General features: G+C 41.2%; 3 protein-coding genes and 2 pseudogenes across 3 annotated transcripts; all 5 read right to left on the reverse strand.

Moving 5' to 3' along the window:
- Positions 1-45532: 45532 nt before the first annotated feature.
- On the reverse strand, positions 45533-46887 carry LOC127648515 (histone H2B-like). Its single transcript, XM_052133203.1, has one exon. It carries the CDS (start codon positions 46885-46887, stop codon positions 46513-46515), a length of 375 nt encoding a protein of 124 aa, XP_051989163.1. The 3' UTR covers positions 45533-46512.
- Positions 46888-47560: 673 nt separating this feature from the next.
- LOC127648608 (histone H4) lies at positions 47561-48090 on the reverse strand. The gene has a single exon (XM_052133283.1). It carries the CDS (start codon positions 48076-48078, stop codon positions 47767-47769), a length of 312 nt encoding a protein of 103 aa, XP_051989243.1. The 5' UTR covers positions 48079-48090; the 3' UTR covers positions 47561-47766.
- Positions 48091-48737: 647 nt separating this feature from the next.
- On the reverse strand, positions 48738-49167 carry LOC127648701 (histone H3-like; annotated as a pseudogene).
- A 1836-nt stretch (positions 49168-51003) lies between these two features.
- Positions 51004-52148, reverse strand: LOC127648443 (histone H2A-like). The gene has a single exon (XM_052133120.1). It carries the CDS (start codon positions 52125-52127, stop codon positions 51741-51743), a length of 387 nt encoding a protein of 128 aa, XP_051989080.1. The 5' UTR covers positions 52128-52148; the 3' UTR covers positions 51004-51740.
- Positions 52149-52758: 610 nt separating this feature from the next.
- LOC127648288 (histone H1-like) lies at positions 52759-53399 on the reverse strand (annotated as a pseudogene).
- Between the last annotated feature and the right edge of the window lie 18690 nt (positions 53400-72089).

The raw sequence follows: 72089 nt of genomic DNA on the forward strand, positions 1-72089 counted from the left end.
GCGGTCAACAATGCCACTCACCGGGGAGCCGAAGAGACCGGTCGGTGCGTTGAGGAACGTGGAGCGCTCTGCTTCTCCCATGTCGGCTAGCGTTAGCCACAGGTGTCTCTCGGTCACAGTCAGCAAGGCCATGCACTTCCCTAGAGCTTGGGCTGCAGCTTTGGTGGCACAAAGGGCGAGGTCCGTCGCGCTTCTTAGATCTGTAACAGCCTCTGGGTGCCTGCCTTTCTCATCCCACTCCCGAAGAAGGTCTGCTTGTAGGATCTGTAAGACGGCCATGGAGTGCAGAGCAGATGCGGCTTGGCCGGCGGCGGAATAGGCGCGGCCAACATAGGCGTAAGTCACTCTGCAGGCCTTAGACGGGAGCACTGGCTTAGACCGCCATCTCGCGGAGGGTGTGCAAAGGTGTGCTGCTACCGAATCCTCGACCGGGGGGATGGAGGAGTAGCCCTTCTCGGTGGCGCTGTCCACGGAAGCGAGAGGGGTGGAGATGTGGGAACGGATCCTGGCCAAGAAAGGCGCGTTCCACGACTTTGCAAGCTCAGTGTGGAGTTCCGGCAGGAAGGGGCGGCCGGGCCACGGGTGTTGGCGTGGCGACGGCTCTGAAGAATGCAGCCGTCGAGTCTGTTGGGAGCCTGCTCAGGGGCGGTGACCACTTTCGAGCCCGAGGCAGTCGGCGGCCTGTGTGAGGAGCGTGTTAGTTCCCCTTCGACTCCGGCGCAGGTCCTGCTGGATTCCTGGGCGAGGAGGAGGCGTGGGAGCCTGACCACTCCTCGCTGTCGAAGCCATGATGGAACAGCCCTTATCCTCCGCCTCGTCCTCCGAGATGGCAGCAGTCGCGGCCGCTGGGCGGCAACTGCGCATCCCGGAGGCGGGAAGGGTGAGGCGATGCTTTCGAGGAGAGGCTCGGCGAGGCAGTCGCTTCTATCACCGGTTCTGGCAGCCTTTGGGGCGGCGCTTTTTCCTGCTGTGGCCGAGCGGAAGGCGGCACGGCGGCCGGTTCTGAGCGCTCGAGTCGAGCCCGCGGGGTCGACATCGGAAGCTCCTCGCAGAGGTCGCATCCACCTTCAGCGAGGCGAGCTCTGCATGCCCCAGTCCCAGGCAGAGGCGCCAGATGATGTGGCGGTCTCCGGCTGAGAGGGCGCGGCATGAAGCGCAAGTGGTGCGAGGCATCTTAAAAAAGACGCTCGTTACTCTTTTGTGAAGTTCGTTAAGAACTAGCTTGCTCTAAAAAAGGATACGTCGCAGGATGGCTGAAGGTGGCAGAGACGGCCGGCTTCTTCGAGTGCTGTCCAAGCTTGCTAGATGCCCCTCGAACGGTGACGCGGCTTCCAGTTCAGAGATGCGAAGAGCTTCGCTGAAGAGATGAAAATCAGGGTTCCAGCCTACGAACTACGCTTATATGCACTCTAGCCACGGCCATTTTGGCGGGCTTTGATGCAGTAAGCGCGCGGACGCCTCTCATTGGACACGAGTTCGCCCAAGTTCGTCTATAGGCTGCAGCAGTTGCTCGCTAGCTAGCCCGCTCAAGGTCTGCAGTTGCTGCACTGCGTTGACAAATGATACAAAATTAAGGATAATTTTTTGGCTTCAATATCTCAGAAAAGATGAATCTTTCCCGTAGCGTAAGCTAGCTTACGCAATACGAGAGAACCTCTCGTAAGAGAACCCAATAAGTTAACTCAACTCAAACTGATTGAGGAAACTGATTGCTACAAACCGTTTAAGTATAAAAACAAATACATATGAGTATAGTGAACTTATAGATATCGAGTTATATTCACTCATAATTTAGTGTTGGTTTAGTCAATAATTTTGAATATAGGTAACTTAAAGTTTTTAAGTTCATTCCATTAATTTAAGCTAACTGGTTTGAGTTCATTTAATAAATTGAATCAAGTTTAAACAACTATATAGCTACTCAAATGGTTTGAGGAAACCTATTGCCGTGAATGATTTAAGTTAATTAAACTCAAATTAATAAAGTTAAATTAGGACAAGGGGAAAATATTAGCATAAAGAAATGATGAAAGAAAATGATGCAATAACAGTATTTATTGAAAAAATACTTTTTCACAAAAGGTCATCAGGCATAAAACAGAAGTGTGCTGTTCAGTCCAAATAACAAACAATTTCATCAAATATACACTTTAACCATTAAAGTCTGTTATAGTCTTAAAGGAATAGTTGATTTAAAGGGTTAGTTCACCCAAAAATGAAAATTCTGTCAGTAATTACTCACTCTCATGTTGTTCCAACCCCATAAGACTTTTGTAATTACTGACAGAATTTTCATTTTTGGGTGAACTAACCCTTTAAATCAACTATTCCTTTAAGACTATAACAGACTGCCCAAACAGGGTCATTTTAAAACTAAATCAGTGTGCAAAATCAGTCCAAATAACATTAAAACAATTTCATCAGACACACATTTCCCATGAAATATTTAAAACTTTAAAACTATTCAAACTTTAACAGACAGCTCAAATTGGGAACTTTTAAAAAGAAATTCAAAAACTGCTGCTTAAAATTCTATAAACTGCAAACTCAATTGCCTAATGGTACCAGAAACAGCATGGATTCCATATTAGTCAATCAGAAGTTCATTTTTAAGGGCAAGCAACTTCGGCCTGGCCTTCCCATCTTCAAGATTTAGTAGCACTTTCTGTATGAACTCAAAAAAAAACGGTCAGCTTCTTTGGGTAGCTTATGTGAAGGGCATAGAGTAGCCCAAAAATCAGCACCAGTGCACTAACCCAGGACTTTGCAGACATTACCACCTCATCTTCAAGGACAATCAGAAAATCCTGTGGGTTGAAAGGCAACTTTTCAACCTCTTCCTCGACAGCAATGATGGCAACTGCTGCCTTTTGTGCCTGGTCAAGATCCTCTCTCTAAATGGTTTGAAATAAATCTTTGTTAATGCATGTCTTTACAAATCTACAAAACAAACAGGCTATAGTCAGGGCAGACACCATAACAAAATTTTCATGAATGACAACAAATCCTTGAAAAATGGACATGCTCAGCAAAGTTCAATTGACTGTAATATTTACAAAAAATGTAATACTTCTAATTTTAACAATACATTTAACAAAATTGTTAATCAACAAGATTTTATTTGGAAAAATACTAGTACTTTACTAGGTACTCATACTAGGTGTATCAGCTAAATGTTCCAGAACAAAAGGAAAGTAAAAAGATATACAACCAATAGAACAGGCTATGAATCCTATGAAAGGATTAGTTCACTTTCAAATGAAAATTAGCCCATGATTTGCTCACCCTCAAGCCATCCTAGGTGTATATGACTTTCTTCTTTCAGACAAATACAATCAGAGTTATATTACAAAATATCCTGGCTCTTCCAAGTTTTATAATGGCAATGGATTGCAACCAAAAGATTGAAGCTCAAAAACGTGGATCCATCCATCATAAACGAACTACACGCGGCTTCCTTCTGAAGCACGATGAGTTCGTGTAAGAAAAATATTAATATTTAACACGTTACAAAGTAAAATTCTAGCTTCCATCCAAACGCAGTCTACTTGCCCCTAAAGCGCAACTTGTGACTTCAGAAGTAGCGTAGTGCATCATGGCGTAGCAAAAATATCAGCAGTACGTCACATTACTCGCATAAGTTGCGCTTTAGGCGCAAGAGGAATCCATATGTTCATTTGGCCGGAAGCTAGTTATTTTACTTTATAAAGTTTAAATATTAATATTTTACTTACACAAACTCATCGTGCTTCAGAAGGCCTTTATTAACCACCCCGGATCCGCGTGAAGTTCGTTTATGACGGATGGATCCACGTTTTTGAGCTTCAATCTGTTGGTTGCAATCCACTGCCAAAACTTGGAAGAGCCAGGATATTTTGTAATATAACTCCGATTGTATTTGTCTGAAAGAAGAAAGTCATATACACCTGGATGGCTTGAGAGTGAGCAAATCATGAGCTAATTTATATTTGAAAGTGAACTAATCCTTTAAAATTAACACCACAGCCTTATTTTTTTATTTAGAAATCAAATTGAATGTGGAATAAATCCAGTTTCTGTCAGTGAAATGTGACCCAATTCAGATTTTTTACTCATATGTGACACAGATCGGATGTGTTCTATGACAGTGTAAACAGGAAAAAAATTGCATGCATTCGGATATTTCGAAATTGGTTTCAGGCCTCGTTCATATGTGGAAATAAATCAGATATAAATCAGATATGTGCCAATGCGACTGTCTTGTAAACAGGCAGATCGGATTTTCTGAGGCATTAGGTTACGTCTCCGCGGACTAAAAGCTTTTAACTAAAAGGTTAAATTGTTGCAATATAATATTTCATACCTTGTGTGTCTTGAAAACATCTGCAGAGTCTTCTTTTAGATAAACTGGTAAACCTGCCAGATCAGTAGTTCGTCTGACATGAATGTCATTCTTGTCCTTAAAGACAAAACACAAAACATAGCATAATTTAATTCACAATTAAACATTTATGGATGAAATATTTTCATAACTCATGATAAGAAAACTTTCAAGCATTGCAACCTTAATTCCATGCAATAGTATTAGTAATTATGTGACTCTTCCATAAAAACCTGCATAACAGGGAAATTATTTTGGGCAACATAAGCATAAGTACAAGTGGGTTTTAAAAATAATTCACCAAACATAAAAAATGTTTTACTTTAACAGCATGTCAATCTAAACCTGCATTACTTGTGAACATCTTTGGAACACAGAGATATTGCAAGGAATTTTTCAGCTTTTTTTTTGCTCATATAAGGAAAGTTAATGATGATCAGAACTTTCGAGTCTTGACAGGTATATCTGAAGCAATAGTCACTTTGGCACTCAATATTACATAAAACCTCACTGATTCTAGGATGTCATGATGTTTGCAATACGATGTGTGAGAACCAAATCACAGTTTGATGATAGTTGAGGTTTGTGCTGCCATATTACCATTTTTTCCCTAGGCTGTGTATGGAGGAGATTTTTTTTTTCAAATTCAATCTATTTTAAATAGTTGATCATATTTCTTTTCAGTCTAATTATCCTACAAATTGATTGTATTGCTTCAGAAGATTTTAGTTTACCCAAAGAATGTAAATTTTGTTATTAATTACTCACCCTCATGATGTTCCAAACCTGTAAGACTTTTTTGGGGATACAAAAATATTTTTAATGAAATCAGAGAGCTTTTCTCCCTCCACTGACAGCTTACACAACTAGCACTTTTAGGCCCTGATAACACCTAACACGTTTTTTTTTTTTGCAGTGAGAGGCGCCTTTTTTCAATTGTTTTCCTATGGCAGTGAGTGTTATGCGTGCTGTTTATGCGTTTTACCGCCTGCTGCACCTCGCATTTTTGCAGTTGAAAAAAAAAGCAAGTTTGAGCAGAAAAGGCGCCCGGCGTCATTGCGTTTTTGATCCCTTGTCAATTTAAGATGCTTTCCTTCTTTAAAATATTCAGAATTGCCCTCTCTCAAGGCAAACTCAACGTCATAAGAAAATGTTGGCAGATCAAACACATCAGGCCACCTGCTTGTGCGTTTAGAAGAGGATGATGTGTCCGAAGCCAACGCTGTGTCTTCTGTGTCAGTAGAATGGATATCAAGCTCAAGTGTTTTGATGAGCTTCACAGTTGCTTTGGAGGGAAGATCATCAATGTTCTCGATCACATAATGCATTTCCAAACTCAGGATCTTCAAACTGTAGCCTAAAATCATAACTCACATTGAGGTTTGTTTTTAGATGCAACAAAAGGTCACTGACTGTCTCAGGTCGAGATGGCAAAACTACTTTACGGGTACTCGTAGGATCTATTATCACCCTCGGCTTTAATGTGCTATCTGATGCGCTCATTTCGAGTTGGAATCTGTAAGCATAAAAAAAAATAAAAATAATAAAAAAAAAAAAAATCATACAACAGGGGCTTTTGCAGTAATAATAATAATAAATAAAAATTAATATTTTGCCACAAAACTGATCAGCTAATTGGCAACTATCAAGTAATAAAAATTTGTTTTGTAGAAGATGCATCTACAATCTTTAAGGCACTTACAGTTGACCCTCAGGTGTAGTGATCAGCAATGCAGCAGCAGGCTACTGTCGATCCAAGAGTGAGATGAACCTCTTTGTGGTAAGGATTTTTTGGCCTTTTACCCTGTAAGCAGTCAAAGGAATACTGTCATGCAACTCATTTGGTGATCTCACAAAGACCTTTCCTCCACAGTCTACAACTAACTTATAACTACGCAAGTGTTCTACATAGTTTGATTCAAATATCTTCAGCACAAAATAAACACTGTCATTAAACAGTAAATTGTGCCATATCTCATGAAACTGAGGCAGCCCTCCATGTAGCCCTGTGCAAATAAACATGCCCGGTCTAAAAAGTGTCCCATCAATGATCACTTGATCAGCAGAGTAAACGGTGTTACTGTCAGTGATACTGGATATAAATGCCTGTGCATCTTCTGGCAATAAGGCTACTAAGACAGATTTCATGTTTGTGGTTTGGATTTCAGGCTTAAAAAAGGCTGGAGAGGACAGATAGTAAGCCATCTGCTTTTGGTGTCGTTCTGCAAGCATTTTCAAAACGTTTTTGAAGTTGTTCGCGTCATGCACAATTTTCTTGAAAACTTTGTCCTTCCCTTCAAATCTCATGGTCCAGAGATGTACCAAAGGACCAAAGCACTTAATCAGGTGAGGATAGTGCTCAACGAAATGGTGTTTAGGGCGAAGCACAAAGTTAGGGAACACTTCCTGTAATAGTTGTCTGTGATCAGAAATTTTGCAAGCAAAGTACTGTAGTGTCGCATCATCAAACAAATGACATAGCGATAAATCAACTATGTCTTTTAAATCCATCAAAATGTCCCAACATTTCTCACCCTCTGGGACAGTGTCCAATTAGAACAGGCAATAATCTCAGCAAGGTGTGGTTCTCGTGACCATTTCCACCTATAGTGCCCCGGGTTGAAAAACTTTTGGGAATCGGATGTGGACGGTCAGTCTTGTCAGAATGTTCAAAAGGAAAGGACACAATTGCCTTATTGAAATCATCCAAAGAAAAATATTTCTTGGAAATCAATGCTTTTAAGCAAAGTGCGATTTCAACAGGTACAACACCTTCAAGCAAATCGTGTAATATATCAGGTGGAAACCCTGTGATGGGATGGAAATAAGCAAGGCAATCTGACAGGGCACAATAACTCTTTACCCCATAATCAAGATGATCTCCATCCTTTTTAAGTGCTTGGACTAAGGTGTCATGATTTTCTCTTGTCCTTAACTCACAGTTACCAGTAGTCACTTCTGAAGTCTGTATGTCTGTCTTGGGACTAAGGCAAAATCTGCAAACATATGAGGAATTGAAACTCTCTTTAAAGCCAGCCAAGCCATGCGCAGCAAGATTGTCTGCCACCACAACAAAAACTGAACCCCTTAAACAGTCACCAAGAGACTCAATGTAAACACCTTCTCCTTCAAGAGTCTTGAGATCATTTAGTAAGGGTTCAAGAACCCTAGAATAGCCAAAATGTCTCAGGTCATTGGAACTTAATAAAACAGCAAGTTGTATGGTGTGAAGTGCAGAGTGAAATTTAGCTGGAATGTTAGCTAATGCCCAATACACTGCGCACACTTTGTGAATTTTACGAGAAGTACCCAGAGGATTTGAAACCTCAAAATCATCAATGTAAAGTATGAGAGCAAACTTTAGTTTGTCATCTGAGAGGAGGGGATTTTCTTCACAATAAGTGCCATCCCAAAAAGTTGCATAACGTCCATCTTGTGAAGGTGAAGTCTCCAGGACTTTTTCAAGTACATCTGGTTTTCTCAACAACTCCTGCAAACTGGAGAGAATTGGCACATACAGTGAGGAAAATAAGTATTTGAACACCCTGCTATTTTGCAAGTTCTCCCACTTAGAAATCATGGAGGGGTCTGAAATTGTCATCGTAGGTGCATGTCCACTGTGAGAAACATAATCTAAAAAAAAAAATCCAGAAATCACAATGTATGATTTTTTAACTATTTATTTGTATGATACAGCTGCAAATAAGTATTTGAACACCTGAGAAAATCAGTGTTAATATTTGGTACAGTAGCCTTTGTTTGCAATTACAGAGGTCAAACGTTTCCTGTAGTTTTTCAGCCAGGTTTGCACACACTGCAGGAGGGATTTTGGCCCACTCCTCCACACAGATCTTCTCTAGATCAGTCAGGTTTCTGGGCTGTCGCTGAGAAACACGGAGTTTGAGCTCCCTCCAAAGATTCTCTATTGGGTTTAGGTCTGGAGACTGGCTAGGCCACGCCAGAACCTTGATATGCTTCTTACAGAGCCACTCCTTGGTTATCCTGGCTGTGTGCTTCGGGTCATTGTCATGTTGGAAGACCCAGCCTCGACCCATCTTCAATGCTCTAACTGAGGGAAGGAGATTGTTCCCCAAAATCTCGCAATACATGGCCCCGGTCATCCTCTCCTTAATACAGTGCAGTCAGCCCTGTCCCATGTGCAGAAAAACACCCCCAAAGCATGATGCTACCACCCCCATGCTTCACAGTAGGGATGGTGTTCTTGGGATGGTACTCATCATTCTTCTTCCTCCAAACACGGTTAGTGGAATTATGACCAAAATGTTATATTTTGGTCTCATCTGACTCACATGACTTTCTCCCATGACTCCTCTGGATCATCCAAATGGTCATTGGCAAACTTAAGACGGGCCTTGACATGTGCTGGTTTAAGCAGGGGAACCTTCCGTGCCATGCATGATTTCAAACCATGACGTCTTAGTGTATTACCAACAGTAACCTTGGAAACGGTGGTCCCAGCTCTTTTCAGGTCATTGACCAGCTCCTCCCGTGTAGTTCTGGGCTGATTTCTCACCTTTCTTAGGATCATTGAGACCCCACGAGGTGAGATCTTGCATGGAGCCCCAGTCCGAGGGAGATTGACAGTCATGTTTAGCTTCTTCCATTTTCTAATGATTGCTCCAACAGTGGACCTTTTTTCACCAAGCTGCTTGGCAATTTCCTCGTAGCCCTTTCCAGCCTTCTGGAGGTGTACAATTTTGTCTCTAGTGTCTTTGGACAGCTCTTTGGTCTTGGCCATGTTAGTAGTTGGATTCTTACTGATTGTATGGGGTGGACAGGTGTCTTTATGCAGCTAATGACCTCAAACAGGTGCATCTAATTTAGGATAATAAATGGAGTGGAGGTGGACATTTTAAAGGCAGAGTAACAGGTCATTGAGGGTCAGAATTCTAGCTGATAGACAGGTGTTCAAATATTTATTTGCAGCTGTATCATACAAATAAATAGTTAAAAAATCATACATTGTGATTTTTGGAGTTTTCTTTTTAGATTATGTCTCTCACAGTGGACATGCACCTACGATGACAATTTCAGACCCCTCCATGATTTCCAAGTGGGAGAACTTGCAAAATAGCAGGGTGTTCAAATACTTATTTTCCTCACTGTACATGCAGGTGTGATTTGATTCAATGAAGTACTCAACAGGCTTCACAAATGGAAATTTGTGCTCAATATATGTCTTCCTCCTTTTAGCAGTTGAAAGAACTGCATGTTTAGTTGTGGATCTGTGAAGTACATTATTCTCTGACACTGCCTCAACAATTTCATCTACAACTGATTCAGGGACGCAGCACTGGTTTTCAGGAAGTACTCTACTGACCGCAGCTTTGATCAAGGGCTTTGATAACTGAAACAGCTGATCTAATTGTTCAACAATTTCTTGAACAGCTTTTTCAGAGACATGCAATATTGTTTGCATTTTGAGGAACAAAGCTGCCAAACTGTGCTGAAGCAGGTCAAATAATTGACCAGTGTCTAACACAGTTGGCTCCAAGACAGAATGAGTTTCAGATACCTCTTGGTTATCTTCAGATCCACTGTTCTGCTGCTCAGAAACTTCATTTATGACTATCAAATCATTGTATTCTGAAGCATCGTGGTGCTCCCTCCATTTGTGTGAATTGAATGTGGAGTAATTATTTGTCTGGAAATTACAATTTCTATAAGGACATGTCACCATTTCAAATTTTTTCAAATGACTTCGCAGGTGACAGAACATGTCCTGTTCTACAAATGGCTGCTTCAATGTGCACAAAGGACAGTGGAATTCCATAGACTTTTCACAGCCATGTGTCTCTTCCTTCTCAGGATGAAATCTTGTCAAGTGTATCTTCAGGGAATTGTATGATTTGAATGTACACATGCAGCCTTCATACAGACATGGTATCGGACATACTGTTGAATGTACAAAATGGTAAAGTCTGTAATGTTTTAACAGACTTAGTCTGACAGAGCAGACAAATGGGCATAGTTTGCATTTCAATAGCATGACAGTGATCTGTTATTGCGAAATTAGAAAACATGACAAGCACATATTGTCAGTCTTTTTAACTAACACTAGCAAACCAATCCGTCATTTTAACCTCATTAACGGCAATTATGGGATGGCGACCGACATGTGTATGCCGCAGTGAGTGATCCTCATGATGGCCAGGAGGAGAGCACTCATAATGAATATTTGAGCTATAGCCATATAGTATGAATTACTCCTTATGAACCCGGCCGGGAAGGGAGTTTATTTATAATGAAGTGCTTGCAATTTATGGCATTATAACAGCCTGAATGCAGGCGGTTGTGTAAATGATGTGGATCCCGTGCTTAAAAGGGGGCATAAGTATATATATATATGTATATGGCCAATGAATAGCAAGGACTTGTGAAGGAAGAGATGTTACTTCTAGGTTGTAAAACCTTGCGAACGTGTTTTGCGAGGACCATCCTGCTGCAAATCATATGTCTTGTAAGGACACACCATTCGCCCATGCCCATGAGGAGGCCATGCCTCTATTTGAGTGTGCTTAACACCAATTGGACAAGTCTGAACCTGCGATTCATAAGCCAGGGTAAGAAAGTCTTTGCTTGGAGAAGGACATCCCTTTTGCACATCCTCCATAGCATACAAAGTTCTGATCAGACAGTCTGCACTGGCAAGTATGCTCAATGTATGTATGTAGCGCCCGCACAGGGCATAACAAATGCAATGATTTTTCCTCATCTAAATTAAGGAGGAGGGGAGAAGGCCTGAAGATGAACCACCTGCGCTTTGAAGGGTGTGGTCAGGTTTACCTTGGGTAAATAGCCTTTCCTGGGTTTGACAGTGGCTCTTAAAAGACCAGGCCAAACTCCAGACATGAATTGTCGACTGATAATGCATGTAGGTCAACGACCCGTTTTTCTGAGTCCAGAGCCAGCAGTAGTGTGGTCTTAATAGAGAGCATACGCAAATCAACAGAGTCCAAGCATTTAGGACTAAAGTTAAATCCCAAGTCGGGACTGTAGCCTGCCGAGATGGGTTTAATCGTCTTGCTCCTTTAAGGAACTTTATGATTAAATCATACTTGCCTATAGAGGCGCCGGTTTCATGTGCGTGATACGCAGATCTAGTTGCCACATACACTTTGAGCTTTGATGGGGTGAGTCCTGCGTCTAATCACTCTTGAAGAAATATTGCAATTTCATGTATGGGGCAGTTTACCGGGTCCTTGCTGTGTGAGAGACACCAATCAGCGAACACCTTCCATTTTAGTGCATAGAGGCGTCTAGTGGACGGTGCTCTGGCTTGTAAAATGGTGTTTATGACTGAACACGTCAGTTCTGGTGCATTTAGTATGCTCCATTCAGGAGCCACACATGCAGGTTCCACAGCTGGGGCTGGGGATGCCAAATTGTGTGCCTGAGAGAGGAGATCCCTCCTCAGTGGTATTTCCTATGGTGAGCTGTACAGCATCTCCATCATTTCCAGAAACCATGGCTGGTTGGCCATTTCGGTGCAACTAATAGAACGTTTCCTTGTCCTCTCAGACTTTGCATATGGCAGAGTGGATCAGGTATACTGGAGGAAACGCATATTTGTTTTTCACCGGCCATTTGTGTGACATTGCATCCCTTCCCAGCGGGGCTTGGGACTTCGAAGAACAGAGGGGATAGTGGGATTTCTCCACTAAGGCAAATAGATTGATTTCTGCTTTGCTGAATATTTCCCAAATCCTCAGTATAGTTTGAGGATGAAGTCTCCATTCGCCCGGTATCGCCCCTTAGCGTAACAGTAGACGTGCACAGTAATTCAGGCAGCCTGGGACATATGTCATTCTCAGGGAGAGATGATGCTCGCTCCATAGGAGGGGGTGACGCGTCATTCTCGACAGTGGCGGTGAATGAATTCCGCCTTGGCTGTTTGTATATACTACAACTGTCATGTTGACTGAGCAAACCAGGACATGACAGCTCACTATTTCAGACTGAAAGCCTTTAAGGCTAGAATTACAGCCAATAGCTCTAAGCGGTTGATGTGCCACGCCCTCCTCACACCTGTCCAGGTGCCAAAAGTTGGGTGTCCATTGCACACCGCCCCCCAACCTGTGTTGGAAGCATCCGTGGTCACCTCTTTTTGCCTGACAACTTGGGACTTCGAGTACCAGAGGGGACAGTGAGTATTCTCCACTGAGGCAAATAGATGCCTCAGCGCTCCTTGAATTCCCAAATCCTCAATACAGTTTGAGGGTGAAGTCTCCTGAATTCTGCCTTGGCGGTTTATATATGCCACAACTGTCATGTTGTCTGAGCTAACCAGGACATGACAGTTTGATATTTCTGACTGAAAGCCTTTTTAGGCTAGGAATACAGCCGATGGCTTTAGGCACCGCGTGACACTTGCCCCAGCGCGACACCTCGCTGGTAAAATGCAAGAGGATCTTCATCCTTCAGATCTATCAACGCAAACCAATCATGTGGGCGTACATGCGATAAGATCCTTTTCTGAATAATCATTTTGAATAGGCGCTTACAAATGCGCGATTAAAATGTCTCAGATGCACGAAGCCCGCCGTCTTTCTTTGGAACAAGAAAATAACGGCTGTAAAACCATTTTGTGCTTGACAATTTGGCACAATCTCGATCGCATTTTTCAAGATGAGAGGTGTATTTCGGCTCGTAACACTGGCGCGTCATCGGACGAAACTGTGGAAGACAGAACGCCGTTGAAACGGGGTGGCCGGTGTGCAAATAAGGATCGTATATTCTAGTTCGATCGTTTTTGCACCCATTCTGAAATACCCGTTAGGGATCGCCACGCATCCACATAGTGGGACAGAGGGCAGTTCACTCTAGGGAAGCGGTTGCGCATAATGTGTGTGCTTTGAAGAGGAAAAGGGGGCTCTTTATTGAGAATGTGTGAGCATCTCGTGCATTTGCAATGAATGCTGTATTCTTTTTTGCACTTATTGCATTTTTATTTTTGCATTTATTTGAGTGCAAGACACAGAAACAACATTTTGAATAACAATATCCCTTTCCCGACCAACAAAAGTGGGGAGATGGGGAACAGTGTTTTGTGTCTCTCCATTCGAGCCTTTTTTGAGCAGACCCGGAGGGAATCGCGTGCTTTGCTTTCCGCTTCAAATGCTATTGCCCGTCAGGAACGCTTTGCTGCGTGTAATGATACGCAGGTGCCTGTGAGGCTTTTAGTCGTGCGCTGACTCAAAACAGAGCGAGGGCGAACCGGCTGTGATATACTCCATGTGGGCATAAAGTGTCTCATAGCCTATGACTGCTGCTGAATCGCGACATAACGCTCAGCAAACTTATTCATAGAGCCGCCAAAAAGGCCGGCTGGAGACACAAGAGCATCTAAAAGAGTGGCTTTTTCTTTATCACTCATTTCTGCCCTGGAGCGCCGCCATTGTGTGGAGTGCTGATCCAGCTTGTTCTGCTGCTGAGTAAGCTTTTCCCGCCAGTGCGGACGTTTGTCAACATGGTTTGGAAGGATGTACATGTTACTTGCTGGGCAGAGGTGTGCCGCTACCGCCTCCTCCACAGGGGGTAATTGGGCATATAACCATTTTCTTTCCCAAAGAAATTATCCACATTAAAGAGGATGGCGTCACTGCGCGAGCGCGCCATATAAGGTCGTGCGCCAGGACTTGAATAGTTTTCATTATGAACTTCGGGGAAGAAATGTGCAGGATGCTGCCGTTTAACGGCGCCCGCACTGCTGGAACCATTCATCGAGGCGAGATGGTTCCTCTGGGGGAGACCAGTCAGGGTGAAGCTCTTCGACTGCCCTTGTAAGGACGCGGAGCATCTCCCTGTCAGTGGCGCGTGCACGTTCCTCGCCCTCACTGGGGGAGGGGCGGCAGCATTATCCACTGACCATTTGCCTGATGTGGCGAGAGACATGACATCGTCATCATCTTGAGACTCATGTCCTCACAGTGAGGACAGTCTGTCTCCATGAGAGCTGACTCTGAATGGGCGCGGCCCAGACAGAAAACGCAGCTCTCATGCTTGTCTGACGGCGAGATGTGTCTCTCGCACAAGGAACACTTACGGAACAACATCTTGAAAAAGACGTGAACACGTAAGTGGCTCTTCTAGATATATAAATATAAATATTGATTTATATTTATATAACTTATATAACTTACATTTATACACACAAGTACAATTTTGCTTTAAAAGGATACTCTACACCTGCCGACGCGCTGCGGAGAATCAGGATGCTGAGGTCCGTTCACCAGCGGCCAAGCGGCGAGGCGGAGTGATGTTCGCCAGAGCACTGCAGGGGAGCGGAGAGTCTTCTCGCTGCCGTGAAGATTCCGTCCGCTGACTATTGTGAATCGACGGCGAAGGTAGAGGGCTTCGAGACAAGAGGTAATCGCTGTCTTGAAGGAAGAAATTCTGAGGAAATGGTGTCTGTGCACCTGTTTTATAGCGGTCAGTTCGCGGCGAATCTAGCGGTCAGTTTCGCGCCAAAACAGTCTGGCTCAAACACCATAGCCAATATTAGAATATTGCCATTATTGTAGAGAGGTTTCAAATAGGTCGTGTATGAAAGCACTCCCCATATGCGTTAGTAACGCAATGTCAAGTGGACTGAAGTCATAAGGGAACCGCAACTCAGCGTAGGCCCCTATGCCTCACGAGAAATATATCTATAGAGAGCTTGAAATGTCTTTAAACAAAACAATTCAAAACGAAAAATGAAAAGAAATAGGCTACTCTCTGATTATGTTATCCATTATGTGCATTTCTCTCTCTAGGCACGTTCACTACGGAGATGGAGATCTTCAACTTCATCTTTTGCAGCAGCTGACACAGAAAACACTAGTTTATTAAAAATGCAATAAAAATCAATGCATGCGTGTCACCGGATTTACAAATGCACATCTTGCTTGTTGCACGCACACATGATTATTGTGATAATTAAAATAATTGAATATGATATATTGAGTGGCCAAGTTTTGCTAATTTATTAAAAGTAGCCTATTTATACATAGGCTATATAATTGTGCAGCTCCCCCGGTCAATGATCTATAGCACCCCCGATCTATAGCGTTAAAATTCTCTGGCGCCGCCCTAAGAGGGATTTTTTGGACCAAATCAGACGGACCAAACAGTCAATTTTTCAAAAGTCTATTTTTGGGCTAAATGAAGGCTATGACGGGCTGACTTGATTTAGTCCAAAAAAACAACGTCTTAATGACGTCTGGTGCTGGGTGGGAAACAACGTTATAAAAAGGAGCCAGACACTCTTTTCCCCATGTTTACTGGGAAAGAATGGTAAAACATGAAATGCTGCATGCATATGTAGGCTAGTGTTTGGAGTTTTCCTGGTAACAATTATTAAATTGGGTAAATAGAATTACTTACGTCATCCATATAATCTTTATTTTGTTTTGCAAGACAAGAAAATTATATATTTTTGTTTATAATTAATATTTTGAGTTGTTCGGTGAGTGACGTCATTGGCAATGGACCGGTCGCGCGCGCGCGCGCTCTCTCAGAACAGCCTATGACTGGAGAGAGTCAGGTCCTTGCCTTGCTCTGCATTTAAGAGTGAAAATATGCTATATTAAGTGAAGTTTCAAGTTGATGTCTATTTTAGAAGTGTCATAAAACGGGAACGAGATGATATATGCATTTTTCTGCCTACAGTTCAATGTATTTTCCGTGTTTTATAAATGCACGTGTTTGTTTTATGTTGCCGCCTGCGCGTCAAATTAGAGTGCAGGTTTTTCCCTATTAATAATTTTCTCCACATATAATTTTGGTGGATTGAGTCTGTGGAAATGTTGTTTAGTATATTAAATGTGTGTAGTTTTCATTTGGATATTAAAATGTATGTTTATAGCCATATGTGTGACCTGTGTGTATTAGATGAATTGCAGTTGTTGTTAGGGAGGACGGTACTTAACATTTCTTTTCTCACACATCCTTCAGCTGAAAGAGAGTGAACCTGAAGCCTTGTGTTGATTGTCTGTCCTCTGTCAATAAACTGCAGACGTGGTCCACCGAAGCCAGTGGTGTTGTTGGAGTTTCTTTGTGGTGTGAGACGAAGTCCGCTACACATATATTTGAGAAAAGTGGTGGGCCATTGCAGCTGACCATACCAACGTTGGCCCAACGTTGTATTTCTGTTGTATAGGTTGGGCCAACGTAACCAACCAAAATTGACGTTGGCCCAACGTCTGTTTGCTACCTGGGTTTGATCCCTGGCTCCTCTTCTTGTGGAATCGGTGTAGGGTCACATGGCAAATGCCATATGATTTGGCCACTCCCCTGACTGACTTTCCCTGTCTGATTTCATCGGAAGCCCTTTCCAGCACAGGAAATGGGACTCCCCTGTCTGTCTTCCTCTTTCTGATATTTGGCATGCTGTAAGCAATCACATGTTTCCACTGACTATTTTTATATAAAACCAGATAATACCTTAAAATGTGATTTGATGACATTTTACATTTAATTTGCAATGCACAGTGCACATTTTACTTTTAATTTGCACATTAAACGGAAACTATGCAGTTTGTTTTAGCTTAATTAGTTTTTAAAATATAAATGAAACTTGGTTGGTGATACTGGGACAGTTGTAACGGGGCGTTACAACTGTCCCAGTATCACCAACCATGTTTTCATCTCATGTGAGCTAGCTTGACTGCTAGTTTGACACTTGTTAGCCATTTCTATTTTTAGCTTACAAAACAGTGATTCTAATAATACTAGTTTGAATTCATAAAAAGTGTATCTTATAACAGCATCCAAAAAAGTACATCAGAAAGAAAAGTAATTTTTTTTACCTCAAAAACAACCTTTTGTTGATAACTCTGTCAGGAAGTTTCAAATGTGGCTCCCTTTTTGGAAAAAATGGAGGGAAACTAACGGAGCATGAGCACAGTGAGTGTCATCACTTTAGGTTGTTTCTGATTGGAGGAATTCAAAGTGTTACAACTGTCCCTGGTCTCGTACGTGAAATGAGAAAATTAAAACTTTGTTGTAGAGCTAAACCAATACATCGTTAGAAAGGTCTTGACCTGGAGAGTAACATATGTAAGTATTAAGATTCTACATGGCTCCTGTTTTGAAATACTGACCTTTGAAACATCACCTTGGTGCATGTTTGAAGGCTTATAATTAAGCAATAAAAGGGGCTACCGACATGGGACCAAGTGTTATTGAGAGCTCTTGTCCTTAGTTATCATGTGAATATAGTCAACAATTTGGGACAGTGTCAAGTATGGTTAAAAATAATTTTAACCTATTTAAAAATGTAAAAACTATTTTCATTTAAAATCTGATTACATAGATGTGTTTACAATCCCCCTAAACTCCTCACTGTACTCTCAACTCACTATTTACAACCTCCAATTCTAAGAAAAACACTAATGTTTTAAAAACTACAATTCCCTATAGCTACACAATGCAGCTTGATACAAATCAGCACTGCAGTTGTAGTTTTTCTGGTTTGCAAAGTAGGGTTGTAAATTAGGGTTGTAAAAAGATATATCTACTGAATATATCAAATATATAGTACAGCCAAACTTTTAATTACACTGTATCTAGATGATCTACATTAAGAAAATGTAAATATGTTGGTTTATTTAAGATATGTTAGCCGAAACAGGAGAACACGCAAACCCCGCCCACAACACAATGCACTTCCGTGTTTCTCAGAATCGAAGGAGAAATTGTTAAAAGTGTTAACCTTAACATTAACATATCGTATTGTTGAGTTATCAAGTTGTGGTTTTTCTGTGGACAAATGTTGAATTTATTATTTTAAAAAGTGTCTGTGAATAAAATACTTTCGGGCGGAAGTACGTCATGCAAGCTGCGTGGTTTCAGCGTCAATAGCAAACACCATAGCAACTAAACGCAAGATAAAACTAAATGTAAGATAAAACTAAATGTAATGTACATTCACTGAATGAAGAATGTGAAAATAAAATGAAAGCAGTCAATTGGAGGAAGAAGAGAAGAACCTACTGTACTGTATGTGGCACACTGTGGCGGATTATGGCTGTAAAATCATTGTATGTCATTTATTAAGTAAATTACTTTTTATTGAATTTACGTGTGCTGTGAATAAGTGCTATGACAATGGCTGAAAACATGGCTATAACCCTTTATTGGAAAGGTGTATTGTAGAGTCAATACACCTGTATGTTCCCTTTTAGTTTTACAAACTTATAGTTGCTTCAGAGGATTCAAGATTCAATACTTTATTGTCATTTCAACTCAGTCGAAGGGGATTTGGTTTGATGAGCTCACTAAAAAGAAAACAACCTCTCACACATTGACCACATTTGTACATTACCATATTGCGATATTACTTATTTATTGTAAACACACAATTTTGTACTCACAGACTAGTGGCGATATGTGCTTAAGTACAGTACCTAAGCTTTAAAATAGATCAGACCTAGTAAAACAACACGTCTTTGTAAGCTTTGTAAATACAGACCCTGTCCTGTCATACCAGTGCTTACATTCCTAGTTATCATGGTCATCCTCAGTGTCATCCTCATCATCATCATCATCATTGTATACTAGTGTCTGTATGCTTGACATGGGCAGGGCCTGACACAAGTAGGGGTTGTCTACAGGAACAGTGTCTGGTACATGTGGGTGAAACATCACAGTGGCTTGATGTCGTTTTCTTTCCAGCTGATGGAGACGTTGGATGAGAGCAGCTTTTGCACCAGGCTGATCTGTGTCTTTGAAGGCAGAACACAGAAAGGCATGCTGCTGATGGAGGTGTTCAGTTACAGTTCTCATTTCCTGGTAAAGCATGCGCTTTTCCTCAGCTGCCCGAGTCTTCATATGTAAGGCATCAATCCCTCGCCTTTTTAGACTCCTCGAAACATTATCTTCTTCAATCTGAAAGATAAAAGAAATAAAAAGTGCTATGTCATGTTACCAGGTGGTTTCAAAAATGATGGATAGGTAGTTGTGGTTGGTAAGTGGTTGTCAGATTGTTTCTTGAATGACTGCTGTGTGGTTACTAGGGTTAGGTAATTATACTTACAGTGTCATCAAAGCAGAAGTAGACTTGCCAAGAGGGATCGCATGCTTCATTAAAATCAATTGTTGTAGGGAAGATGCTCATCTGCGGTGGCCACTGAATGCGGTTGTATTCTTTTATTGCCTGTCTCAGTCTCTTGTTGGAGCAGTCAACCTGCTTGGACAGTCTAATGGCAATGCCCTGCCCATCTGTAGCAAAGTTAGGAAACACGCATGCAGAGAAATTAATTTATTAGTTTGTATTATGGTCCTTTTCAAAGTTGATCTTAATATCTTTATGCAGGGGTGCCCAATCCTGCTCCTGCGGATCGACTGTCCTGCACAGTTCATCTCCAACCCTAATCAAACACACCTGACTTTAATTTTCAAGTGATCCTGAAGACCTTAATTGGTTGCTTCAGGTGTGTTTGATTAGGGTTGGAGATAAACTGTGCAGGACAGTCGATCGGCAGGAGCAGGATTGGGCACCCCTGTCTTAATGTACCTGGATATTTTCTTTTCAGATGGAGGAGGACTGCTCTCTCCCTTGAAGATAAGTTGGCCTCTGAGCTCACGGTCAACATCTTTATGGGTAGACTGGAAATCTGAATCAAATTCTTGCCATCTTCTCCCAATCCGGTGTTTTTTCTCCATATTCAGCAGAGAGTCCTCAATTCTACAATGGTCAGCAAATAAATCTTATTAATTGTTATTTACACACTTGCTCAGAGAACAGTGACAGATTACTGCTTACTTACTCTGTTTCACACTCCATGTACGACTCACGAGTCCCAGATCTATACATAAAAAAACTAATCACACCATATTCAATTACTGCAGTATTATAGCAACTCTTAATCTATAACCATTGTAACAGTTTCCTTCAAAACTATGCTTTTACTGTAATCACACCTAGGCTTCCATGTTTAAGCACATCAGCAGGGCACTTAAAGACAGCTGTAATTACCATATAGTCTTACATAAACATTAAACTCTTACTTGAACTTGTAGAACTGAATCAGCTTGATGATGTAGTCACTTTTCCATCTACAGACAGTGTCTGAAGAACAGATAAAGACATTACTACTGCTCTAATAAATTGGCTAATTTCATGTAACTTCCTCACATAGCTTACAGGATTGTATTTCATTACTGTACATGGAAAGGTAAGTATAACATATTTGCAATATTCTTTGCTAATTATATGCATGACCTTCATACAGTATTCAAGACATTCACGCATTCACTTCAGTTGCTTACTTATTGGTTTCTGTTTCTGTTGGGCTAGCTCCATCTCCTCAGAAACCAACACTAGACAACAAAAATAACAGAAAGCAAGACAACATCAATACTACATACTCAATGCAAAATGCGCTTGTAAACAGAATCTAAAATTCTCCCGTTTACAACTATTGTTACCTGCTTCTTATGTGCATTGTTTACCTGGTGAGATGTCTTCTTGAGCGATAATTGATATTTTCTCTGCTTTGTCTAGTCTTTGCAGGAGCTGCATCTCTGCAAAGACAGTTTAATTTACTTATGCTGACGAATTTGTGAGTGATCAGCTTCACTCCAGAAAATATAAAACGTATAAACAGTGAACCACCAGCACAGAATTTTGACAGGTTATGCAGCAGTGGACAAACCTAGGTCAGTTGATTTCCTCCGTCCATAATTCAAAAGGGCATCAGTCAACAGGTCAAGACGGTGAGATGGAGTCATCTCCTTTGTGACTCTGGCAAATCTTCGGAGAAAAGACCACAGCCTTTCCATTCCTTCCCCGTCTGTGAGCCCAAACCCATCGAGCCGCCTAGTGCTGTACTTGATCTGTGATTAAAGCAAAGTGGTAGAATATCACAGACACTGACACTGAGCATGATCCTACTTCAGTGTAAACTGCTTATAGTGATCACAGTTACAGTGATCAACCACTTATATGGATAAAAAAGCTTGGGACAGAATCATTCCTGTAAAAATGCTGTGTAAATAATTTGTTTATAGTAATCAAGTAGTCCGCTTAGCGTGTTCATATTGTGTGTGTGTACATACGCTTGCTGTGCGCAATTGCGCGCCATGTGAGGTTTTCCTCTACTCACACTGCTGTAGTCTACGGAGTTATTTTGCCCTCCTGTTCCTGCTCTGCTGACTTTTTTGGGACTTTTATGGTGCAAGCAGCAGCTAGTGTAATGCTTTCACCTTGACCATTCAGACAGGACTTGGAGCAGGAGAGGGCCTAGGTATAGCTTATATTATTTTATCTTTAAGTCAGAAAAAATAGCGAAGCTGTTCATTTTATTGCTTTATATGCATGTAATAATTATACAAATTAGTTAGTAATCTGCATAAAACATAAAAGAAAACAAATTTGGTTATAACAATCATCCGCTTATAGTGATGTGGCACAGACAGATGTGAGATAAGCGGTTTCCACTTTATTGTCCAACAGTGCATCTCTGAAATAAGTTTAGACAAACACCAGTTGGGAAAAATGGCAGAATAAAGATTACTTTTAGGCACATCTACTTAATTTCAGCTGTGCAGTTGATAGACAGGAAAATGGAGGCTAAACAGGGAGTGAATGATGTGTGACACAGATCCTGATGTCTTTATAAAGTCAATTAATTACCTGGCAGGGCAATTTGTGTCCATAAACGTGAAATGCTGGTACGGCCAAGGAGATGTTGTGTGGTATGCCCTCCCCTGATTTCTGATTGAACACAGTATGGCATAATTTTAAGTAAATGTGTCTAGGTCTTTTCTCAAAACAACAATTCAGTTTTACACAAAAAAGAAAAAAGTACTTACATGCAAATGTGAGGCAACAACACAGGCAATGTCATAGACTACTCGCAGGTGTATGTTCTTGTCCTCACATCTTCGAAGTAGCTCATCGATGACATACAGGGGATAGGCTAATCTATTTCAACACAAATTTGAATGATGACACTTTATACTGAGGAAAAGTAAAAAATAATTATACAAACAATCTCCAGCATAGTGAAGATTATAGAATGGTGATAAAGTTCAAATTTTGTAATGTTTTGGAATCTGCCATATACATTCCATAAGGTTCATATTTGGTGACTGAAAAAAATGTAATTAAAATATGGCTTATTTTATAAATAGGTAGAATCAAACAGGGGAATTATCATTCTGGAACACTGGTTCAGTAGTCAGAGATGTCACTACTGTGGCATATACTTACCGTTCTCCTTGGCTCATGTTGACAAACATTAGGGGCATTTCATGATGAAAAGAGGCTCCAAACACTCCTGTAACATCAAGTTTCTTTGCTTGTTTTTGTGACCTCAGCACGTTGCCAGCCTTAAAGTTACTGTAGTCCTAAAGATTTAAGGAAAACATAGATTTATGGGAGGAATAATGATTAATTAAATATTTAATTTATATTTCATGGACTCAGTCCATGAAATTCTGCAACTATGACTAACCTCGTGAGGCTTTGAGCTGTCAAGATGTGATAGCAGGTATTCCTCGACATCCTTTTCATCAACAAACATGCGGGTTCCATGTAATGGCTCAACCGCACTTGTCCTGAGCTTTGCTTCCTCACAAGGCCAAAGTTGGCATCCAATGTCACAATCATATCCCCATCCGCCTGGAAAACAAACACTTACAGTAATCCTGGTTTTCAGATATCAATTCAATGCCATTAGGTCATGGGAAAATGCAATCAGGTTAATCAAACAAGAACCACGCTGGAACTAGAACCAACCTTTGAGCATGCTGGGCATATGGTCCCATCATCTATTTGTGGACAAATATCTACCAAACTTCTTTGTCGGAAGTGGTGATGCCTAAAATGGGATATGGATTCTCCCACCAGGGCTCTGTCGAGTGTGTTAACCTAGGGTATAAGCAGCAGTCAGTGAAAACATTACTGTTTCGTATACTTACATCTGGTGATGGTGGTTCATTCAGAAGTTGTTATTTGATAGAAAACTTTTAAGAATACTTTTGCATGCAAATGTACAATACTAGATGGTTCCATAAAAGTTTACTTTAAGTTGTGATAATTTATGATGCAGTACAATCAAGGAAGAATGTGTAATTTTCACGTCCATATGGACTCAGTCTTCCATGAAAGTAATTGAAATTTTCACTTCACAGACAAGACTTCAAACTGACCTCTGCAAGTGTGAGGTTATTTTTCCAGCGCAGGGTGTTGCAAAAACCCTCAACAGAAACCTGACACTCCAGTGACAGACAAACAAAAAGCTCTAGCAGAGGTATGGAGAAGGCTGTCTGGGGCTTGTCGGCTGTTGCCGGCCAGAGGCCATACCTTAGCAGTGTGCAGGTTTCTGGTTCACACGCACACATATTCACTGTGACGGTGCAGAGCTGTCCTGCCAAATAAAAAGAGGGAAATATAAAAAAAAAAACATAACCAAGTACTACTATAGAAACTACCATATCAGCATAGACTAAATCACTTGAGTGTGTCACCTATAACGTAATGTTTGTTATTATTGGAATCAGCAAACAACTTTTTTTTCAAAATTGTATCACAAATTTTATTAATTCCTTATAGGAAATCATTACTCCACATGCAATAGGACCGAATTCCTTAACCTGTCAAGAAAATTAAATACATTAAGATTTTGTATCATGTAAAATGACAAATCTGTGCTGACAATGACCTTCATGTCCCTTGTGTACACAGCATGGGTGCCATGGCCTTCAGGTAAATATAGGAATAACCCCAGGGAGGATAGCTCAAAGTAGACGTTCTGTAAGAAAGACTGAGAGCTCTAACAATCTTTTTAAAACTACAAACTCGTGACACTAACAGTTGATACTACATAATGCTAGAACAATTTGAAGTATCTAATGAATCTGTTGAAATTACTGTGAGTTTGTTGTCTGTATGTATGACTGCATGCTATTGTTCTTACATTCCACTTATCAGAAAGATGCAGTGAATTTCTGTGAGTCCTCTTCAGACAAACCTCACAAAACACTGCAGTGGTGCTGCACTCAATGCACCTGTAATCAGCATGTTCTAGGCAGACAACACACTGGGTAGTGATTGGTGCTGAACATTCAAACGACACCTTAAGCATGTCATCCTTGACTGCATCCCAGGCATGAAGCTCTCTCTTCTTTGCCTTACTGTATGCACTCTCTTCACATGAACTACAGCTCGGTGCCACATCATCAGGTTCAGCCTCAGAAACAGGGTCAGAAGGGTGGGTCTGTTTGGAGTTGGGCTGGGGAAGACCATTACTAAGGTAAGAAACCTTTGCAGGGCCAATGATACACCTCCTCACCACCTTAATCTTAACGCTCCTGGAACGTGTGGTCTTAACTCTTTTTCCCATATCTGAAATCAAAATAGCAATTATTACATAAAGCAAATTGCAACCTGTACTTCTTATCACAGCCTAAAAGACAGAAACACATCAGTGAACATAGGGTGCAGATGAGGGATATGTATTTGGTGCCATAGATAGATACAGGTGAAACTCGAAAAATTAGAATATCGTGCAAAAGTTCATTAATTTCAGTAATTCAACTTAAAAGGTGAAACTAATATATTATATAGACTCATTACAAGCAAAGTAAGATATTTCAAGCCTTTATTTGATATAATTTTGATGATTATGGCTTACAGCTTATGAAACCCCCAAATTCAGAATCTCAGAAAATTAGAATATTACATGAAATCAATAAAAAAAAAAGGATTTTAAATACAGAAATGTCAGCCCTCTGAAAAGTATAATCATGCATATGTACTCAGTACTTGGTTTGGGCCCCTTTTGCATTAATTACTGCCTCAATGCGGCGTGGCATGGATGCTATCAGCCTGTGGCACTGCTGAGGTGTTATGGAAGACCAAGATGCTTCAATAGCGGCCTTCAGCTCTTCTGCATTGTTTGGTCTCATGTCTCTCATCTTTCTCTTGGCAATGCCCCATAGATTCTCTATGGGGTTCAGGTCAGGCGAGTTTCCTGGCCAATCAAGCACAGTAATACCATGGTCATTGAACCAGGTTTTGGTACTTTTGGCAGTGTGGGCAGGTGCCAAGTCCTGCTGGAAAATGAAGTCAGCATCTCCATAAAGCTTGTCTGCTGAAGGAAGCATGAAGTGCTCTAAAATGTCCCGGTAGACGGCTGCGTTGACTCTGGACTTAATAAAGCACAGTGGACCAACACCAGCCGATGACATGGCTCCCCAAACCAACACAGACTGTGGAAACTTCACACTGGACTTCAAGCATCTTGGATTGTGTGCCTCTCCATTCTTCCTCCAGACTCTGGGACCTTGGTTTCCAAATGAGATGCAAAATTTGCTCTCATCAGAAAAGAGGACTTTGGACCACTGAGCAACAGACCAGTTCTTTTTTTCTTTAGCCCAGGTAAGACGTTTGACATTTGAAGCCCATGTCCAGGACCCGTCTGTGTGTGGTGGCTCTTGATGCAGTAACTCCAGCCTCAGTCCACTCCTTGTGAAGCTCCCCCACACATTTGAATGGCCTTTTCCTGACAATCCTCTTCGAGTTTCACCTGTATGTCAACAGGAGTAAGGTTAGGCCTATGATAGCTTCAGTGAAGAGTTAACGAGCATACACAATATTATGCAATAAGCCTTACTGTCTTACAGTGTGGAAAAAGTAATTTTTACAGGCTAACTTTGCGTTTAACTAGAAACTAAATTTCCCCATTAGCTTCTTTTGTAAAAACATGCTTAGGCTAATAACGTAATAGGGCCTAGCCTATATATCATTTACAAAATAATCGCAATATGCTTATCTCATGTCAACACTCATGTCACGCAACATTAAAACACATTTTATGTATTGTTTTCCATTATTGACTAATTAATTACAGTTCTCTTACGAGTGGTTCTATACAGTTCTCTTACGAGAGGCAGCCTATAGACGAGCTTGGGCGAACTCGCATCCAATGAGAGGCGTCCACGCGCTCAAATGGCGTGACTTGAATTCATATAAGCGTAGTTCGTAGGCTGGAACCCTGATTTTCATCTCTTCAGCGAAGCTCTTCGCATTGCTGACCTGGAAGCTGCGTCGCCGTTCCAGGGGCATCAAGCAAGCGTGGACAGCGCTAGAAGAAGCCGGCCGTCTCAGCTACCTTCAGCCATCCTGCGAGCTACGCCATCCGACGACGTATCCTTTTATTCAGCAAGCTAGTTCTCACGAAATATTCACAAAAGAGTACGAGCGTCTTTTTCAAGATGCCTCGTGCCACTTGCGCCTCATGTCGCGCCCTTCTCAGCACAGGAGACCGCCACATCATCTGCGCTCTCTGCCTGGGACTGGGGCACGCAGAGCTCGCCCTCACTGAGGGCGGATGCGATTTCTGCGAGGAGCTACCGATGTCGACCCTGCGGGCTCGACTCGAAGCGCTCAAAGCAGAAACCGCCGCGCCGCCTTACCTTCAGCCGTGCTGGAAGTAGCGCCGCTCACAAAGGCTGCTGGAAACTGTGGTTGAAGTGACTGCCTCGCCGGAGCCTCTCCCTCAAGCATCGCTTTCACCCTCCCCGCCCCCCCAGGACGCGCAGTTTCCGCCGAGTGGCCGCACTGCTGCCATCTCGGATGACGCGGTGGAGGATAAGGGCCGCTGTTCCATCATTCGGACAGCGAGGAGTGGTCAGGCTCCCAAGCCTCCTCCTCGGCCCAGGAATCCAGCAGGACCCGCGCCGGCGCCGAAGGGGAGTTAACACGCCTCCTCACACAGGCCGTCGACCGCCTCGGGCTCGAGTGGTCACCGCCCCCTGAGCAGGCACCCAACAGACTCGACGGCTGCTTTCTTCAAAGCCATCGCCACGCTACACCCGCGGCCCGGGCCGCTCCCTTCCTGCCGGAATTACACACGGAGCTTGCAAAGTCGTGGGAACGCTCCATTTTCAGCCAGGTCCCGTTCCCACGTCTCCACCTCTCTCGCGTCGGTGGACGGCGCCACTGAGAGAGGCTACTCCTCCATCCCCCCGGTCGAGGACTCGGTAGCAGCACACCTTTGTCCGCCCTCCGCGAGATGGCGTTCCAAGCCTGTGCTCCCGTCTAAGGCCTGCAGAGCGACTTCCGCCTATGTTGGCCGCGCCTATTACGCCGCCGGCCAAGCCGCATCTGCTCTGCACTCAATGGCCGTTTTACAGATCCTACAAGCAGACCTTCTTCGGGAGTGGGATGAGAAAGGCAGGCACCCAGAGGCTGTTACTGATCTACGAGCGCGACAGACCTCGCCCTTCGCGCTACCAAAGCTGCAGCCCAAGCTCTAGGGAAGTGCATGGCCTCGCTGACTGTGACCGAGAGACACTTGTGGCTAACACTAGCCGACATGGGAGAAGCAGAGCGCTCCACGTTCCTCAACGCACCGCTCTCTCCGACCGGTCTCTTCGGCTCCGCGGTGAGTGGCATTGTTGACCGCTTCTCAGAAGTCCAGAAAGCCACCCAAGCCATGAACCTCTTCCTGCCGCGTCGCGCTAGCTCCTCTGCAGGCCGCTCACGTGATCAGCCTCCTGCACGAGCCTCTTCACAGCGCCCAGTTCAACAAACTCAGACTTCTCAGCGTCGACAGGGCGGCCGCCCTCAATCGCGCTCAGACAGCCGCCGCAGACTGCCGCCCCCCCGCGGGCCTCGATCTAAGGTAACGCTGAAACCCGAGCAGCCGAAGTCTTCCTAACTGTGTTGAACAAACGACGGCTCAGTCCCGCCGCGGCCGGACCACCGTCAAAGCTTCGCCCCCTGTCAGTCCCCTTCTCTCAGGCTACTGCAGTGGTGAATTTAGCAGCCAACAAGCCGGTGACACTGCCCGCTTGCCTGCACTCAAACGCCATTTTCACGGCGACCCAAATAAATCTTGTAAAGAGCAAACATGTCTTATGTGTAGAAAATGTGCCCACAACCCAGTGTTCACCCCTACACACAAGCATAACACATCCCGTGCCCCTATCAGAGCACGCTCTCATAAAGCGGTTACGAACCGCTCGAGCGTCAGAGTCAATGAAGGCGCCCGCAAATGAGTGTGCGCGCCCATTCTCTGGCCGCTCTGTCACACGACCAGCCCTATGTGTAGAAAATGTGCCCACAATCCAGTGTTCACCTCTACACACAAGCACTGCATGTCTCGTGTCCACACCAGAGCACGCTCACATAAAGCGGTTACGAACCGCTCGAGCGCTAGAGTCAATAAATGCACCCACGAATACGTGCGCGCGCCCATTCTCTGCCCGCTCTGTTACACGGCCAGCAAACATTCCTCTGTGTGTAAGTCCCGTGCCCATGACTATGCTTGCGCATCATAACAGATGTGACTCTTTCCACATTCATTCCAATTGGGAAGTCACTCACAAAACAGCATGTTCATGCTGTCTGCGAGCAATCATGCATAAACACACTAAACGCGCTCACACATTCTGTTCAGCGCTCTATGTGCGGCAATCAGAGCGAATTGGCCATTCACCCTCTAGCGTTACGCTTCAGAGCGTGGGAAGCTATTCCAGGGATATCCAAGTGGGTGTTAAGCACAATACAACAGGGCTATTTGCTACAGTTCGATCGCCGCCCTCCTCGCTTCAGAGCGCGGCTCGAAACCACTGTGAACACGGAAGCAGCGTGCATGCTTCCTTCAGAAATACCAAGCCTTCTGTGCAAAAGGGCCATAGAGAAAGTGCCACCCTCTCTGAGTGAGTCGGGGCTTTACAGCCATTATTTTCTTGTTCCCAAGAAAGACGGCGGCCTCAGACCCATATTAGATCTCAGGGTTTTGAACAAGGTGCTTGCAAAAAGACCGTTCAAAATGCTTACAATCAGGAAACTCCTCGCGCATGTGCGCCAGGGGGACTGGTTTATTTCTCTCGATCTGAAAGATGCATACTTTCAGATTCAGATAAATCCCCATCACAGGCCATTCTTGAGATTCGCCTTCGACGGCCAGGTTTATCAATACACCGTCCTTCCGTTCGGCCTGTCCTTAGCACCCCGTACTTTCACGAAGTGCATGGATGCGGCGCTCGCACCCCTGCGGAGTCAGGGTTTGCGAATTTTGAACTATTTGGACGACTGGCTGATTATGGCACAGTCACATATGGAGCTTCTGTCTCACAGAGCAGTTCTCCTCAGCCATCTGAACAGTTTGGGTCTTGCAGTCAATTTGACCAAGAGCTCACTACAGCCCAGTCAGACAATTTCCTTCCTTGGGATAGAACTAGACTCTGTGGCAATGACGGCTCTCTTATCTACACAGCGCGCGCGACTAGCCGCATCTTTTCAGATGAACAGCCTCACGCCTCTGAAGAAATTTCAGAGAGTGCTAGGTTACATGGCCTCAGCCGCAGCAGTACTTCAGCTGGGTTTACTGCAGATGCGCCCACTTCAGCATTGGCTAAACACACGCGCGTCTCGCCGGACTTGGGCCACAGGCCGCCAGCCCATCAAGGTGACTCAGACCTGTATTTCAGCTCTGCAGCCCTGGACAGTGGCCGAATGGTATCAGCGGGGAGTGACAATGGGAGCTGTATCTCGCCGAAAAGTCATCTCGACAGACGTGTCCAACACGGGTTGGGGCGCGGTCTGCGAGGGCTCTCCGGTTTTCGGCCTATGGTCAGTTCAGGAAAAGCTCCTTCACATAAATTGTCTGGAAATGATAGCGGTCGAGTACGTGCTCGTGCGCTTTCTCCCGGTCGTTCAGGGTCACCACGTCCTGGTCCGTTCGGACAACAGATCTGTGGTATCCTACCTAAACCATCAGGGCGGTGTCAGATCCAGGAACATATTCCATCTGACGAAACGCATACTGAGTTGGTCCCAGTGCCACCTGCGGTCGCTGAGGGCGACGCACGTGCCAGGCCACCTGAACGACGGCCCGGACAGACTGTCCAGAGACAATATTCCCCCAGGGGAATGGTCCCTGCACGCAAACAGTCCAGACGTTTTGGCAGAGCAGAGATAGACCTCTTTGCGTCCAAAGAGAACTCTCACTGCCCAATATTTTTCTTGAAAAGCGAGGACGCGCTGGCCCAGGACTAGCCCAGATGCCCGCTTTACGCCTTCCCTCCCGTCTCGCTATTGCCACAGGTAATGCAGAGGATCAGGGAAACGCGTCACTCGGTGCTCCTCATAGCCCCGCGTTGGGAGAATCAGACATGGTTCCCGGAGCTTACGCAGCTGTCACTGACAGCGCTGTGGCCCATCCCAGTGAGAGCAGATCTCCTCTCTCAAGCTCGCGGCACAATCTGGCATCCCCACCCAGAGCGCTGGGCGCTGCATGCGTGGGTGATCAACGACTACCCGTCGCTCTGCGCGCGCTCCGCCGCTTTCAGACGCTCTGAGCAGCTTTTCTTTTTGTTCGGAGGGCGCACCAAAGGTCTCGCCGCCTCGAAACAGACACTATCTAGATGGATAGTGGACGCTATTGCTGCTGCATACCCGTCAAAAGACCTGCCATGCCCGTTGGGCATTAGGGCTCACTCCACTAGAGGCATGGCATCCTCGTGGGCATGGTCCAGCGGGATTTCCATTCACGACATATGTGTGGCAGCGGGATGGACTTCCCCCTCCACCTTTGTCAGATTTTACAATATGGAAGTGCCCGCTCTGCAGGCAAAACTACTAGCGGTTTAATACGCTACAGCTCCCCTGGTGAGCTGCACTGATGGGACACATTCCACACAGACCGGCACCGCCGCTCTGTCGTTCCCTTCCAACTATGTGCTTATGTATTACACAATCAATGACCCGCATTCTTGCCGGCCAAATATTATTTCCCCACTCATAAGGGCTCCCCCGAGTCCCCCCTTAATTCCCTGGGGCTCATACAGTGGATGCTTGGTGCACACGGCGTTGACAATGGGTTCCCGTAGCGTAAGCTAGCTTACGCAATACGAGAGAACCTCTCGTAAGAGAACGGATCGGTTACCTAACGTAACCTCGGTTCTCTCTAGATGAGGGAACGAGTATTGCGTAGCCGGCCGTGCTCGCGCCACGAGCGACTTTTCGCTTCAGTCCAGTTTTCACGGCGACCCAAATAAATCTTGTAAAGAGCAAACGTGTCTTATGTGTAGAAAATGTGCCCACAACCCAGTGTTCACCCCTACACACAAGCATAACACATCCCGTGCCCCTATCAGAGCACGCTCTCATAAAGCGGTTACGAACCGCTCGAGCGTCAGAGTCAATGAAGGCGCCCACAAATGCGTGCGCACGCCCATTCTCTGGCCGCTCTGTCACACGACCAGCCCTATGTGTAGAAAATGTGCCCACAATCCAGTGTTCACCTCTACACACAAGCACTGCATGTCTCGTGTCCCCACCAGAGCACGCTCACATAAAGCGGTTACTGAACCGCTCGAGCGCTAGAGTCAATAAATGCGCCCACGAATACGTGCGCGCGCCCATTCTCTGCCCGCTCTGTTACACGGCCAGCAAACATTCCTCTGTGTGTAAGTCCCGTGCCCATGACTATGCTTGCGCATCATAACAGATGTGACTCTTTCCCCATTCATTCCAATCGGGAAGTCACTCACAAAACAGCCTGTTCATGCTGTCTGCGAGCAATCATGCATAAACACACTAAACGCGCTCACACATTCTGTTCAGTGCTCTGTGTGCGGCAATCAGAGCGAATTGGCCATTCACCCTCTAGCGTTACGCTTCAAAGCGTGGGAAGCTATTCCAGGGATATCCAAGTGGGTGTTAAGCACAATACAACAGGGCTATTTGCTACAGTTCGATCGCCGCCCTCCTCGCTTCAGAGCGCGGCTTGAAACCACTGTGAACACGGAAGCAGCGTGCATGCTTTGTTCAGAAATACCAAGCCTTCTGTGCAAAAGTGCCATAGAGAAAGTGCCACCCTTTCTGAGCGAGTCGGGGCTTTACAGCCATTATTTTCTTGTTCCCAAGAAAGACGGCGGCCTCAGACCGATATTAGATCTCAGGGTTTTGAACAAGGTGCTTGCAAAAAGACCGTTCAAAATGCTTACAATCAGGAAACTCCTCGCGCATGTGCGCCAGGGGGACTGGTTTATTTCTCTCGATCTGAAAGATGCATACTTTCAGATTCAGATAAATCCCCATCACAGGCCATTCTTGAGATTCGCCTCGACGGCCAGGTTTATCAATACACCGTCCTTCCGTTCGGCCTGTCCTTAGCACCCCGTACTTTCACGAAGTGCATGGATGCGGCGCTCGCACCCCTGCGGAGTCAGGGTTTGCGAATTTTGAACTATTTGGACGACTGGCTGATTATGGCACAGTCACATATGGAGCTTCTGTCTCACAGAGCAGTTCTCCTCAGCCATCCGAACAGTTTGGGTCTTGCAGTCAATTGGACCAAGAGCTCACTACAGCCCAGTCAGACAATTTCCTTCCTTGGGATAGAACTAGACTCCGTGGCAATGACGGCTCGCTTATCTACACTAGCCGCATCTTTTCAGATGAACAGCCTCACGCCTCTGAAGAAATTTCAGAGAGTGCTAGGTTACATGGCCTCAGACGCAGCAGTACTTCAGCTGGGTTTACTGCACATGCGCCCGCTTCAGCATTGGCTAAACACCCGCGCGTCTCGCCGGGCTTGGGCCACAGGCCGCCAGCCCATCAAGGTGACTCAGACCTGTATTTCAGCTCTGCAGCCCTGGACAGTGGCCGAATGGTATCAGCGGGGAGTGACATTGGGAGCTGTATCTCGCAGAAAAGTAATCTCGACAGACGCGTCCAACACGGGTTGGGGCGCGGTCTGCGAGGGCTCTCCGGTTTTCGGCCTATGGTCAGTTCAGGAAAAGCTCCTTCACATAAATTGTCTGGAAATGATAGCGGTCGAGTACGCGCTCGTGCGCTTTCTCCCGGTCGTTCAGGGTCACCACGTCCTGGTCCGTTCGGACAACAGATCTGTGGTATCCTACCTAAACCGTAAGGGCGGTGTCAGATCCAGGAACCTATTCCATCTGACGAAACGCATACTGAGTTGGTCCCAGTGCCACCTGCAGTCGCTGAGGGCGACGCACATGCCAGGCCACCTGAACGACGGCCCGGACAGACTGTCCAGAGACAATATTCCCCCAGGGGAATGGTCCCTGCATGCAAACAGTCCAGACATTATGGCAGAGCAGAGATAGACCTCTTTGCGTCCAAAGAGAACTCTCACTGCCCAATATTTTTCTCGAAAAGCGAGGACGCGCTGGCCCAGGACTGGCCCAGACGCCCGCTTTACGCCTTCCCTCCCGTCTCGCTATTGCCACAGGTAATGCAGAGGATCAGGGAAACGCGTCACTCGGTGCTCCTCATAGCCCCGCGTTGGGAGAATCAGACATGGTTCCCGGAGCTTACGCAGCTGTCACTGACAGCGCTGTGGCCCATCCCAGTGAGAGCAGATCTCTTGTCTCAAGCTCGCGGCACAATCTGGCATCCCCACCCAGAGCATGCGTGGGTTATCAACGACTACCCGTCGCTCTGCCAGAAGGAGTAATAAACACCATCATACACGCTAGAGCCCCTTCCACGAGAAGACTCTATGCGTCAAAATGGTCTGTGTTCTCAAAATGGTGCACCGACAGAGACCTGGACCCGCAGACATGTGGGGTGTCGTCGCTGCTCGTATTTCTACAAGAGCTGCTGGATAAGGGCAGATCCCCATCCACGCTCAAAGTGTATGTGGCGGCCGTTGCGGCGTTCGCTGAACCCCTGCACGGCCAGTCATGGGGTAAAACGAGCTGGTCATCCGCTTCCTAAGGGGAGCTAGAAGGATGAACCCCCCGCGCCCCCCATCGGTTCCTATCTGGGATCTTTCTATAGTTCTCGAAACTATGAAAGCCCCCCCTTTCGAACCACTTCTATCCGTGGATTTCAAATACCTTTCACTCAAAACCGTTCTTCTGACTGCCCTGTCATCAGTCAAACGTGTGGGAGACCTTCACGCGCTGTCTGTCAGCGCTGCGTGTCTTGAGTTTGGACCAAGTGACTCCAAGGTCATTTTAAAGCCTAGACACGGCTATGTTCCCAAGGTGATCGGTACTCCTTTCAGAGCACAGGTCATTTCCCTATCGGCACTGCCAGCACCCGATAGCGAACGCGACGCCAATCTCCTTTGCCCGGTCAGAGCACTGAGATTGTATACTTTTCGCTTCAGTCAATGAAAACCAGGGTTCCAGCCTACGAACTACGCTTATATGCACTCAAGTCACGCCCATTTTGGCGGGCTTTGATGCAGTGAGTGCGCAGACGCCTCTCATTGGATGCAAGTTCGCCCAAGCTCGTCTATAGGCTGCAGCAGTTGCCGCAGAGCAACCTATGAGCTCGCTAGCTAGCCCGCTCAAGGTCTGCAGCTGCCGCACTGCGTTGACAATGGATACAAAAATTAAGGATAATTTTTTGGCTTCAATATCTCAGAAAAGATTAATCTTTCCCGTAGCGTAAGCTAGCTTACGCAATACTCGTTCCCTCATCTAGAGAGAACCCAGATTACGTTAGGTAACCGATACATTTTAATGACCGGTTTTATCATTTAAATGTTCTTACCTGAAAATATCAAGCGTGAAATATCGCAATATGCTTATCTCATGTCAACACTCATGTCACGTAACATTAAAACACATTTTATGTATTGTTTTCCCTTATTGACTACCGTAATTTCCGGACTATTGAGCGCACCTGAATATAAGCCGCACCCACTGATTTTTAAAAAAAATATTATTTTGAACATAAATAAGACGCACCTGTCTATAAGCCGCAGGTGCCAACCGGTACATTGAAACAAATTAACTTTACACAGGCTTTAACGAAACACGGCTTGTAACAAAAATAAATAGGCTTTAACGAAACATGGTGTGGCAGCGGGGGCGTGGTCAAGCGCCCGTCCGAGAGAGAAAGCGGTAAGCTTACATCTGAGCTAAATTATGTCTAACACCGGTGTCTAATTTCAGTAAGCATGGGGAGAGCGGCATAAAAAGGCAGCAGCCACAGAGCTGAGAGAGTGACACACGTCAGTCTAGTGTTGGCGCATAGAAGAATTGAGAAACTTTATAAAATTTATTGTAAACATTGCTGTGGCCATTAAAAGCCTTACCTGGAACGTCAAGTGCCCTGCTGAAAACTGTCACACTGGTGCCCGTGTGACAGTTTTCCCAAGAAGGACACGTGAAGCAGGGCACTTGAAACACACGGCTTGTAATAAAACATTTGCAGTAAACAGTAGCCTACCAAGAAGGTCATTGGTCACTATCTTCCTCGTCCTGTGCACTGAAACCACTGAAGTCATCTCCTTCGGTGTCGGAGTTGAATAGCCTCAGAATAGCCTCAGATTTAGTTGTCTTTTTGCACTGAGTCAATTCCTCATGCTGCTGTTTCCAACGTCTCCCGTGCAGCAGCTCTATTTCCTTTTCCAACAGCCAGATCAATCGCCTTCAACTTGAAAGCAGCATCATATGCGTTTCTCCATGTCTTTGCCATGGTGAGGGTGACAAAATTACTACTGTAATCAGAATGATGGGAAGTTTGAGCACGCTCGATTTAATCTAAACAGTAAACAAAAAACGTTGTTTGACCTTAACCCGTTCGGCAATTTCATTGGTCTAATGAAAGCTTCACGCCGCCAAAAAACTGAGCACGTCACAGAAAGTTTTTTTTTTTATAAAATCTGAAAGCGGGAAAAATCCATATATTAGCCGCGTCATTGTATAAGCCGCGAGGTTCAAAGCGTCGGAAAAAAGTTGCGGCTTATAGACCGGAAATTACGGTAATTAATTACAGTTTAAATGATCGGTTTTATCATTTAAATGTTCTTACCTGAAAATATCAAGCGCGAAATATTGCAACGTTGCAGCGTCATTCAGTAGACTTCCGATTACCGGTGAGCTGGATTCCTCTGGGATTGGATCTGGAGTCTTCTCTTGTATTTGTTGGTGGTTAACCATGTGGATGGATGATAACAGCCTTCTGAGCCTACCAGTAGGCGCAGCAGGCCCCTACTGGCCCATATCCATGAGCTGATAACCACTGATAACACCCATTCAATCCAGTGATAACATTCGAAGCGGGTGCTATTAACATACTTCTCCAAATGATTGATTACATTACAAGTACAATACAAGTTTTCTGAAATGTTATGTTTGAATATGTGCTAATTTGCATATATCTTTAGAACAAAAAAATAATAAATTAAAACATTTGAAAAACATTGGATTAAGTTGTAAGGATTACATTGTGTATATTTTTATTTTTGTTCCTGTGTGTTTGTTTCTTGTGCTTTATTTTTCAGTTTGTTGACCTCTTTTACAGACTTAAAGACTCATATAGGTCACTGGGGGGGGCGGAATATATAAAGATTTTTGTCCATTTTGTCCAAAATTTATGTACAGTATCATGTCTCGTGTAAAATGCCATTTCCGGTTTTTGGCAGAAAGAGAAAAAAGGCTGAAAATATGAACCGAAAATAATCTAACAGTTCAGACTTCTTTTAATATATAAACTCCTGTGGGAAACACTGCATCATAATATAATTTGTTGACCAAATCATGCAGCCCTAGTAAGAAGGCATTTTGAATGTTACTTAAAAACTATAAATTTTTGTAGTCATTATTGCTCCTAGTCTCCTTTACACTAAGAGGCAGTAGAGAGGAAGGGGCAGGCACCACAGGGGAAGACTCTGGGGCTGGCAAATCCGAAGTGGGTCCAGGGGGAGTGTGGACTGGTGCAGTCATTAATGGAGTGCATCCTAGAACAAAATAGGTTTTTATATATTTTGACGCAATCACTTAGAAAAATTAAAAACTTTACACAGGGTTACCATTTTTTAAAAGTGTTAGAGTTTCCACAAGAACACTCTTAATCTCTTTTAATTCAGCCAAAATTTGTTGATTGACTCCACTGTCATTCCTTGTTGATGTTGTTGCCTCCCTGCTTGATTCCTAAAATTGTAAAACATTTGTTAGTACAGTTTGTATGTAGTTATTAAAGGGGTAGTTCAGGCAAAAATTAAAACTTGCTGAAAATGTACTCAACATCAGACCATCCAAGATGTAGATCAGTTTGTTTCATCATTGTAAAAGATTTGGAGAAATTTAGCATTACATAATTTACCCACCAATGGATCCTCTGCAGTGAATGGGTGCTGTGAAAATACGAGTCTTGTGAGAACTTTAATAGTAGCTTTAATAAGAATTAATGTATCATTTATACAGTGAAGTCTATGTAGTGTTTTATTTTTTATATTTGTTCATTTAATTTCTTTCTGGTATGCTACTGTTAAATACATCTACTGTTGCTGGGAAAAAAAGCAGTGTTTATTTCATTTGTATATTATGTTGTGTATGTAATGTGTATCTTTGTTCTTATTTTTTAATAACAAAGAAAATAATGACAAAGATTTTTATCTTTACCACTTGGCATAAATGTCTGCCATTCTTTTTAATTGTATATTTTGTTATCTTGTAAGGCTTTATTTTTTAAATAGGGACATTAGTTTGGCTGTAACGCTCAGTCACTTGCAAAATAGTAAAAGCTATCATCCTAACTTACCTCATATTCCTCACTGCTTTCTGATTCAGAAAGTATTCTGCTATATTTCTGGCGCTGCCCTCTCCCTAATTCTTCATTCCCTTCAGGTCTGGATCTTTTGATGGACTGATTTTTCTCAATAGAATGAAGCTGCTTAAGCATGGCAGATATAGTTCCTGAAATGATAAATAATAATTATAACAACATGCATTAATTTTATCGCAGTAATGCACAGACATATTACAAAAACATACTTACCAACGTTTAAAATTTGTGCAGGGCTGGATTCTTCTTCGTACTGTACATCACATACACCACCAATTTCACACCGTCCATTAATATTTTTTTCCATTGGAAGCACATCCCATGTTGGGGGATCTTCAATCCATTGGATCAACATAAACTTCATTTTCTAAATAGGATTTAAAAAAAATATATATATATTTTCTTTGTGATCAATATTCTGTCAATCATATGCTAGTGCTGTGTGGGCAAAACAAAGAGCGTTTATCCTAATATTATATGCTTTGATGTTTAATGTAAAAAGACATGAATGTTTTATAGGTGTATTAATCTTGGTTAAGGTTTTGTTGGATCCAGACCTCATTCAGACATAGCTTCGCACCAGCCGGTGGATCTAGCCATGTTACTGTAGTTGCGTGCTGTATGAGTCTCGCACATTATGACAGCCTGTTGCTTGCTTTCTCTTAGGAGAGATATGCTCAAGCTCAAAGATCACGAGTTGTTTCTCGTTTATATTGCGAGGTTTACAGTAGATTTAGAACAGATAAGGGGCATTTCCCTCCAAAATAATGTTTAAAACGGTTACTAAGCAACAGAAACTTATGTCCGAGGCATAACCGACAGCCACTTATGACAAAGTCCATTGTGATGTTAACTACAAAAATAACGTTTAAGAAATTATTTAAGTTTCTACTTATGGTGTATTTCTACTACAAAGTTTCAAAAGACTACAAAAGACTACTACAAAAGACCGTTAAACATGATCTAATTATATATAACGAAAAGCAGATGCTAACGTTACTGACCACACAAGTCTTTAAAAAAAACATTTTACGCAGGTTTACACATAAACATTTCTAGATTGTGTCAAATGTTAAATATAAAGACACTTTTAAATATGTTACGTACAATTGTTTGTCACGGCTCGTCTTCCAGAAAGTTGTATGATATCGTCTCCTCCGACCGTTGCGCTGCAGTGAGCAAGGATGCGCATGCGCAATTGATTGTTCATGCCTACAATGTGAGTTGTGGGCGGTTTTCTTTGTATGAATATACAAATTATTTTCCATTCAGTTTTATTATGTTGACTCTCTAACGCCAAGATTTTGTATTATAAGTATTATTATTTACATATGCAGTACATTATACATATTAAATTTTTCCACAACAGTGACCACAAATGATTCCTCTTAACAAGAAGATATCCCTACATTGAAATGAATGCAAAACAACGAGGCCCTTACAAAAGGTACCCTATTTTTACAGCTTGAAGCTCAGTATAGATAAGCATTTAAATTCAATACATTTGAAATAATTAATTAGTCAATTTAAAATATTAATAATACAAATTATTTTTCAATTATATATATATATATATGAAAATAATTTGCATATATATATAGACATTGTACATCTAATACAAGTAATAATAATTTAATTTAATCAAATATAAGTGTGTGTCTACTGCAGCAAGTGCTACGAAACCATAAAGCTTTGTACCATTTTGATTAAGTATAAAATGGAACAACTTCAAAACACGAAAATGACTGAACAGTACCAGAGGGTTAAAAAAATATATATCTTGATCATATTATCACTTGAAAGCACTGTCACATGTTAAAATAGTCTTTGATCAAATTACTAGATTTTTGGATCCAGAATCGAGTTGCCCCCTTCCAAAGACAAGTCGATGGTGGACAAACAACACTCCTCATTACAATTGGGATGATCTTATCCATCAGAACGAATCCCCTGCGGACAGTGAGGAAGACGAGTAGGAACTTTATGATTCTGTTGATGAAATGGACCATGGTGAAGATGAGTGGAGTGACACTCAGGGAGAATTAGACTCTACTATGGATGACACTGCTGTTACAAATTCTGATTCAAATTCACAATTTGAAAAATCTGGGGTCCCTCTTTACACAGGATCAGAGTTAACAATTGCACAGGCGATAGTTCTAATTTTGTCCTTTTCTCTGAGGCACAGTTTAACAGCAAGTGCTGTGGAAGACCTTTTAAAGCTCTTAAATGTCTTTCTCTCGAGTAGCAACATATTGCCAGAGTCTCTCCACCTCTTCCGAAAATATTCCATGATCCAATATTACATTTAGTCTCTAAATGTTCACCTTTTCTGCAACATTTGCCGAACATATCTTCCAAAGAACAACATGCATGGTCCAGAATGTAATGAGATAAATTACCCACAAAAGAATATTGCAGAAGGCAATTTTTATATAAGTCTCTCTATCGAGGACCAGCTAAGGGACACCCTACAAAAAGATGATTGTGCATTTCAATCAGAAGAATATGGATCAATTGATGTGAGAAAGGGTGAAATGTATCAAAGACTTCCTAATTTCACAGCAAATGACATATCACTACTATGGAACTGTGATGGCATTCCAATGTTTAAATCTTCACCTTTCTCATTGTGGCCCATTAGATTTGTAATAAATGAACTCCAACCAAATGTTCGTTTCAAAAACATGATACTCGCAGGTATCTGGTTTGGGCGTGGTAAACCTGACATGTCCACCTACCTTAAGCAATTTGTGGATGACATTCTAAAAATCAATTCACAAGGTCTGGAATGGAGGCACCCACATACAGAAACAACTATGGTGTCTAAAGTTTTCCCTATCGTATGCTCATGTGACACAGTAGCCCGATGTGTGCTTCAAGGTATACATCAGTTCAATGGTGCACATGGATTTGGACATTGCTTAAATGAAGGGAAAACAGTGCCAAAGGGAAGAGGATATGCCAGAGTCTATCCACCTACTGAGGCACAGAAAATAACCCATGACCATGTCATTGAATGTGGGCAGAGGGCCATTGAGAATGATGTTGTCCATGTGTTTGGGGTGAAGACAGTATCACCATTAGTCCTCCTGAATCCCTCCACTGGTTTTGACATTGTGAACAGCTTTCCAATTGACTACATGCACTGTGTTCTCTTGGGAGTGACAAAGCAATTCATGGACTTGTGGTTCAATAGCAAATACCATGACAGCCCATGGTACATTGGGACGTCACATAAGCTTGTTGATCAAAGGTACCATCAAACCTCCATCTGATATACCAAGAATACCATGGACTGTGAAAGTTGCAGAATGCAGAAGCTGGTTATTATTCTACAGTGGTCCTGTTCTGTACAAGTTGAAACTGTACTGTTCTTGAAACATTGGCTACTTCTGGTCACTGCAATTTTTTGCTTTCTGAAAGACACTGTTACAGAAAATGACTTGGCAGCAGCAACATCCAAGATCACAAAGTTTGTGCAGGAGATACCAACGACATATGACTTGTGCCAAATGTCCTTCAATGTCCATCAACTCACACATTTGCCCTTCTCTGTCAAGATGTATGGACCACTTTTGTGTACATCTGCATTTTCTTTTGAGGGTCACAACCAGAAACTGAAGAGGTTGTGTCATGGAACAAATTATATACATACTTCAGTCAAATCCCCAACTACTTAAACGAACAACAACTAGTGCTGATCAGGGTTGCCAGATTGGGCGGTTGTGCAATCATTTTTGCGGGCAAAAATGGGTTTGGGCGGGTGGATAAAAATTGGGCTGGTTTCGGATCAGTTCGGCGGGTTTTTGTACCCGAAACATCGGTACTTCAGATCCTTCTTTCATCGACTCTCTGTTCAGTAGCCTACTCTCTCTCACTCACACACACACACACACACACACATACTACAGGTCTGGCTGACGTGCCCCCTAAACTCACAACAGACACTACCTCCCTTCAGCTCACGTCACGCACGCCGGCACCGCCCTCCCCTCAGACACACTAGATTGCGCGGGGTTTTCAAACTTAGCTAGCTGACTGACACTGACAATATGCCAAAGTGGGCAAAATATAGAAAAAGTTACAGGAAAGAGTGGGAAAGAGATCCAGACTTAAAGTCATGGATTGCACCGGGTGCAGAAGAAGGAAAGGCACACTGTAAATACTGCAATGCTGATATCCGTGCTCATTTAAAAGATCTTAAAGATCATGCAGCCACCAAGAAGCATAAGGCAAGGTGCCAGCCAACGGTCAGAACATTTACAGTTAGCAGAGTGGGTGAGTCCAGTAACCCTGACAACAATGACCAGAAACGACGAGAACTGCGGATAGCAACGTACATTGCGTGCCATACTGCCATTAATGCTGTTGATGAACTATCTGATATACTGAAAGACGAGACAGGTGCATTCCAGATGCACAGAACAAAATGCACTGCTGTCATTAAGTCATTGCTAGCACCTCATTTTAGACACGAGCTAAAAGAGGACATCGGTGACTCCCCGTTCTCGCTCTATTTGGACGAGACAACAGACTCGATAAAATATCGCTCCTAAAAACACAACCGGTTTATTAGCACTTACTTGGGTTTGGTGGAGCTCTCAGATGCTGATGCCTAATGGAGTTGTGGAGGCAGTCATTCGATTTTTGCAGGAGTGTGCACTGGACATTGCTAATATGGTGGGGATAGCAACAGATGGGGACAGTGTAATGGTCGGCAGGCATCATTCAGTGTACACGTTACTGAGACAGAGGCAACCGAATTTACAACTTATAAGATGCGTGTGCCACTCCCTGGATATAATTGCCCACAAAGCGATGAAACAGCTGCCTAGCAATATAGATCTGATCAGAGAGATGTATAACTGGTTCTCAGACTCCGCAAAGCGCCAGGCCGATTATAAAGCCATATACGAGACCATCAATGGAGGGTCTCCCCTAAAGTTACTATCCCCGAGTGTCACCCGCTGGCTGGCAACAGCAGACTGCATAGACCGAATTCTGGACCAAGAAGCTGCTTTACATTGGCTGCTAATGCTGAGCATTGTTATGCCGCGCGTCTCCTCAGCGAGATGTACAAAGACAAAACAAACAGTGTGTACTTGCATTTTCTACGTCCGCTGCTGTTTGATATTAAAACCGTAAACAACCTCAGGCAGTTCGACCTGTGTGTTTTTGTGAAAATCGCTTTGAACATGTTATTCAGAATTATTGTTTGTTATTGTGTTCTGTTCTGCGGCCCAGCCCTGTTCTATAATCAACTCGATTTTCATGTAGCCTAATGTTATTCATGAATAGGCCTATGAATGTTTCATGTTGCTTATTGAAATAATTTAAATGTTAAAGTGGGTTATTTTGTATGTCCATATATCCACTCAATGTTTTTATGTTACTGAATGGTTTTGTTCCAAGCGACTTTTATTGACAATAAACAGACTCATTGATAGCCTAAGTTGATCGCATTATTTTCCATAACATAAGCTAGCTTAATAGTAGAATAGTCTGACTGAGGTCAGTGTAGCCTACTTTTGCGTTCATTTGATTTCTGAAATCGGATAGGCTAAGTCTAAGGTCGATGTATTTTTGCGTCCATTCCTTTTTCCTTTTTTAATTCCTAATTGAATAATGAAAAACATGCTTTCTTCTGTATTCGTTTTTAGACTGGTGAAACGATATTCACAAACTTATTTTCCTTATATAGGCCTATCAATGCTTAGATATTTAACTTCACATATAAAAAAGAAAGCCTAAAACAAAAACATTTCAAAAACTGTAAAATGTTAAGTTATATAAAAATAAATTATTTTATGATACACATATTATTGTCTTAAGTGAACTCATTTATAAACGCCATTAATAATTGTCATTATTATTATTAGCCTAAAAATCTCCCACAGCCTAAATCACCTCTCTGTATTGTTCCAGAGACATGGCTCTTCTCATTCAGCACTGCGGGAAAAATATAATTTCCTGGTTTGGCCTTAGAATACCAGTAAAATTGACATTTTCCATATTAATTTGTGAATATTTTAAATGTTTAATAAAAGGGCAAAAAGTCATAAACAATACGTCAAGATTTATTTTTTATTTATTATATAAAAATAAATATTTATTATATATTTATTTTATTTATTATACTATATATATATATTAGCTGCAGCATTTGCAGTTCAAATTTTGGTGTTCAACTTTGCATTTAAAAATACAACAACCGTTAATTTTTGATTACAGGTTAAAAAAGGAAAAATGAATGGACGCAAAGTACACGGACCAATGGGTAATTTTAAAACTCGTTAATGATTATCATGTGTTTAAATGAGAAACCATAGCGAGAAACAAGCCAATACAAATTTGGGCGGTTTTTTGTGCATTCTCACGTTTTTTGACGAGGTTTTGGGCTGGAAAACCTTGCTGGCATCTGGCAACCCTGGTGCTGATGTCTCAAATAGAGTGGGCAAACTTGTCAATGACTGGCTAGGTGTTTATCCTCTTGTTGCTAAGGCACAAAAGCTAGAAGGTCTTGTTTTGTTGGGATGTTCTCGACAAAACTTTTTAGATCACAGAGATAAGTTCTTAATGCTCCCAGTCTGTGAAAATGATGAGTACTCTGCAGAGACATATGACAATTGTGAATGGACAACTGTTAACGACAGAGAAATATGGAAAGGAGTACAAACACAACAGTTTTACTGTTCAGCTAAATAATGGTTGCATTGGAAAGATTGAGTCAATTGTAAATATCATACATGACTACAAAAACTATCCACTCATTCAAGTTCAGCTTTTACAAACCACACTTGCTGGTTTTGTGTCTGAAGGATCTCCTTCCCATATAAAAAGTAGTGCCATCTCCAACACTTACAATTGTAAAACCTCTAGAAATTGTCCGCAAGGTTGTACACATTTGCTTAAAAAAAGCATGCTATATTGCATTACAACCAAACAGCATAGAACTTGACTGATGTATAGGCCTAGCATAGAGCTCAGCTGATGGCTGAATATTTTTATAGTAACTGAGCTGCATGGTGTTCCTAGTGTAAATAATTCCTTTTATTGTATTCTTTTATTTATGAATCTATCTATAATGTATATAATTTCTGAATTGAAATGATTAAAATGATCTTGCTGTATAAATGTTTATAATATTTAATTGTAATTACCTGGAAAAACAGCACAACATACAGAAATACAGATATAGAATTTAAAAAGATATAGCCTACTACAGGACAAACTGAAATTTCATGAAAATAAATCTGTTTGAAGGATTAAAAGAATCCAATAAGATCCTATAAGAATCCAATAAGATACTACAGGATAAACTGAAATTCCAATAGGATTTTTTGACAAGGGCGAGCAAGGTGGCCTACAAACCAGTTCTGTCTGGAGGAATTCCAGCAACTTATTGTGAAAAGTGTGTGGAAGGCTACCCAAAACCTTTGGAAGTTCACATAGATGCATTGTCTTGTTGGCTTTTGTTGCCAACTATATGATATTGTACGCATTCAATTTAAAGAGTGTAATCAATAGATAAACCAGGTGGCGTGAGCACTGAAGTAGCACTAACTTTGAAAATTTAATGGCAACAATTGTTTAGTGGTCATAGTAGCAGTAGTTCATCAAATGACAAGTCATATATCCAGATATACCTCACCGAGGATGGTTTGTGTTGACCATTGTGTTTGTGTGGTGAAATATGTGACACCGTATTTTGTGTATGCCAGCACCACTCTCAAGCACTCAAATATTGCATCTCTTTCAAGGACATTTACAACATTGGATGCATTTTAATAATGTAGACAAAGTTAGAGCACAGTGTAGAATTTGTCAAAGCAAAATCTCATACAAAGCCAGTTTTACGCAAAACCTGCATATGCAAACTGTGCACCCTCAATGTTTTTTAAAGAGCCATTTGGGAGCCAAAAGTGCAGTCTCTTTTTGAGCCAAATGAGCCAGCTCACTGAAAAGAGCCGGAATGCCCATCACTATAAGACAGGATCATTTTGTGTGGAGTGTGGGTTGATTTTTGACAATACTAACTTTCACTGGGTCCCGCACCATGCTTGGGACATCCCTGATTGTTCTTGTACACTGCATCTGAACAAGGAATAGTCTGCTTTTGTAAATGTTTTTCCTGACATACAGTAGTGACTTGTTTCTAATATATTCTAATATATGAATTTCTCCCTTACGGATGTCAAAAATTCCATCTCATGTTCCCATCTCACATGCTCATAAAGTATTTGCTGCTTTTCATGTAATGTCTTGCTCGCACACGCTTTTTCAGTTCTGCCCACTGTCTATGGGATTGAGTTCTGGGCTTTGTGATGGCCACATTTTTCCATTCGGCCCTCTATTGAACAACATAAATACCTGCACATACTGCACCTGTGAGATCATTTCAAATATAAGTTCCATCCCATTTACAATTTCCCAACATTAAATCTTGCTTGTTAACCGCAACATTCTCCATTGATGCAAAATGATACTTTTGTCATAGCATTAATTCGGCCTGAAACCTAATCTGTATAAAAAATAAAAACAAATGTTATGAAAACACAAATATTCTCTTTCAGTGACAACATGGGTGGCTCTTAAAAGAGCCTTTGGGTGCAGCTGGAGCTTCACTTTACTTGGAGCTGGTGTACTTGGTGACGGCCTTTGTGCCCTCAGACACGGCGTGTTTGGCCAGTTCACCGGGCAGCAGCAGACGCACGGCGGTCTGGATCTCTCTCGATGTGATGGTGGAGCGCTTGTTGTAGTGAGCGAGACGAGACGACTCACCGGCGATGCGCTCGAAGATGTCGTTGACGAAGGAGTTCATGATGCCCATCGCCTTGGAGGAGATCCCGGTGTCAGGATGGACCTGCTTCAGGACTTTGTACACGTAGATAGCGTAACTCTCCTTCCTGGACTTTCTGCGCTTCTTTCCTCCCTTACCGGCGGCCTTCGTGACTGCCTTCTTGGATCCCTTCTTCGGGGCGGACTTCGCTGGTTCAGGCATGATGTTACAATGACTCCAATTCAATGTAATTTAAATATTGCAAATCGCACTGAGACATTTATACACTCCTCTATGCTAATTTTGCGAGGAGTCAATGCGCACCTCTGATTGCGTGATTTTATTGGCTACACCCATTCCGTGATTTCATTGGTCAGCTACAAGTGTGACGGGTCGGAATAAGAGCCAATCAGAGGCTTCCACATGAAAGTCCCTCTTATCACCTCATGTTTGAAAATCACCATCCCCCACAAGATTCGGGTTCCTTTGTTCAGTTTTCCCGCTCATTTTGTTTAATTACATATTATGAAAGAAGAGGGGGAAAGCGGGAAAGATTTGTCTATAAATATTGTGTATATAAATATACACAATATTATACATGTATTTCTACAATAAATACAGTTTGAACGAACGCATGTATACATAATTCAAGACAGACTTTACTGTATTCCGGAAGACAGAAACGTGATCTTCAATGCTGTACAAGTTTGAAAAATAAAAAAAATCACGTTACGTTACAATTACGTTAGATTACTGTTTACGCTCACATATCAACCGGTTTCCCCAGAAGGAATCAGGTTGATATGTGAGAGTAAACATTAATCTACAATTCTATACATGTTTGAAAAGAATGTCAAACACCAGACGATATTTGGACACAGCAGTTGTACAAAGAGACAATTTCCTTTTATTCATGAACCGTGATACATTCATTAAACGAGTGCGCGCATACACAAATACTTTTTGGAGAACATGAATAATATTGATGTTCAATGCGTGTATATAAACAGAACTACACCACAAAAGACATTAACTCTTCTTATGAGAGTGTGTGTGGCTCTTAAAAGAGCCGTTGGGTTTATCTGATGAGAATAAAGACGTTTATCCTCCGAAGCCGTACAGAGTTCGTCCCTGTCGTTTCAGCGCGTACACAACGTCCATGGCAGTGACGGTCTTTCTCTTGGCGTGCTCGGTGTAGGTGACGGCATCACGGATCACGTTCTCCAGAAACACCTTCAACACACCGCGAGTCTCCTCGTAGATCAGACCGGAGATACGCTTGACACCGCCGCGGCGAGCGAGACGACGGATGGCGGGTTTGGTGATTCCCTGGATGTTATCACGCAACACTTTGCGGTGACGCTTAGCGCCTCCTTTCCCAAGTCCTTTTCCTCCTTTACCTCTTCCAGACATGGTGCTTACAGAAAAACGATCACCAGAATATGTGGTTGAGTTTGCTAGTAACAGCATTTACATTTGCCTACAGGACCTAGTAGAAACATCACACTGAAGGCGGAGACTAAACACGTCACGTATTTTTCCTTCTCACAGCGCTGACGTACCAAAGCTTTTAATTAAAAAATTGTTTGTTTGATGAGAATTTGTTTCAGATCAAAGTCCAAATAATTATTTATAAAATAGAAGACAAAAAAAGGTACAAATGTCAGTGTGGATATTTTTTATTTTTGCGGTTGGAGAAAATTGTAAGCAAAACAAATTTTAAGGGGTCTCATTCACCGAGACAGTATTTACCTGCAGTCATTTACTTCCGTGTTCAAAACCCCGAAGTATGAAAAAAAAAAAAAAAGTTTATTCTATCCTTCCAACAGGTTTTGCTTTAGTTGTACTGGTGCAGTTTTATTTAAGGATTAAACGTCTAAGGCCAGTGTAATCTTTAAAAGATTATTTTTAGGTAGGCGATGTTTAGTAGCACTGCGATTTCATTATTGCTTTTAAAAGAGCAATAACAAACAAAAGAGAAAATCTCTCTTCATAGACTAAAAAAATGGACTTGAAAGACTCTTTGAGGGTAAATGAAGTGGCTCTTAAAAGAGCCTTTGGGGCGGATGTGAATGACGTCGCTGTGGATTTAAGCGCGCTCTCCACGAATGCGGCGGGCCAGCTGGATGTCTTTGGGCATGATGGTGACCCTCTTGGCGTGGATGGCGCACAAGTTGGTGTCCTCGAACAGACCGACCAAATAAGCCTCGCTGGACTCCTGCAGGGCCATGACGGCGGAGCTCTGGAAGCGCAGATCCGTCTTGAAATCCTGAGCGATTTCTCTCACCAGACGCTGGAAAGGCAGTTTGCGGATCAGCAGCTCAGTGGACTTCTGATAACGGCGGATCTCTCTCAGCGCCACGGTACCGGGCCTGTAACGATGAGGCTTCTTGACGCCACCGGTGGCGGGGCGCTCTTGCGGGCGGCTTTAGTAGCGAGCTGCTTCCTCGGGGCTTTTCCACCGGTGGACTTGCGAGCGGTCTGTTTGGTTCTTGCCATGATGACGAGATTCTCTTCTCTGTTCAACACAGTAAATGAAGAACAGCGACACACCGCTGCTATTTAAAGCCGTGTGCGATCACGCGCTCAGTGTGGTGAGGGTTTAGAGGCGTGTGATTGGCTGATATGGACGTGTACGCATGACAGTTGACCAATGACTGTGCGGCACGTCTTTTCAAACAAGCGGCGACAGTTTCCCGCTCAAAATCGTTAGTTCAGTTCAACTCAATGCGCATTAAATAAACGCTTCACGTTTCTTTGTCCAGCTTTTATACTCGAGTACTAAAATTTATTAATTAAAAAAATGAATGTAGAATCGTGAATGTAATGACTAATAAGCAGGTAATAGCAGTGGTAGATTTAATTATTATAATAACAATAAATAGTAGTACATTAACTTATTTGCGTACTTGTGCAGAAATATACATAAATACACAGAGTTAATATATACATATATAAATTAATTCACAATGTTACTTGATTATTTATACTACATACATATACTACCGCTCATCTTAACATTCATAAATGCTGGAAAAACTCAAGCAGACAATCATAACAAGACTCGTTCAAACAAGAGGGATCAGCACCTTGTGGAGGTAATGAGCGAAAATCAGAGGAACAGCTTCTGGTCTGTAGTCTAGGCTCAGTGGTTTTCAAACTTTTCGAGGCCAAGGACCCCCAAATATAATATTCTTGTGAGGCACCCCCCTCCTAAAATATATAAGCAGCTTTATATTTTCATGTATAAAGCCCAACTGTACTGTGTGAGAAAAATAGTGTGATATTATAAAGATTGCATAAAATTAAATAATTGGCTTTTGTTCTAAAGTCAGATTATATGAATAAAATATTATCTGTAAGCTATTAGCTCCTAAATATGATAAAGTCTATATTTCTTATCATCTTATTTTCACTGTTAATGTTTGTTTGTTTGTTCAACTGAAGAGAAAACATTTCCACTAAATGCAATTGTTTTTAGCCCTTTCACAATAAATATTGCTCCAAAGCAGCTTTATTCAGAATACAAAATAGATAGAAAGGTTTTTCACAAACCTATCTAAAAACCTATACATAATATAGTCAATATTAATATATATATATATAATAGTCAAAGGAATAAAATAATGATGATTATTAAAGATATATAATTCGGGTAAACCATAAGATCAGCTACATTATTCCCGGGCACATCTTTAATTAAAAGGTGCTCCTGCTTTCTCCATTTCTGATGTTGTGAATGAGATCTTGTTCATCTAAGAGTGTTTTTCAAGGTAGTTTGAAGACTTTTCGGTTCTCTACGGCCTTCTAATATTTATGGTGTTTTGTTGCATATTGTTTGATTTGTATTGTTCATGTTGAGCACTTTGGGTCTACTGTGTAATTTAAAAGTGCTTTATAAATAAATAAATGAAATAAATTCTGAAGAAAGCAGAATGAAAGACTAGTAATGTCAAATGCATGTCCAACGTTTTTTATTTTTTCACTTTTATTTATTTATTTTAAATATGTGGCATATATATATATATAGACAGCACCTGAGTTAAATATATGAGTGTCACAGCAAAGGGTCTGAATACTTAGGACCATGTGATATTTCAGTTTTTCTTTTTAATAAATGTGCAAAAATGTCAACAATTCTGTGTTTTTCTGTCAATATGTGTGTACAATAATGAGAGAAAAAAATGAACTTAAATGATTTTAGCAAATGTGTAGCAAAAATGAATATAACAAAGAGTGAAAAATTTAAGGGGTCTGAATACTTTCCGTACCCACTGTATATAAGTCATATGCCCTCCTATCTGTTTCAGGATTTTGCATATACCCAACAGAAGTGATATGTGTGGCCGCCAGAACAAACTTTTTAACAGTTTATATTGTATTATGAATTTGTTTATTAGTTAGAATAATAATCAAGTATTAACAAATGAGGAACAATAACGACACCTATTAATTTAAATACATATTTAACATGAAGTTACCACACCATTGTTCTTAGCAGTGTACCAGGCCAACAAGAAACTGCAATTATTGCTCAATTACATGAACTGTATATAAATGTAATTAATTTCAGACATGCATAAATTCACAGCATGCCCACCTCTTCAGACAGGACTACACCACTGACTCTTGAGTACATTCACGCTCAAATAACATATCTAAAGATGAAGCTGAACCGATTGATTTACTAAAGTAATATTGTCCTAGTAACTTTGTTAATGGGGTGGCAACTATGGTTTAACTAAATAACATGGTTAATTAAAATGGCAAACAAAAGTCTAATTAAAGTGTATCGCCCATCCCTACTACATGAATTCACAACGTTACTTTATTTATACTACATGGATCCAACAACAGCATCAGTAATTCAATCCACACTTTGTTGCAGTTTATTAGAGAAACGGCGTTTAAAAGAGGATGTAATCAGCAGTTGTTGCACACAAAATCCATTTTTAATTGTTTCCTTTATATTTAATAAGCCAATGAACTGAGGAAAAGACCAATTCACTCTCTCATAGTTCAAGTGTGTGGCTCTTAAAAGAGCCTTTGTGTTTCAGTGACAGACTTCAGTCCGTTTACTTGGTCTTGCCGGGTTTCTCGGTCTTCTTGGGCAGCAGCACAGCCTGGATGTTGGGCAGCACCCCACCCTGAGCGATGGTCACTCCACCCAAGAGTTTGTTCAACTCCTCGTCGTTCCGCACTGCCAGCTGCAGGTGACGGGGAATGATACGGGTCTTCTTGTTGTCCCGAGCGGCGTTTCCGGCCAACTCCAGGATCTCAGCGGTGAGATACTCGAGCACAGCGGCCAGATACACCGGAGCACCGGCGCCGACGCGCTCAGCGTAGTTTCCTTTGCGGAGCAGTCTGTGCACACGGCCGACGGGGAACTGCAGTCCCGCCCTGGATGAGCGAGTCTTAGCCTTCGCTCTCGCCTTACCTCCGGTTTTACCTCTGCCGCTCATTTTCAGATTCAGCTATTTCAACACAACGTAGAAACAGAATGCTCAATGTGACGCTGTCAACAGTATTTAAAGGATTCTGTCAGTCGTCTATTGGCTGGAGTCTGTAAAACATTCTAACCAATCACAGAACTTCCCTCCGAACTCTAAACTCCTCCCTCTTTTTCTCCACTACATTCTGTGTTCATGAGAAACTTCCAGCTGAACGAGTTTTAAATCCAGTTTAATGTAAAAGACAATATCGATAATAATAACATGTTCAAATATATCTGACCTGAAGTAAATTTGATATTTCAGTGATATAGTCACAATCGATGCAGTCATTCATATAAAATGTTGTCAGATGCAAGATGTTGGTGCAATTACCTTCATTTTAGTTTTATGAAACACTGATTTTACACTCAAACTTGTCAGGCGGGTGAAACTTAAACTGAATATCACGTTTGATATTTTCTGAATATGCTGTTTTTTGATTTTGGTGTTTTTGGTTTATTACAGTCATAGTCAGGAGCAATTGTGTCCTCTCACAACCAATCTAATAAAACATCACAAAATAAATATAAAATACAAAGGTTTTGCTCTTTTATATGAAACAGTGGGTGGCTCTTAAAAGAGCCGTTTTGAGGGAGAAACTCGGAAGATCATTTACTTCTTTTTGGGAGCTGCTTTCTTAGGCTTGGCTGCTTTAGCCTTTGCCGTTTTGGGTTTGACAACTTTGGCCTTTTTGGGGCTCTTGGCTGCTTTCTTGGCGGCTGCTGGTTTCTTTGCCTTCTTGGGGCTCTTCGTTGCCTTTTAGCGGCTGCTGGTTTCTTCGCCTTCTTGGGAGATTTCTTGGCGGCAGGTTTCTTAGCCGCGGCACTCTTGGGCTTCTTAGCAGCGGCGGGTTTCTTGACTGCGGCCTTCTTGGCTTTAGGAGCGGCTTTCTTGGCGGGTTTCTTCGTGCTCTCGGCTTGTTTCTTGTTGAGCTTGAATGAGCCGGAGGCGCCGGTCCCTTTGGTCTGCACCAGAGTCCCTTTAGTCACCAGACTCCTAACGGCGATCTTGACGCGGGAGTTGTTCTTCTCCACATCGTATCCACCGGCGGCGAGAGCTTTCTTCAGGGCGGCGAGAGACACGCCGCTCCTCTCCTTGGACGCAGTCACAGTTTTGACGATGAGATCACCGACGCTTGGACCCGTTTTCTTGGGTTTGGCAGCAGATTTCTTCTTGGGCGATTTGGCCGGCGGGGCGGCTGCAGCTGGAGCGGTTTCTGCCATCTCTCTGATCGGATCTGTAATCTCACAAACACACACGAGCACTGAGTGCAGTAATGAACAGCGACTGAGCGGCGCTGCGCTCTTAAAACCCTCATGAGAACCTGAAAGACTCAATCCGCTCGTGACAGCGTCTGTGTGCCTCCGAGAGCCGCTCGCGCTTGTGTTTTCTCCTCTCACATTTAGAGCAACACTGGAGCGATAAAACAGTTTAATGGACTGAAAACAATGTGAACACAGAGCAGGAGTTCTGCGCTTTATCTGGAGACTAAAACACGCGACGAGGAAACTTTTAGTTTTATGTCTAAACTTCAAATCCACATCGCGCACCAGCTATTGGAAAAGACCGCGTGTGATTTGGATGTGATTTTCATGCAGAAATGATTATATTTGATTGAACGCGTCTTCTGTGTTTTCAACACACACTTTGATAATGACTTTAATGAAATGAGCATCACTGAGGGACTTGTGGACTGTTTCATACAGGAGTTGTTTTGGGCAGATTGAAGCACACGCTCCGTGCCATATGATGATGTAATGTCAATAAACTGAAAAACGACTGTAAAAAGGACAATGTAAACAACTTTACAGTTCAAATTATACACGAATTTTAACAGAATAATTAATATAAGTGCTTTTATAAAATGATAAACTTCACATTTCTGACTTTTAACCCTCCTCATATGAACCATATCTGCTTCCATTGTAAGTGCCTCACTGAAACCACAATGTTTGCTTTCTTTAAAGGGGACATATTATGCCCCTTTTTACACGATGTAATATAAGTCTCAGGTGTCCCCAGAATGTGTCCGTCAAGTTTCAGCTCAAAATACCTCACAGATCGTTTATTCTACCAGGCCTTTATACCCCTGTTTTGTAGCCCTGATCCAAACGGGCTGTTTTAGTGTCTGGAGCTTTAAATGCATAGGCACTGCTGCTACCCACAACCCTTCCTGGAAGTGAGCTGTGCCTTTCCTGCTGGTGCCATGGATAACTCTATGACAACATTGCAGCAGAACTTAAACAGTTAAAACATTATAAATAACACGGAGGACACACAAAGTCAATCATCTGACTGTACTGTGTATAGTAAAGGTTATGAAATATAAAAAAAAACAGCTATAGTTGTTGAAAATACCACTATGGTTTCATAATCTGGTTTATTATACAGAAAATCCTCATTGCATGACCACTCAAGCGGGACTGTGGAGGACGCCAATCAGTTTATATGGTAACCGAAACAGAGCTACAGCTTCATTGATATGGAATAAGGTACTTCAGGACTAGTTGCTACATTACACCAAGCACAATATTTTCACAACAAGCGTTTTTTCATAAATTAAGAAAGCCAAACTGCAAACGTTATAAAAGTATAAAGTGCGAAACTTACGACTTGCAAATCTGAAGTTGGGTCATGGAGAGTTTGTATCGGTCCATCTTTGATCCTTCGCAGTCCGAGTTAGCTCAAGCAGCTCTAGCGAGGAGATAAATATGGCGGACTGTGCGCTGCTCGCTCAGGTTTTAATGAGGATGGATTTAAGCTACTTGGGCAGATCTCTTCGCCAGCCGTGAGCAGTACCTTTCCCCTTTTGATGTCATAAGAGGCTGCAAACCTGAAAATAGGGAGGAGAAAGAAACAAGGTTATGGTCTTTTACCATATATTGTGGTGGTCTACACACACTGGGGACACAAAATTCTGTTTTAAAAAATTGTGAAAAGTGGATTTTGAATAATATTTCCCCTTTAAAGAAAAGGCAGGACGAGTCTAAAATAAATTTTTTGGTATTCAATATTATGCGTAACATTCCTGTAAATTGTTATGCTAGAGTTGAGAATGACTTTTTAGTTTTTTGTTTAGGAGTTGATTTACAACCTTCCATGTGGATTTGGTGTTATTAGTACTTCAAATGTATTAAAACTAGAGCTATCAATCAAATATTTTTAATCGAATTCATTACATGGTGTCCCGATTAATCACATTTAATCGAATAGACAAATATTTGCTGAGAAAGCCCCTCATATAACAATAATTCAATATATAAAGATTATACATATTGATATCAATACATGGGAAATTCTACCAGAAATGTACATTATCTGTTCTGGAAATGTTACAGTGAATAAAACTTGTATAATGCAAAAATGTCGAAAAATGAATAGATGGTTGATTTCTGTGAGATGTTCTGTAATGGAATTTGTCATTCATTAGGTTCTCAGATGTTTTTGTCTTTATTAAAAATACTTTTGAAAAATACAAATCCTGAAATATGGACTGACTTCAGCTAAATTTGAGCTACATATTTCATTGTTTTGTTATGATAAAAACTGTTATTTAAAAAAATAACACAATCAAAAAATTAAGCCGTTATTATTCACATCAACTGATTAAAAACATGAAATTTTACATACATTCTGTAAATAAATAGTATTTTATAACTGTCCCCATGTTTTTGTCCTGTCCTGTCACATTTACATAAAACATAAAAAGTGTGCAATAGGCCTTTAAGGTTATGACTCAGAGGAAGTGACATCATTTGACCAAGGTTATGCTTACATTGATTGAGGGTGAGTTCTGTCAATGAATTGTTTGATTTTAAGCTAGTTTTTGCATGTTTTTTTTAGGGGGATGAGCTAAAGGGTCACGCTAATATATCTCAGAAAAGAATGAAATATTTGTATATCCAAAACATGTCTAAAAATGTTACTGAAATTCCTTGCTTGCATGCTAACAATTTGGATATAAGCTTATTGACAGGCTGAGAAATGGCTGACCATCAGGCCCTGTCACAATCCTGTGTGACAGGACCTGACAGAACCTGTGAAAAGGCCTTACAAATGAATGGCACTTATTAGCTTTATTGCATATAATATGTATTTAACGCATGCCATAGTAAAACATTATTTGAATAAATAGGCAATGCACTTTAAATTTGAAGCTTTTTATGCTAATAGACAAATGTTTTGAATGTGGTCCCTCTTTTACATAGGCCTACGTTGCACTGCTTTTGAGGTTGCACGTTGTCCATTGATGATATTTCAATATAATTATTTAAATTCATAGAGATTACAGTTAGATGGCTCCAGTTATTGCAGCGGAGAGACAAAGGCAATTTCGGGCATGATGAAATGCAGACCCTGAGAGAAAGGAGAAACATCTTCAGTAAGAAAGGGAGAGATGGAGGCAGAACAATAAAAGGAGGAAAAGTATTCATGAGTTGAATGAGCGAGACCAAAGACATTGTCGCAAATTGTGGAAAGACCAACAGCGACGATCTAGGCTGAAGAGAAAGGCCACAGTGCCAGGTCCAGGGCCACAGTCAGGGCCAGAGCCAGGGCCTTCAAGGTTAGAAAAGGACAAAGTAGTGTAACATTTTAATGACATTTAAATCGTTGTGTTATAGTATGTGTGTGTATGTTGTAGGCAAAAGCTAGAGGGGAGAAAGCATTCCAAGAAAGAGAGAAAAAAGCTCCAGGCCAAAGTGAAAGAGCTTCAAGAGCCCTTAGCAGTTGAAAAAAGAGAAAAAGAGCGATATAAAAAAAGGTTCCATCGGGTGCTGTTGAGGTCAGGGTCTCCAGCAACAAAAGCGCGATATGTGAGGCCAAGAAACAATTCAACTGCAAGGAAGTCCCTGTTCCATGATGCATTGATTGGAGACCTACATCAACACATTCAACAAGCAGGTAATAGTCAGGAAAGAAGACTGATCAGTAACCTGGTGACAGGGATGATTGTGAAGAAATGCAGGCTACAGAAATATGCCCAAAGTACCCTTGGCTTTACCCAAAGGTGATGGAAGTCAGTAGGAGGGAATCCATACTCCTTCTCAGGAAAGAAATGTGTCCGCATGGAACAGGAATTCAAAAACAATGTAAGAGCCTTTTACACCAGAGGCGATGTAAGCCGTGTGACAATGGTGAAAAAGTAGACCGTACACTGTCAGAAAAAATGTGCAAAATTTGTACCTTTAGGGGTACAACGGCTTGTCACTGGGGCAGTACCCTCAAGGGTACACCCGTTGTACCCTTTAACATGGGTACATATCAGTACCCTTGCAGTATGTACCTTTCAAAGACAAATATGTACCTCTGGTGACTAAATTGTACCTTATGAGGTGCAATTTTGTCCTTTTAATGGTACTGCCCCAGTGACAAGCGTTTTGTACCTTATGATGGCAAATTTGTACCCCATACAGCACATTAAAAAGGCCAGAATGCTCTTTAACATTTATTAAACATTCAAAATTATTACATTCTCACATTTTTCGAAGCATGAATATTTTAAGCACTATCACAATGTGTCATAACAGGATGTATATATTGAGCAATTTTTCTTCAACTTTTTACTCTAAAAAATTGTAAACAGTAAGAATATTAAGCTAATTATTATAAGCTTTTTTCAAAATCAGTACAATACATTTCATTAACCTTTTTTTTTACCATGCAATAAAACATGTTAACATCAAGAATCACAAAGAAATTTCATTTAAAAAAAAATAATAAAGTAAATCAGTACTAGATCTCATTTTAAGACATTTTTGTGTCATAACAGGATGTATATATTGAGCAATTTTTACTTCAACTTTTTATACTCTTAAAAAAAATTGTAAACAGTAAGAATATTAAGCTTAATATTATATTAAGCTTTTTTTCAAAATCAGTACAATACATTTCATTAACCTTTTTTTTACCATGCAATAAAACATGTTAACATCAAGAATCACAAAATTTCATTTAAAAAAAAAAAAAAAAATCAGTACTAGATCTCATTTTAAGATTTTTTTTCTACTTTTAAAACAGTTTTGTACATCAAGAATGACAAAGCAATCTTTCTAGCAGTACACATTGTTGAAAAAATACACTCTTATCAGAATAGTTATATTAAACTTGTCTATTTCAGTTAAAGCCATTTAAGTTATAAAGCTGTCTCATATGTGAATTTCTCCTTTAATTCTATAATATAACCACTAGGTGGAGTTCTAAGCATATTTTCTGTATTCTCATTGTTTTTAATGTATGAAGAAGACATGTTGTTGAGAACGCAGTAAAGTGTGACTCATATTTTGTTCTGTGAGTCTTAAAGAAAAATGAGTACTCCGAGTCTTTATTCAAAACCAACACACATTTCATAAATTTTAACTTTATACCCTTAAAACATTTGATCAGAAAAACACATTTCACCAAACACAGTACTACATATTTAATTTTAACTTTTTAAACATTCTTGAAGATCACAAACAATTTATCATCAGCAGAGTACGTGTCAAGGGCCTGAAAGTCCATCTCTTGTCCTGGTTTCATAATACTCCATTCAAAGTCAACTTTGACTGTATACGCATGGAAGTGTGAATCATACAACACTGGTATTAAAAACTTGCCACACAGAAACCACACAGTATTGACATTTAAAATGTACTTAATTTGGAAAAATAGAGGAATTTCTTCTGCATGGACATAGTCAACTATGAATACATCTTTTAAAGCATACTTCACACTGTCAACAGTCACTTCTGAAACACGCTGTATGTCTTTGCACAAATCTTCATTTTCATGTACATTTTTAAGAATTTTCTGTAGGTCTAATGGTAGCGATGACAACGGAGTCTCTATACTCCTACCTACTACCATCTCAAATTCATCAAGGATATTGGGAGTGGAAAATTCCCAGCATTGTTTCATCTGGTGCCTTTCGCTTAAAGTTTTGGCAATATTAATGAAGTTTCTACAGCTACTTGCAATGATTTAAAAATACTGATGCTTCGCCTCGAAACGCATGCACCAAAGTAAATGCAAAGGTCCATACATTGTTGTTAGTCTTGAGTAGTGAGCCAAATAATGACACTTGGGTGTTACAACATCCCCAAAAACATCACTTAGCTGTGTCAAAAACTCACAAACTAGTGTATCTAACATTGCTAGGTTTTCCCTGTTCACCTTTGGGGCAATTACAATGTCAACAATGTCACGACACAACAGATAAACATTCCAATGTTTGCTATTGGGAGGAATACAGTGTGCCATTAAAAATGGAAAAATCCTAAACAGAAACCACTTTTGTGAAGCTGATCCAACAATTCCAGATTTGTGTAAAGTTCGCTCTGACAACTGTACTGGTGTGTTTTTCTTGTCATTTTGACCAATGGAAAGTTGCCTAAGTTCATCGTTTAACTCTTGAATATTAATATGTTTTTCTTTGTGAGCCCAGCTCAGAATTAGCTTAATTATAAGAGGAATGACTCCCTCCAATAAATCATGCATTATATCAGGCGGAAATGCCTTTGTCACATCAAAATAGTTCAGTTCATTAAATGGTGAAGGATAGTTTACACCATACATTCTTTTATCCTCAGTGTTTTCAATACACGCTAGATGGTACTGATGTACCTCTGGGGTTCTTAAAACAAAATCACTCTCTCTGAATTTCTCTTTTATTTCATTGTGGGTTGCCATGCAATAGCGACAAATTCTAGCAGAGTTAAACGACATTGTAAACCCAGCTAACATATGTGCTGAAAGATTGTCTGCTGAAAATGTTGCTAGTGCAGCGTGAATAGTCTGCTCAATCCCACCTACAGTTACCATGAACCCTTCACTTTCAAGTTTTTTAAGATCGTCTAACATTGGTTTTAAGACAGTCGCTAAACCACAGCGTTTTGCAAATGTTTGTCGTACTAATAAAGCCAGATGAATGTGCTTCAGTTTTGAGCAATGTTTTAGGTTGCCTACCGTATAATAAAAAGCGCAAAGCTTGTGCTTGGTTTTCTTTGAACCTAAGGGGTTCACAACTTCAAATTCGTCTTCATAAAAATGAAGGCGTAAGGCATGCGGATTGACTTTAAAGAAGGGATGTTCCTTGAAATATGTACCATCTGAGTAGTCACTTAAATAATCTGGATCTCTGTCTAAATAGTTGTTTGCTTGAATTTCAACAAATATGTCCTCATGTGAGCAATAGTTACTTAAAACCTCAGTGATGGGTACATATGTATATGTGCCTATTTTGTGTCCACTAGGTGACCTCAAAATATGATGTACCGGTTCGACCAACCTAAGGTTAGATTTACAATGTTCTTTTAACATGTATGGAGAGCTCACAATTTTGGAAGCTTCTTCAAAAAAATACCTTGACTGTACCATTTCTCTTATTTCAGGACATTCTAAAATGTTGAACCCATTTTTTTAAAGATGGTAAGTAATAAAAGAGTCGTAATTCTCTTTAAAATAACAAAATAAAAAATTAATGTCATTCACTATTTCCTGCTGGACAGTCTGTGGAATGTGATTTTTTTCTCTACATTTAAGAATGAAGCTGAAGAGATTTTCTTTAAAGTTGGTCAAAAGCTCATTCCTACTAGGTGGATGCATTTCATCTGTTCTAGGCTGTAGCTCATTGGTATGCTCCAGATCATTGTGACAGTCCATTTCCTTCAAAATCATTGTCCATGTATTCAGTAGCATCCAGATCATTATGAGGTAGAACAAGCTTCCTATGTTTTCGATAGACATGACGCCTGAAAGACTGTAAATTGTAAAAGATGATGTAAAATAGTTAAAGGATGGGAAAGGAGGAGGCGAGAACCGGCTTGACGATATAAATCATAGTTTAATGGAAAACTTAAAAGACAACACAAACACACATGACGGACATGTCCGCTAACGATCTCTCTCTCCCGCACAGCCCTCTGCAGTCGACCTTTAAACCTCACGGAGGCATAATTAGCCTAATACGGGACCGGGTGTGTAGGATCACGACCCGGCCCCGCCCTCCGCCCTGCCACAGATGACTTGTAGTTATTCAGTCCACAAGTGATGCTGAAATTGGGTTCATGGTTGTGAACCAGTCCAACATGTTGAACTAGTTTCATTATGGTGAAGGTTTTTCTCCTACACCTTGTGCATCGATATGGTTGTGGCATTTTCAGCACAGGATATTAATTATTCAGATGACAGTTATTGGAAGGGGCTTGCCATCCACCTCAGTAATCTTTGCTATGGCATGCTGCAGGAAGGTCAATGTATTCTTCAAGTAGGTTGGATAAGCCAAGTTGAAAACGTAGTAAGCACTGAATGCTGCAACTATCCCTTCTTCAACTCCTATTCCCCTGCACACCTCCACACCATCCACTTTGACAAGGACTTGAAGCCTCTTGGAGAAAGCCATTTTCCAGTCAGTTTCCACCAATTGTATGGTTGGTATGGTGTATCAGCATCAAACTGTGAGAAGAAAAGAAAATGTTAAAGGGGTCATATGATGGTTCTAAAAATAACATTATTTTTTGTATTTGGATTTAAAGGAACACGCCGACTTTTTGGGACTTTAGCTTATTTACTGTATCCCCCAGAGTTAGATAAGTCCATACATACCCTTTTTATCTCAGTGTATATAGTTCCCAGTATGTATACGGTTAAAAGATGCCTGTGTCTCATATGAACTTGTTATTTTTACACACTGTGACAATACAAATCACAACATATAAATAGGGAAATGTTGGCGTTATTTTGTCACTTATTGGGAGCATTATGCTAGCTGGAGCCATTTACTTCCAGTCTTTGTGTTAAGCTAGGCTAGCGGTGGGTGCGTCAGACAGTGTTACAGCACGCACTGAGATAAAAAGGGTATGTATGGACTTATCTAACTCTGGGGGATACGGTGAATAAGTTAAAGTCCCAAAAAGTCAGAGTGTTCCTTTAATGCAATGTTTACGCAATGTTTACGGTTTTAGGTAAAAAAAGTCCTTATTTTACACAGTCGAATATGTTGGTTATACTGTTCTGGAACAGTGTTGTAACTAAAGCTTAGCCTCTGTTTTCTAATTGTCCCCTCTTTTGGAAGGCCAAACAAAGTACTTTGGCTTTCGCAAACAAAAAACACAGCGTCTCCATGACATGGCGGTGCGGGTGAAAATAAAAGTTACGCCGGTGTTATGAAATTCTGTCCTTATACATACAGCTACATAACACAAGAGAAAGGAAAACAAGAAATCGCATCATATGACCCCTTTAAACATCTATCAGAACTGAATAACCGGACCTGTATCAGAGTATTACAAAATGACAGTTTAAGAAATAGTTCCATACCTCTCCCAATGTGATGAAGCTCTCAACTTTCTCTTTAAAGATGTGGGGCAGCAGAATCAGTGCTGCACGAAAGTCAGAATCTATTATAATAAATAAATAAATAAATAAATGACTCTTCAATAATTTAATATTATAAATTGCCTGTTTTCATATTAATTTATATCCTCCATAAGTGGTTTCCTTTACTTAATGTTAGTCATATTTCTGCTATTAGCTAAAAACAAAGTAACTGGAAATATTAACAAATGTTTCATAAAATGCATGAAAATGTTTAGAAGCTGTTTTCAAGTGAATGCATGTTTTACCAATGATACAATTTGCGCATGAAAGGGCAAACCCAAAAAAAAAATTAAGATATAATTGACTAACTGTTTTCTGGTGATTCTGACAAATGCGCAAAACAACTTATTAATCAAATTTCCTACAAAATAACTATATTGTGATGTATATCATTAACGTGAAATAAAATTACTTATATCGTGATATGAAAATTTTGTCATATCGCCCAGTGCTAATAACAGTTTCTCAAGGATATACTGTATGGAAACTAAGCACACATTTTCAACAAATGTATTTGTTGAGCACCTTATACTTTTAATTAACAAAACTATCAGTCCTTAAAGTTTGGAAATAGATTATCACAAAACCGCTATGTTTTATGTCAATACCTGGTAGATCTTCTGCAAGCATCTCTTCTCTTGCTTCTTTGTAAACTGGTAAAGCCGTCCTTGAAGCGCTGGCTTAAGCTGACAGTTGATGAATGCATTTGGTCAATTTCATCACACAACTGAAAATAGACAGAAAGAGAAAGTTAATCATTCATATGAACTAAAAATACTAAAAAAAATAAAATCAGACATTTTAATATTCTATGTTGCCTCTTTCATTGCCATTTCGCTTAAGTAATATCATTGTACAAATATTTCTAAGCTTGAATGCACATATATTTGTTCACCTGACAGTTTAGAAAATTGCAATGTTTTTACAAAAGAGTTATAACTGTAAATTATCATTTTAGCATACTTTTAGCTTACATCAACATTTATTTTAAGCTGAAAACTGATATAAAATCGGTGATATCACTGACCCCTGAGGGTGTTTTTAGGAAAGGGTATTTTTTAAGTATATCCTCCACAGTCATCCCATCTCTTATCTCCCTTCTTCGCCATGCAGAAGTTCGCTGCATTCGGTCTTTGACCACCAAGGTGTCTGGTCGCATCTTGCTGTACTGGATATGCAGGACATTCACATGACCCTCAATAGAGGATGCATCCTCACCAATGACAGCAATCTCTTATTGGATCCAATTTAAAAGTACAGAATAATAATAATAAAAGTTAAACCTCAAAAACAGAGATATTAAATTTAAGGCTGCACAATGAATTCCTTAAAAATAAGCAAATGAGTTAATTCCCGTGTCAAATTGACCACATTTCAGAAACTTCCCTGGCTCAAATTTGTGATTTTGTTAATTTTTGTTAATTTTGTTAATTAGTTCTCAAGAAAGTTTTCTTTTGGCAATTTCAGCTCAGGTGAAATGGTAATTTTCACCCCCCTCTACAAAATAGTGGATTACTCAGTAAATATACATCCATGACATTTAATATTTTGGCTTTCTTCATTTATGTATTTCTTTAACCAGAATAAATATAAATAAATTCAAAATCAAAATCTAAAATTTTAGCCAGGGACCTCTGGTTGAGATGATAGAGATGCACTACCCAACAAACTCATTCTATCCCTAATCATTTTAGAATGATTAATATAGTCATTCAAGTCATCTGGTGAAAATTCCTGTAGTCTTTCTTATAACAATATATACTGCAGAAAAACTAAATATTGTAATGTTAGTTTTTTTTGTTTGTCATGCAGACCTAAAGAGACACTGATGAAAATGCAACCATTAACTTGAGGACCATAGCAACATTTTGCAGTCTTTTGGCAGTGAACAAGAAAAATGGATCCTATAGTTTAACCCATTTAGTGTTTAACTTTAGTAATGGCAATTATGATTTGTCAATTGTGCAGCCCTAATTCAATTACTGTACAGTTGTAAAATGTTATTGGGATCTTGTTGAACTACAGGAATACACTTACCCTTGACTCAGATCTGCGACAGGCTGTTGGAGATTGTTCAGAGAGTCTCACTCTTGTGTGGCCAAACTTCTCCTTACTCTTTCTTACCTCATCTTCATGGATGAGAGGTGCACGCTCAGCTTTAAATTTGCGTTTGAGGGACTGGTGCCAAGTGTGCTAACATATGCGGGGAAAAATATAGTAGTAGATCAGGGAATACAGCCGAGAGATTTTGATTTCCCTTTTTTTTAACGCATATAAATTGGTTGGATACCTGAAAGATTCAATTAAAACCAATTGGCCCCTTGGAAACTCCTATTATAAAAAAAATTATTATATTTTATTTTTATTACTTTTAAGTAAAATATAATACTTTAAATGCATGTCAACGAAGCATTGCTTCATTGATATGTATCAAAGTATTTATGTTGCTTTTCAAGTTGCTGACTTACATTGTGTGTTCTATCATGGCTTCATGAAGAACTCTAATGATTCTGTGTCTATCCTTAGAGGACTTCTGGCATGGTTCTTTGTCATATAGCTTGGCCTGAAGATCTCTAGAAAAGGGTGGAATGGCAAACCCAGAAGGCAGTCTACCACTTGTTGCATTTCTGCAGTGAGGATGGGGTAGTAGTTAAGAACTTGCATTAGTAGTAATACTGATAATTACTGGCAATAACTGATTCCCTAGTTATTTTTTGTTATTGAAGTTTTAATCGGGCTACTTTTCTGGTCGGACTATTTCACTTGCCCCATCAAAAAACAAAATCTTTCTCTCTTCAGCTCTTTAAATTTTGCACGCTAGTTAGATCAGAGGAAAAAAATCTATATCGGTCGACCACTAAACATAAGACAAATATAATACAAAATAGTCAATGTAATACTTGCATTTCTGTAGTCGAAGTCTGTTGGTGGGATTCTGCTGGCACTGGCTCCAGTGTTAGAGTTATCACCTCCTTCATCTCATGTACAAATTTGTTGAACTTGGATTGTTTTTTAAAGGAGCCTTGAAATAAATATGAGATCATGTTCTCTGTGAGGCCACACTCTATTTTTTCCCCATCCACCTCATTTTCTGAAAAAAGAAAGATCAATGTGAGCTTGAGGTTTTAAGAGCAAAAATAAAATCAATGTCTTTTTTTAAAACAACTTTTAAACTTACAATGGAAATTCATCAGTACACAATATACAATATGACTTTAATTTAGAAAAACACACTATAATAACTCTGTACATATACACTCTTAAGTGTATATTTTTTACTCTTAAAAAAGGTACAAAGCTGTCACTGGGGCAGTACCCTAAGGTACAAAAGCTAAAAGGTACCAATATGTACTTAAAGTACTAACGTTAGGCCTAATATGTACAGGGAGGGTAAACGTACCTTTTTTCTGAGTGTATGATTATAAGCAAACTTATTTAAATTAGCAGCTCAAAGACTAGAAACTTATTTCACGAGTTTTGCTTAACTTACATACGCAGTTCGCTCGTGATGACTGACAGGACTAAATGATCACTCTCATGGACTAACGTTTAGAACGTTATTTAATATACAACGTTACCAAATAAAACTGATATAAATCAACTCACACGGATGATATTCGTAAATTATTTAATTCCAGACTGACTAGAAGCGTTAAAATAGAAGCAGGCCATGCGTTCGCTCACGTCCGGGGTGAACACGGGTAACGTTAGGTTAGAGTTGTAAGAAAATTCTGGGGAAACTGAATTTATAAACTGTTGGTTTATATAGTTTTTTTTAACACAAAACGCGATGGGTTTGGTTTGAACTGTTTCTAAGGCCGTTTCACCACTGACAGCGCCTCAAGCACTGTCTCGCGGTAGAGTAACGTTGTAAATGATGCTAAAAGTTATATCTTAATTTAAGGCTAAAAAATACAAATAAGTGTAATAACAATAAGTTTAAAACGTAATAACAATACGTTGGTTTTGTCAGGCCAGTATTTTCGAAGAAAGGTACCTCACGCGTCAGTAATGTTAAGTTAGGCCTAACGCTACAGACGCTATTTCAAGTGCACATAACTCGAAAGGGAACCAACGGATTTTCACAATACTTAAAACTAAACATACCTCTGAATTTTTGTGCTTCGTCTTCGGTGATATTTATTCCGGCTTCTTTCAATTTCTGAAGAAGATCCTCCGTCGACAGCGTCAGGAGTGAGACAGACATCTTCTTGGAATAACCAACCAACTTCTTCGCGCGCATAAAGTCCTGCACTGCGCGGGCTACAATCCCATTGGCTGGACAAATGCGTGTATTTGTACTTTGATGCAAAGTAAAAGTACCCCATATAATTTTAAATAAACGTTGAATAGTTTTCGTCTACATTGCTTTTAAAAATTGCTTTTGCTAAAAAAGATTAGCATGTGTATTTATTTTAACTCTAAATTAGGTAGGCTATCTTAAGTTAAAACAGGTATTATATTACACAGTTTAGCATTACAATAAAAAATACAGACCTACTTTATTACATTTGCTTTATGTTTAAAACTAATCATCTTGATGCTCTGCATAATCAATAGAAGGTCATGTGCCAGCCTGTGTACTGTTCAGAACCAGTGACAGCCAGTAATGATGTGGGCTATTCAATACATTTGGTTACTTTGTGCATCTCTTCTTATAACCAACAACTCATAAACATGGATTTCTTATGTTTAATCTATTTTGGGTGATTGACAATTATGTGTTCACTGAATTGTTGAGATCACTGTGGATGCAGAGCCTAATAAGCTTTTACCACACTTTGGCTTCCTATGTCACAGATTGTACCCTTGTTTGGGGATTAAATGGTCCAAACATGGACCCTCTGACAGTTGGAAACATATTTGTACCTTTTTTACCACTAAATGGTACATATTAGTACCCTTAGGTGTAAATATGACCCATTGAGGGTACAACTTTACCATTTGTACCCTAAGTGTTCACAAATGTACCCCAACCGTACCCTTTTTTCTGACAGTGTAACACAAGCCAAGATCAGGATGCAAAAGAGATTCCTTGTGGACACCCTGAAGAACCTGCACAAGAAATACTTAGCAGAGAATCCAAGGAAATCAGTTTCCTATTCTCTGTGTTGCAGACTTCGGCCCTACTGGGTAGTGCACCCAATGCTTTCTGATAGGGAAACGTGCTTGTGCAAATTACATGAAAACTTGGGCTTTGTAGCTCAAAAGCTTTACAGCATGAAGTTTCTCAGCACCCCTGAACTGGAAACATTGACGTCAGAGATCTGTTGTGATCAAAACAACAAGGACTACATGTATAATGACTGTGCGAACTGCAAAGACAAGGACTTACCATTGCTCTGGGAGTATGAAGGCTCCACCCGGGTGGAATACACGCAGTGTGACACAGAGGACACAAAAGGACAAACGAAGGACAACATTGAAACAACTTTCAAGAAGACAGTGAAAAAGAAGGTTGAGATCATGCTAGATGATCTCATTGAGCACTTCAACGGCATGCTCTTGAAATTCAAACACCATGCATTCAACATTAGACAACAGTACAGATACTGCAGGGAACTGAAGAGGAACCTGACTGAGAACGAATGTATCATGCATGTGGACTTCTCTGAGAATTACATATGTAAATATGCATCTGATATCCAGGCAGTGCACTTTGGTGCATCCTATGAGCAAGCAACACTGCACACTGGAGTTTTATATGTAGGACCAGATGCTGAGCCAGTGTGCTTCAGCACCATCTCCCCATCACGACTAAAGTGGCCTCCAGCTATATGGGAACATCTAAGCCCCATTCTGTCCTATGTCAAGAACTTCTTCCCTGCTGTCACAGTGGTCCATTTCCTCAGCGATGGACCTTGAACACAGTACCGCCAGAAGGGGAACTTCTACCTCTTCACCTCCCCTCCTCTACAAAAAGGGATTCCAAGCTGGAACGTGGAATTTCTTTGAGGCCACCCATGGGAAAGGGGCGCCTGATGGGGTTGGAGGTGTTCTGAAGAGGAGTACGGATCGGTTGGTGAGCCACGGCCACGACATTCACAATGCAATGGATCTGTTTGAGGCCTTGTTGTACACAGGCACCACTCTTAAACTGTTCTACATAAGTGAAGCATCCATTGACAAGGCAATGAAGGGCATGCCAGACAGCATCCCACAAGTTCCATCAACAATGAGAATACACCAGGTTGTCACTACCTCTCCTGGGCAGATGTTGTACCAGGATGTAAGCTGCATGTGCACTGTACACAAGATTCTACAGTGCACATGTTATAACACAAAGGCATTCAGCTTCAACTCACCAAGCACACCAATATCAGAAGAGATTGAATGGGGTCCAGAAGTCATTCAAAAGTGGTGTGTCATACAATATGATGGAGACCTCAACCCAGGCATCATCACCTGCATTGATGAGGTTCAGGTGCAAGTGAGATGCATGTACCGTGTGGGAGAGAACCGATTCTTCTGGCCCACCAGAGAAGACATGATGTGGTATGTATTCGAGGATGTCATTTGTTTAATTCCACCTCCTCAGCCTGTAACCAACGTCACCATGAGATCCAAAAGGACATTTGGGCAAAACTTGTGAAGTATAAGGATTAGAAAATAATTATCTTGAAATGTATGTTTGTTCTGATTATTACAAATGCATGCGTCTAGCGCAAGCAGTTGTTTTTGTTTTTACTCCTGTCTGTGTTTGTGCTATTATTGTTATTGTATCTGGCCATGTTGTTGTTAAATGCATTTTTAAAGAATTGTTAATAAATTGTTGAATAAAATATGATTTTAACTTTTACATCTAGAGCCAAGAGGTATATTAAAACAAACAACAACAAAAAGGAAAATAAATAAATAAACAGTTTAATAAAAAAATACCAAATTGTTTACATATTTCAATACACTTTACAGCTTTCTTGTTACTCAGATTGGAAATTGATCTTAGGTATTGCTGAACCTCTGAATTAAAAATGAAAACTAATGGTTTATAACCACCATACTTACATTTATGAATACTAAACTTTGCTAACAAAAGCAGAACATTAATCACATAATATTCCTTGTAAAGAGACATGTCATAGCTAAAAAATCAGAATAAAACATTTTCAAAACAAAGTTGAAAGCTGGGAATAATATGATCTCTAACAATCTTGCAGAAATCAGACCAAAAACAAGTCGAGTAGGGACAACTCCAAAATAAATGAAAAAAATTTTCCTCTAATCTTCCACAAAATATACAGAATATATCGACATCACAATTAAATCTCGCTACAAGAAAACAATTTGTGAGGTAGTACTTATAAATAAGATTGATGGAAATTTCTTTGATTTTATTTGTGATTAAATATTTATGGATAATTTCCAAATTTTGCACCATCTCAATCCAGCATCAGACATGCTTGTGTAGCATCTCGGTTACTTTTCATCATAAACATAAAATGTTTAAGTCACTGTTTCAAGTTAAATATAGTTTAATACTCAATCTTTAAACACATCTTGAGATCCCTTAGTTCTCATTTGCGCTCCTTCAAGTGTTTTGAATGCAAGAACGTAACGCATGTTTGAATTGTTCTGCCAACTAAAGTGTTTTCTTCACTGTATAAACTATGCGTTGCTCACTGAGCTGAAATTTCACTTACTGCCCTCTGGAGTAAACAGGTGGTACTACAAGCTTGCATTTCTCAGGAATCTTCCTGATAAGCTGATTCAGCATCCAAGATTTAAACACATTGTCCCATGAAATACCCTCAATCTTCCTTTTAAATCAGAATCAAATAGCCTGGTACTCCCATTTAAGGCCTGTAGGATGACGTCATCACTGACCGCAAAAGCCTACAGCACCACCGGACAGCATGCTATGGCCCTCCTGCAAGTCCACCAGGCCAAGGCACTTAAAGATCTGCACTTGGGTAGTCCTGACCCCGACGTGCTGCAGGAACTGCGCTCTGCGACCGACTTCGACGAAGCGTGGTCATTCGGGCAGGCGATGGCCACCCTTGCGGTCCAGGAACGTCACATGTGGCTGAACCTGGTCGAGATACGGGATGTCAACAAAGCCTGCTTTCTATATGCCCCCGTCTCACAGCTTGGCCTATTCGGTGACACTGTCGATGGTAGACCTGAAGGACGTGCACTTCAACATTGCCGCAATATTGAACTGTCCAGCTGATTTGGGAGCGGTTCGGCAAAGCACAGGTAGACCTGTTCACTTCTCAAGTGACTTCCCACTGCCCACTCTGGTACTCCCAAGCGGAGGCTCCCTCGGGACAGATGTGCTGGTGCACAGCTGGCCCCGAGGGCTGTGCAAGTACGCATTTCCCACAGTGAGCCTACTTGCACGGGTGCTCTGCAAATTCAGGGAGGATGAGGAATAAGTAATTTTAGTGGCCCCCTATTGGCCCACGTGGACTTGGATCTCACACTCCTCACCACAGCACCTCCCTGGCGAATTCCCCTGAGGAAGGACCTTCTTTCTCAGGGACGGGGTAACCTCCACGTCTGGCTCCTGGAAGGGATGCGGAAGATCTAAGTGGCCTACCACCTGCTGTTGTAGACGTGATCAACCAAGAAAGAGCTCCCACCACCAGGCAGCTTTACGCCCTGAAGTGGTGTTCTTCCCGATCTGAAGAAACTTTTGAGTGTGTAGCAAAATATTTTTATTGGAATAAACTATGCATTTCTTAACATGCAATGAAATTGCTGATTGTGAATTAGTTCCTCCCAATGCTGAAGGAACGGTAATGGTTTTTGCTTGTTCTTAAAGGCTAAATAATTAAAAACAATTTTTTGCCCATACAGTTTTTCTATGTTCTACTCAAATATGAGATTTGACGCTTGTTTCTTAATTTGTGCATTAATTCATTTTTACAGATAAACACATTAGCCTTGAGGGTAGGCACAACAGTAAAAGAAAGCGTTTGGCAGATTCTCAGCTTCCTTCTTACAAACGACATGACCCGTCAGACTAACTGGAGCAGAATCAATGGCAAGGCTGCATTTAAAGACACTTCTTTAAAAACTGTAATTAATGGTGAGGCTTTCTGAAAATAACTACTGTGATTTTATACATGCTGTTTGGTGTCAGCTAAAAGATTTACCCTACAAATGTTATCTAAAGCTAAAATGTTATAATTATTTGCCACCTTACTGTTGGTACAATGTGTCATTGTAGCTGCTGTAAGAAGAAACCGCTTATCTGCTACTGCGACAGACCAATACATTGAACATTGGGTCAAAAGATGGCTGCAGCTTTCCGCAGACAGGGATGGAGGCCATAGGGCAAGAGAAAAAAATTATGATCTTGTCTTCTCCTGGTTCTGACACACGCTCGCCCTTGACCTTGTTCCTAATGTTTAGACCTCATGGACCTTGGACTAATGTTTTCTTTGGACTTCCTTCTGGTTTGACCCCTGCCTGTTCAACGAACTCCCCTTTTGTCCTGCTAGTTATTAAACTGTTGATCTGATTTCTCCACTTCAAGACTCTGTTGCAGGTTCAACAATGTATTCAATTCAGTGAGAATATTTGAATATATATTGGAATTCTGTAAGTATCTGATATATATATATATATATA

The sequence above is a fragment of the Xyrauchen texanus genome, chromosome 1, assembly GCF_025860055.1.
Source record: "Xyrauchen texanus isolate HMW12.3.18 chromosome 1, RBS_HiC_50CHRs, whole genome shotgun sequence".
Taxonomy (NCBI): Eukaryota; Metazoa; Chordata; class Actinopteri; order Cypriniformes; family Catostomidae; genus Xyrauchen; species Xyrauchen texanus.

Coding starts and splice junctions, on each gene's coding strand:
- LOC127648515 (XM_052133203.1), bottom strand. CDS start 46,887: ATGCCTGAACCAGCGAAGTCCGCCCCGAAGAAGGGATCCAAGAAGGCA.
- LOC127648608 (XM_052133283.1), bottom strand. CDS start 48,078: ATGTCTGGAAGAGGTAAAGGAGGAAAAGGACTTGGGAAAGGAGGCGCT.
- LOC127648443 (XM_052133120.1), bottom strand. CDS start 52,127: ATGAGCGGCAGAGGTAAAACCGGAGGTAAGGCGAGAGCGAAGGCTAAG.